This window comes from Leiobunum rupestre, chromosome 9, assembly GCF_980474605.1.
Source record: "Leiobunum rupestre chromosome 9, qqLeiRupe1.1.hap1, whole genome shotgun sequence".
Lineage (NCBI taxonomy): Eukaryota > Metazoa > Arthropoda > Arachnida > Opiliones > Sclerosomatidae > Leiobunum > Leiobunum rupestre.
In genome coordinates, this window is record NC_143392.1 from 44,526,452 (window position 1) to 44,598,540 (window position 72,089).

Here is a 72,089-nt window from a genome sequence, read left to right on the forward strand (position 1 = left end):
AGGCACGGTGTCGTAGTAGTGCTCGAAAATTGTGTGCGGGCTAATCTAGTCCGATGGCACCTGATTCATTGTTTCCTCTTAAAGACATTTCCTGTCGTCCGCACAACAATACCGCCTCTACTATTGCTATTAGCCTTTTTCTGTTTTCTTGTGCATTAATGTAATTTTTTTAAGTTATTGCTTTTATAACATCATGCGCTTTTCCTTCCACAGTTATTGTAAAATTTTTTGCCTGCTCTGTAGCAAATTTATGGAATTTAGTATTTTCGTGACAATCAAAGCTTTTTAAGGCTTTTTTCCAATTATGAAAAGGTTTTTTAACAAAGATCCAAGCTCTTGATCACCACGACCTCCTTCCGTTTTACCAAATAAAACGCATATTTTACACATAGCTCCTTGTGGTGCGAATGCTGTATAAACCAGCCATGGATATTTTTTCACCCAATGCCGTTGAAAGGACAAGTGTATTTTATACGTCACTGGAAATCTGAATGTTTCAGGGGGTATCCAAGGTTCTTTTAATGGTTTGTTTTTCTGCATCAGTTTGTGGAGTCTGAGCAATATACTTCCCATTATCATATTCTTGTAGTTTAGATGTAGATAAAGGTGCTGGCGGCGAAAATGGCTTTTGACGCTAATTTAACCGCCGTCACTGAAAGACGGAGATCTGTTAGTGAAACTAAACTTTGTCATCGTGGTTAGGTTAGGTAAGGTTCATCATCAGGTATCATTGTCAGATTACTAGGTATAGGTAAATATGCACATGGGTGCCACTTTCAAGATCAAAAAGCAACCACGTCACGGCGAAAGTCACAACGCTAGCAAGTAGGTTTAGAATAAAATCAAACTTACCCGATGAAGTTTACGATGGATTTGAATTTTCAGAAAACTGTTCCACTTCACCAATACCTTCATTCTTCTTTTTACACACGAAAAATGAACGTAAATAACCTTGTTTTCGTTTCGATGACATTTTACAAGTTCAGGGTTATACGCCGTAACTACCTACACTCTACAATATGCAATAATGTAAATTATGTAGTATTGACCAAACAAATATTCGGTATCGTCGTGTATCCTGCTTTATTCAAGGCAGTCTAACAATGTGAGTAGACGACTTGGCAGTTAGCCGTCAAATACCATTGTCATGTAAAATTAATAAAGTTAAAAAATACAAAAAAAAAGAACTTACAAGATATTGAACACGATCAGCTAAAACTTCGACGGAGTCACGGAGTAGGGAATATTTAGCCTAGAGAACAAATCAAATCTGCTCCCCGCGAAATAAAATAACGATAAAAGTCAGAAAACTATATAATTCGACCCGTGGCGCCATCCGCTTTTAATATGACCAAAAGTAGCATAAGGCCCATGCTACTTTTGATATGACTAATATGTGATTTTCCAAAAGATAGATGGCCACACGGGTAGAATGACCAAAGCAAACGTAAAGTTGTGATAGTTGATTTTCGCGAAGATCCTATATTCTAATTTGGGTAACCACGGTTGTGATCTAAATTCGTCAAGTACGTGATTAGGGACGATATTCTACATTTCACATTTAGATATACTTTCTTCAATATCCAGAAAAACTAATTTCTTTGGTCATAGTATTTCCAATGTTGCAGTTTGTACTGGTTCACGCTTCACTAGTATTATCAATATATCGTTCGAAAGTGTCGAAGCTATGTTGTGGTTTAAGGTGTTTTAACAAATCTTGCAAGTGCTGGCAAATTTAGAACGTGGGCGTTTGAGAACTATATTGAATTCCTATCTCGCCACATTTTTTATCAAGCTCGTTCACTCCAGCTCGTCGCTGAAACTATCGTTACTCGAAGCATTATCCATCGTAATGGCAATCACCTTTGAGAATATAAATGATTTCAATAAAAATATGATTATGGTAGTATGCAACTATGCACCATTAATATCAAATTGTAATATTTTAAAAGCAAAAAGTACTAGTTGGTACAGACCTTTGAATAAAACCTCTGTACCATAGATACAAAAGCGTCATAGTTTTTTCCCTATATGTCGTATTAGAAAGCGTATAAACCCTATTAATTGATTGTGAGTCTCAAAATTATCATCGATCCCATGCCCATCAGTCCTGCTTATTATTTGTTTCTTCCTAGTAGCCCACGCTCCCTCGCCCCCCCCCCCTGGGTGCGCCAGTGAATTTTGTATTTTGTTAGACACGATCATGGTAATTCAACCCCAACGTAATCCCGAGAAAGTGTGTATTGCAAAAGCAGTTAACTGTGTTCTATTGTTCTTCAGCTTATGTTTACTTTACAATGGAATCACGAGGGAGGGGGGAAACTTGGCTACTGTTCGTATGGAGTTCCACCCTCGGAAAGGGGTGGGGGTCCAGACCAACGTTTGAAGGGAAGGCATCGTATTGTTTTTTCATTGGAATAAAGTTTAAAAAAATAAGAAACTGGCGTGGTAAATATCAATTGGTTTGGGGGAGGGGCATGGCCTGAATGCCCCGCCCCCTGCAGCGGCCACTGCCCTCCGATGACACACATAAAAAATCTTATACAAAAGTGGGAAACCTATGAAGTTACGCCGCCAATGGGGTTAATGTTTAGTGGCAGTGTTTCCAGGGGAAGCACAGGGAACAAGTGCCCCTCCCAAATTTAGGGTTAAATTAAGATGTTATACGTTTTAATTTATTGTACTAAATTGCGTGCGCCCTCTGAACCAAAGTTCAGACTATGCCATTGGTTAATGACTAAAGATCGTATATTTTAATTTCGCTAATTGAAATTCATTATCCTGGCAGGCACGTTTTAAGGACCTTACTTCAATTCTTTATTTATTTATTTCTATATTTAGACTCTTTGAATACACTCATTTTTGGCGAATTTTGCTGGGCGCGTCCATGTTTAGATTACCACCCTTAAACCCCATTCTCTATATCCTGGGACCCGAGCCTAGACCCAAGGGCTGTGCGATTAGTGGTTTTGAGTTAGTCGAGTCAAGTATCGAGTTTCAACAATTATTAATCGAGTAGTCGAGTCGAGTATTTTGTTGGTCGAGTCGGGTTGTCAAGTACTTGATTAAGGAAAACATTTTCCTTATTCGAGTACGAGTAATTAATAAAATCTCGAGTAATTGAGCAAGAGTCGGGTACTTGAGTTATTAACATAACCATTAGAGTACTCGAGTAATCAATAGGGAGTTTCAGGGGTATTCTTAGTTCTAACTTATATTTAATTATTTAAAATCTAATTTTTCTGCTGAAAAGAAAATTTTAGTCAATAAAATACCTCAACTTAAAATGAACCACATTTATTAACATTTTGAAAAGGTAGGACACAATAACATTCTAGCTTGGCAGTATAGTCTTAAAAGTAAATGCATCATACAAAATTTTTAAAAATTAACTTTAGGAACTTCAAATGAAGATTACTAGTTGTCTAAACTGACTAGAAAGTTAGTTTACATATAAGTTAGAATGTTTTTAATAATATCATAATTAATAATTCCCTACTAAACAAATTCTGATATAATTTTAATCTCTTTACAAGTCTAGTCACTCTAGGGTTTAAAAGTTCAGTTATCACATTTTAATTATATCACATATTTAAAAAATTAGTAACTTCTGTATTGAAAATTGAAATATCAGTACCACAAATTTAAATTCCTTTAAAAAAAACATGGAAATTAAAATACTATTGCTCATGAAAATAATTTATCTACATTCCACAGAGTGGCAATGAAGAACTGTTAATTGCTCTAAATGTTCTGGTAGGAGACAATCTCTTCTGTTAGTGAGTACATTTCCACTTCAAGAGAATAATCTTTCGGGTGCCACAGACGTTGCTGGAATTGATAGAAAATTTGTGCCACTGCACTTATTCTTTTAAAATTATTACCGTTTTGGGCCACCATTCCAAAGCATCGCTATTTTCATTTTCTAGAAGGGGAGCTCTGAAGAAAGCATCAATCTGATCAGAGTCTTTCTCAGTTTCAGTTAGATTACATTTAATTATTTTCGCTTTAGTCAGGTAGTTCCTAAATAATAGTGATTTAGGTTTGATAACAATTTTTGGGTTACTCAAAACATCTTTGTTTGTTCCTTTTTCAAATTCAGAAGTAGTATCATTATCAGGGTGGATTAATGACGAGGCTTCAATATTGATACTTCCTCTTAATTGTCTCAACTCTTTTTGTAAAAGTGTTTTAGCCTTTACCACATAATGTTTTTCTAATAAAACAGTTTTAAATCTGGGGTCAATTAACATAGCCAATAAGTAAGTTTTGTTTTTTTTTATAGTAATTTTGTTCTAATGAAAACTGGGGGTTCTTATCTATTGTACGTTCTTACTCGTTTTCAATACCATTTAAAACTGGATAATCAAGAGAGAGAGAGTTGGGTATTTTTTCCCACTAAGTAATTTCTAAACCTTCTCAAATAGTCCAAGTATTAAAACCAGGGTACTCAATAATTTCCACTCAGTAGATGTTAGACAATCAATGTTTCCATATTCTGGTAAAGCAGCTAGCAGTAACAGCTTTTTATGGTCAAGTATCCGTTGAATCATATAAAAAACGCTATTCCACCTAGTTTCAACATCTATTTGTTTTTTCCTTAGGATATTACTAGATTTTGTACTTCTCTTCAAATGTCCGACAATAGCCCTACATTTCTTTAAATGTTTGTTGATGACTCTAAATTCTGGATATCTTTTAAACTGTCATTAAAAAGGAGCTGTAAAGAATGAGCGAAACATGAGACTGATATATACCCACTATAATAGTCAATTGCTCTTTTAATGGTTCTGTCGTTATCAGTAACCACGTAAATTGGCATTGTTGAAATGTTAAAAGAATCTACAAGGCTTTGGAGTTCATTGTGAATATTTATGGCTGTGTGTCTTTCTTTAAAGTTCAAACATGCCAAAGTATGATGTTTACTCTTAAAATCTTAAGTAACATAGTGGCATGTTAAACTCATAAAGCTATCTGTTGATCTGGATGTCCAAAAATCAGTAGTTACCTTGCATATCACCTTAATCGTTGGCGATATCTGCTATTAAATCTGTCAATAATTCATCAGGAAGTTTTTGAATTACATTTCTAAAAAATGTTGTTCTACTTGGTACTTCGTATCTAGGATGATAAAATTGGCGAATAAGTAGATAAGTCCATAATGAAAAGGGATAATAAAGCTAGAGAAAGGTATGACCCGCCGGTGAATGAGAATGAAATTCTCATTCACCGGAAGGACATACAGCACATCCCCACCTGGCTCCCCCATTCATCCTTATCGTTCACCAGCTGCTTTCCCCCGTTGCTACCCCCATTCACTGGATCCTTATTGTTCACCAGCTGCTTTCTCCCGTTACTATCCCCATTCACTGGATACCTTATCTCTCGTTCACCAGCTGCTTTCCCCCATTGCTCTCCCCATTCACTGGATTCTTTATCTCTCGTTCACCAGCTACTATCCCCCGTTGCTATCCCCATTGTCTCATTCACCGGAAGGACATAAAGCTCTTTTCCCCCATTCACCGGTTCCGTCCCTCTTCCATTCACTGGCCCCTTTCCCCCTTCCAACCCTCCCCATTCTCCAAAATCAGTTTTGCTCGTGCAGATATCTGGAGATTAGATGTTACCCGTTTGCTTTTCCCCATTCACCAGAATTTCCAATCACCAGATTCTCTCTCTGCTTATCCCTCCCCCTTCTCCCCTCCCTAAACTCCATAAATTTATGGCTATTTTTTCTAATATCTAATCACCAGAATATCTAATCACCAGATTCTCTCTGCTCTTCCCGCCATTCACTATAATTTATCGCTATTTAACCCCTCCCCTCTCGTTACCCATAATTTCTTAAGCGCTGCTATTTTCTATAATTCCTGAACTCTAAAATATCCACTATCGCTCCCAATAGCTAGAAATCGGTTTTTCCCCCATTCGCTATAAATCGCAGCAGTTTGCCAGAATTAGTTTTACCTCACCGAAATACTTCATTTACCCAAAATTGGACCGCCAGCTTATTTCTTTTTAGGGGAATCTCTATGGGCGTTTAACATTACATTAAAGCTAAAAGGTGCAGTTTGGGGTACTTTTGGTCCGAAATGGTGTACATAGGGCCGAAAATGGTGACTTTGGTCGTTTATAGGGTACATTTGGTCCATTTTGGTCCATTTTTGGGTACATCAGAATTGCAGTTGGAAAAACGATGAGCCGTAATTTTTTTTCACCTCTCCCCCCGGATCGCTAGAATTTTTCGCTATAATTCCGAAACTCTATAATTTCTTTATCTCTTCCGAACCCCTTAATTTCTAATCTATAGGCAATAAAAACAAGTTATTTAAATTTAATTTTTATTTTAGAACTTTGTTTACATGTTTACGACTAATCCGATATTATATATAATCCGTTTAAATCGAAATTTATCTATATAATTGTAATTAATTCGACATTTAAAGGGTTGCAACGAACTACCTTCTGCAACTTGTATAAATAATTTAATTAAAAGTTCTAACTCACGTATTTTGTAGTGTCTAACAGCAGAATCGTCTGACATACGAGGGACAGTCACAAACGTCGTCTTCTTCAGGTACTGGTGAGAAGCTTTTATCGATGACAGTAGTTGCTTTTGGCGTAGTTGGAATGTCCCATTCTTGCGAGAGATCAGGGGCGTAGGAACCAAGGGGGCAGGGGGCAATGCCCCTCCCTAGAATTTTGCTGGGAGGGGCAACTAATGTTATTGCCCCCTCCAACTTTTTGGTCTGTTGAAATCTTCAAAAGGCTCAAATGCTCATTTTAAACGCATATAAAGCTTGTAGAACCACAACTGTGTTTAATTTTCAGTCTTTTCCCACCAACTCACATATAAGTAAAAATTACACATACACTCGGAGAAGCTACACTCCATTAAAAATTCAAAACCATTCTTTAGGCCCCTTTTCTTTGCTCTTTGCCCCCTCCAACTTCTATAACGTTCCTACGCCCCTGCGAGAGATACTTTTTCCGAGGGTGAATTATCCCTTGACGGACAGCGTGGGAAGGAAATGGCGTGTTCAAGTTCTGGTACGTCTCCATGGCACTTGTAACATTGTACATCATCGCCACGTTGAATATAGTAGAATCCAGCCTTCGCTAGTTTATCTTTAGTGACGTGCGGGTTTTTCCAGTGACGAAACGTTTCAAGTCGATACGTTTCATTTTCCATAGCTGATCTAGATACAATATGTTCTATAGTTTCAAATGATACATTATCTAAGCCTACATGCTAAAGCCTAATTTTATCACTAAGCCTACTAAACCAAATTTTCTCAATATGGTTAAATGTCTACGCTAAAATTCTCAATATAAACGCTTTTTCAATATGCAAATTGTATGGAAAATTGTCTAAAATATATATATAGTTTACTACAAGTTAAAATTGTAACTTACTTTCTACGCTAATCTTACCCCTACACGACCTAATTTAGGCCTAATTTTCTGTCTAATATATAAAAGAACGCCTAAAAATTTCATTTTAAATATAATAAAATAGAAACTTACTTTTTTTTTTCTTTGACGATCGGAAACCCTAAGCCTATGCCGTAAAATAGAGTTGACGAACGGCTGAAAGCGGAACTAAAAAATGCGTGACCTTCAACGGCAATTCCCTATGACTGAAAGAAAGAATACTATGTGACGTGTAGATAAGGCTCTTGAGATATCGAAACTGAAACTAAGAATTGATCGCCATTGGTTGATGACTTCACTGACGTCATGTGTGGAAAAAACCCATTGAACTATATCAGGATACCCACTAACGAGATCTTTCCGAACTAATAATTATCACGTGTCGAATATATTTAACTAGTCTTAAACAGCAACTGAAGGTTGTTTCCTATTGGTCGAGATTAATCCATTACGTGATCAACTAACCCTTAAATTCTATTGGTTGTCTCTCTTCTGTACGCTTAAGATTAAAACGTGTCATGATCGAAACTGAAACTAATGATTCCAATTGTTTGACGTCATAATTTTACCCACTTGAATATTTTGAAAACAAAACATTGTTTGGCGTCATAATTTTACCCACTTGAATATTTAAAAAAAACCAAGCAATCTCAATTCAGTAAGCCTAGGACTAACTAAAGTTACTAAACTAAAAATATGGTAGTGGTCTGTATTAATTATAGGATTTATAATTATTTTTTCTCATATGTTTCACACTAGGCCTAATTTTACCTAATGTGCAATCCACTAAGCCTAGTTTATTTTACGCATCTCTTCTATATGATAATTATATTTTCAATAGGCCTAATAATAAAAAACTAAATTTCATTTTGAACCCTAATTCAGATTCCAGCTGGGTAAGCCTAAATTAAGCATACTTAGTATAATGTGTCTTAAGTTAAAAATACCGTCTAATACAATAAAAAAACATATATGAAAAAAAACTAACTTTGTATATTCAACGAACGCTCAGGAAGACGGAAAATGTACTGAAAAACATGGATCAAGAAAAGAAAAGAATTTCTACTAAATTCTTTCCGATTGTAGCGTCAAATAAAACCAAGATCTCGCTTTGACAAAGTTCATTTATCTTATCATTCGTACGCGCGCACGGAAAAATAAACGAACGAGTCGCGTGAGAATCGGTACGTCACGGGAAAATAGGGAAAGTGTTATCACTTGAGCCCTTTTATCATTATATTTATTTATCTACGGATTATTACAAAGTTTAGATGGCGCCATGGTTCTCAATACAGTAAGCCCTAACTAAAATATGGTAATAGTATGCAATAAAGAACGCAAAACGTATTTAAAGGCTTTATTATTATTATTATTATTATTTTCGATCGCGTTGGTTCTTTTTCCCTTTGATCTCTTAGTTTCTGCTTCTCTCTTTAGTATTTATAAATAATTTCCTATCCCTAAACCATTTCCTAACTGGTGGACTTTGTTAAGACTAAAATTTTACTTATAATACGCTAATTAATTAATTTCGTTAACAAGCATAAATTTTAGTTCGCCCTTCCTCCAAAATATCTAATTGGGGAATAAAAGACGTTTTCTTATCAAAGATAAGTCAAGTTTATAGCTTAGTGTCATTGGTTCCATAACAAAAACCACATTGTAACGTGGTAATGGCTACCCCTATCGAGAATTTTAGGCACTAAGAAATTCTACGTGCCAAATATCTTATACTGATCTTGACAAATACAGATATTTTAAATAGCCATGAAACGTAAACTTATCAAGATAAGAAATGGCATATAATGATATTATATATAACTAGATAAAGTTTATTTATAATAAAATTATATTCGTAAAACGCTAAACCTGTAAATTTTACATTAAATATTTTCCTTATAATAAATACATTTACGAAACATTCTATTTTTTTAACATAAAATAGACAATATTTTTGTTAAATACTAGTTATTTTTTTTGGTACACACTAGTCCCAATTCCATGTGAAACTCTTTCAGTGTCTTTAAGTTCCTTTTGAGTTACAAAATAGGGTTTTAGAAATACATTTTTCCTATTTCATTAAATATAAGTATTAAAATTAGAATTGCTGCATTAAATTAGGCATTTGAAATTGTATAACATAACAAGTTGGCAAGCCAAAATATACCTCTCCTCGGAAGAATGGTCCCTAGTGGTAATAATATCTCGACACGACCTAAATAGATGTCTCCGCAATTCAGAGTTATTTACGAAAAACGTATTCTCGGTTCAATCCCTGCCCGTTATAAAGTTTTAATTTTAATTTAAATTATTGAGACGAAACAACCGAGTTTAATTTATACAGAATATTATAAATTAAGTAGTTACAACAGCGAGTTAGACTTACTAAAACAATGCACAATTGAATTTAACCCTTTTTACAGTACATGTTTATCAGTTGAATATAATACGAAGCAAATTTTAATGAAAGAAATATCTACAGATGGTATTTGTATATTTCTCGCTTACAAAATACTTGCCGCATCTTTAACGCTCATTTTATTACAACACTCGTAGACTTCCAGTTGACGTTGTGACACCTAGGAGCAACAAACACAAGGAGAACGCAACCCGTCAAAAGTCGTGTACGTTTTTCATTAGCGCCTGCTGCCGTCGGAAGGGGAAAATTCGGAAATTGTCTTCCCCCCCCGCCCATAAAACGTTCAGCGTAAAGGCTCGTGACGCTCGTCCAATGAAATTCGTACACAACCCTTCGTTAGCGTGTTTAAAGGCTAGCTGCGTTCTCCTTGTGTTTGTGGCTCCTAGGTGACACATACCGCATGAAAAAGACCAATACCATCCAATTTCCAATATCATATAATGACTCGCGCACCCAGGAAATCATTGACTGCGTTAGAAATCGTAGATATCCAAATATTTACACCAAAAACAGAAATGAGCCAACAGGCCAAAAGTCTAAAAATATAATGTAAGGGTTATATATTTTACCACGATAAATTTACGAGATCTTTATCCCATTGCTGCTAATTAATTATGTTTGTTAGTTATGGTGATTCTCTAAATATATTTTAACAATGTATAAAATGTTGTATAACAGCATAAAAACATTCGCCAAAGCTGTTTTTGAAAAACACCGAAGCTCAACAAGCGTCGGTGGCTGAGGTGTTAGAGTAAATCTCTTCGCGCAGCAGACCTGGGTTCTATCCCGGCCGGCGACAATAAATCGCAAATTGATAATAGGACGTATACCGTGAACATTTGGTGGAAACCCTGCCTTATGGACGTCGAGACGTTTATCGTAACCCTCAGCATTCGGTCCGTTCGAAAAGTCAATACATAGACGTTGGAAAGTAGAATACATACGAAACACAAACATCACAAAAACACAACACGTCGCAAATGCACAATATACATCAACATCACTACACGACATTTCACAAATGCACTATATACATGAACATTACAATCGCAACACAAACATCACAAAACCATAACACTTCACAAATGCACAATATACTTTAACATTACAATAGCAACATAACGAAAATGACTACTAAGTCTCACCTGTGGCGGCCGTGAGCGTTGACGAACAAAATACCAAAAAACCCAAAACGCAACTAACATCCGTTAACGCTCACCGTCACGGCAGTTTCGCCACACTTTAGAATCAAAGAAACTGCGTACGCAGTGATTACGCTTTGCACCAAAATTTCGAACACGTACACATTACACACACACAGACAGACAGACACCGTGATTGTATAACCCCTCCTAGGGGACATAGTTAAAAAAAATTAAATTAGATGCATTGTGTTTATATTTTCAACTTAATTGCAGTGATGTTTTAAAAGCAAACCTCGGGCCTAAGAAACAGGCAAAGTGTAAATTGCTAAGACTAAATTTCTAACTCTAATAATGAGTAAATCCATTATACAATTATCTATTCATAAGTGTTAGAGACTTTATTACAATGAAATAAAACAATGTAGAAATGTATATGATATAAATTTAAGAAAACTCAAACAATCGACAGACATACCTTTTCTGTTTTAAATCAACAATTTTATTATTCTTTCTTATCATTTTTTTATACAATCATTTGTTTTTATATAGATAACCTGAGGATGGCTATAATATGAACATATACCTAATAAAAATCGGGAATTAAACAAAAACAACCTTAAGTTTACTATTTTTATATTCACACGTCCTCAATTATGCAAATTTTATATTAACATTTCTACTATACATATTTCATAATTAATATTCACATAAATAATTCTTTTTTATATAAAATCGTACAATTCTATCAGAACTTAAACCGGAAGATTCAGGCATATAATTTCCTATTCACAAACTACATTTGGTGTGCTAATATTTATACTCACACAATTATATTTCGTACTAACAATTTCACCATCTTTGAAACTTTCAATTACTGCCAAGTGTTCGTCGCATATTTTTGTACTTCTCAAGGTGTTAAAGAAAAAGTGGTTCAGACCAGAGCAAACCTTTTTTCAATTGAAAAAGCATTTCACTCCCCGAAACTGTCACTTGCTGACAATGTGTAAAATTGGGCTTACGGGATTTCAAGTAATTTAACATCCACGATTTTCCTTCATTTCCATCTTTTCCTATTACAAATATTATTTTTCGGTCTGAGAGAACTAAATGTTCCAATAAACATTTCTGCCATGGTCTATATCTTTGTTTATTCGTTTAGGGGTTTTCATTTGTTCCACCCAAGCACTTGTCAAATTTCCAAAGAGATGCGATGGTAGTCCAGATCGAGCAACGGCTTCTGTTTGGACTCGTTGTTTATCAATTTCCGCTTCTACTTTTCCTAAATTTACTTTGTGAGGGTTTAGACGGCAACGTCTAATATGTCGACTCAGTTGTGATTTAAACGTTTTATTGCACGTTGTACACGATGTACGTTTACATTTATGGGTTCTTAATCTATAGCTACATATTCGTTTCTCGCAACTTGGACACTGAATATATTTGTTTCGACCCATTTGGAATATATTCAAAGGAAACAAACACGTACGTTTTACTCGAACCGAGTCTATTCATAAACTGTACTCGATTTTTGGGGGATCTCCGTATATGAATTATAAAATGTGTGTTCTGTGGGTAGATATAATATCAGCCCTATTTTGATTTTCTTCCAAGTTAAGTGTTTCAGATAACGTTTACTTATTCCACACCTTCAATCCATTTTTTTTCACATAAATTTGATATAACCTTGTATCTTCCTACAATTCAGTTTTATGCTATGCACAATTCCCTTATTCATTACATCATTCCAAATTTAGCCTAATTCATTCACCGGCGTTGATCTTCTGAAATGGATATTCCAATAAAAACTTTTTCTTATATCATCGCTTCTGATTAATCATAATGTTGTCAATATAAAAAAACATCATATGCTATATTTAAATATAAAGGATAAACACTGCTTAGGTTAAGGATAGAGTGAAATGGAATATTTAAATAAATAAGCATAAATTTTAGAGGGCCTTCTCCTCCCAAATATCTAAAAGTACATTCTCGATAAATATACAAGTTCTTTGGAAAAAGAGACGTTATGAACATATATAAGACAATTTTTTGTTAAACGCTATTTCTTTTAGTTACACACCAATATCAATTTCTGAACGAACTCTTTCAGTTTATTTTAGTTTATTTTTAACAGCAAAATAGTGTATTAGATATTGTTTAAATTAATTTCAAGTGAAAGGGTAGTTAAACTTACCACGCATTTCCTTAACACGTAAGCTGGTGCAAAATCGTTTGATAGTTTCACTTACTTTATTTCTATTTTCAATAATGAGCTATTTTGATTTAATATAATTAATGTTAAATTCTTTATTTTTAATAGAAAAAATGTTCATTATGGTCGCGTTGGGGAAGATCATACAATGTGGTGTCGGAATTATAATATTAAATAACACACTAAGCCTTGGTAAAAACGTGTTTGGTAAGTTGCAACTATGCAAGGAGTATAATTTCAGCAGCACTATTTTTCTCAGCCGAATAACGCATTTTAAAAGTGCTACGCTTCTAACTTTAATTTAGATGGCCTTAAAGCCAAGTATTTAATAAATTGTGTAACCAAGTAGATTGACCTTTAAACAATTTTTCAGTCATAAAGTCAAGTAAATGTTCAAATATACGTGTATTTGGTCATTTTGACGGTCAAATAGCCCAGTATGGAACTGCCAGATGATAAAGTCAGACTTTGAGACGCGGGTGGCGCCCGTGCCCCGCGTCCGCGCCCACGCCCGCGCCCCCGTCGACGTCTGAAATGTGAAATGGGGCACCGACGGGGCGAGGGTGCGGGCGCGGACGGGTTGCGTTCTCCTTGTGTTTGTTGCTCCTAGGTGTCACAACGTGAACTGGAAGTCTACGAGTGTTGAAATAAAATGAGCGTTAAAGATGTTTAGCATTTTACGAATATAATTTTATTATAAATGAACTTTATCTAGTTATATATAATCTCATTATATGCCATTTCTTATCTTGATAAGTTTCCGTTTCATGGCTATTTAAAATATCTGTATTTGTCAAGATCAGTATAAGATATTTGGCACATAGAATTTCTTAGTGCCTAAAATTATCGACCGGGGCAGCCATTATCACGTTACAGCCCCAGAGGCCCCACAGGATCGCCGTCACTGGCCGGGGGGGGGGGATGTGCTGTATGTCCTTCCGGTGAATGAGAATGAAATTCTCATTCACCGGCGGCACTTATCTTTCTCTAAATCTAAACCCTAAACAAATTTGAAGAAATTAAAAAAATTACTAATAGCTCGTACCGATAGGTCTTCGAGCAAACAAAAACGCGAAACTTGAGGCTGATGACGCTACCATCATTTCTGGTACTTTCTCCCTCTCGGAGATTACCAGCGCCTTAAAAAGGTTATCTCGCGGAAAGGCCTGCGGTCTCGACGGGATCCCTGTTGAGTATAACATCGTGTTTTGGGACCTTCTCGGGCCCATTTTAATCGATGTATTTAACGGTCTTCTAACTTGTCCCAATTTTTGGAAAACATTCTCACGCTCCGTCGTCTCCCTCCTTCCGAAGACGGGAGACCTTATGAACCTCACTAACTGGCACCCTATTTCCCTAACAAATTCTGATTATAAGCTATACGCCAAAGGTTTGGCAAACCGTCTAAATTCTGTCATTTCAAATTTTTTCACCCTTCCCAGACTTATTCAGTTCCTGGGAGGTGTATTTATCACTCGCTCGCGGTTTTGCGTGACCTTATTAGTCTCGCAAAGTTGAAAAATGAGAAACTTTCCATTGTTAACGTTGATTTTCGCAAGGCTTTCGACTGCGTTAATCACGCTCGCTCGCTTCGGAATTCCGACTAATTTCATTAATTTTCTGAACGTGGTTTACACGGACCCTATCTTTCGCGTTCACGTTAATAACACGCTCACCCGTGAAATTCCATTCGCGAGAGGCATTCGACAAGGCTGCCCTCTTTCCGGGCTGCTTTTCGTTTTATCTCTTGAGCCGCTCTTATGCCACCCGCGCGCTGCTTTACGTAGGCCTTCTGGCCCTGGTTATTTTGACATCACTAATACCACTTTCGCTGATGACCTTAATGGTCTTCTTCGAAACGAATCAGAAATCGCCGTCATGAGTGGGTGTCTCGACGCTTTCTCCATCTCTTCCGGAGCTATAGTTAATAGCAATAAGTCCTTCGTTCTTTGGTGTGGTGCGTGGCGTGATAACCCACCCCATATCACCATTCCCTTTCCTACCAACGTTGACGGTGGCAAGTTTCTCGGTGTCTATCTGAGAAACTCGCCCGAGTATGAACTTCGAAATTGGCCTGAACTTATCACGCGCCTTAGCCGCGTTCTTGGTCGCTGGCTTCATTTTAAACACCTTTGTTCCATTTCGGGGCGAACGCTACTCTCTAATCAGCTCGCTTCCCCTATTCTTTGGCATCGGCTCAAAATTATCTCACCCCCTCCTTCTTTTATTCACGATTGGCAGTCTAAATTAGTGAATTTCCTTTGGGCGGGAAATTAAAAAAAAGACCTTAAAATTCAGGCTTTCAGAGTCCAGCAAACCTCCGATTTTCTAAATTCAACCGATCGCCATTTTTGATCATTTCCTCCCAGGTCTCCCGTCTCCGGAAGCTATCCTCTCGGACGCTGCTACTCAAAATTCTGATATTCCTTTTTATTCTTCGGCTCTTTCGTCTTGGTTTCGTATGCCATTTCTTATTCAACCCACCCTCTCTTCCCGTTCCAAATTCTTAAATGTTCCATTCGTAAATTCGCCTTTTCTCAAAACCGTCGACAGTGCGATTCTTCGTTATGACGACGTTTCATCCCTCGCGAACGTTGGCCTTTCTCGATCCCAGAGGACGTTGGCTTCCCCAACACTCTCTCTCTCCGAATTGCTCACCATCTCGCCTTTTCGTTCAGCAGCGTGGCAAAATAATTAAAACTTTGATTCGTAATTTCCCCGAAACTTTCGACGCTACCGGCATTAAGGATAGCGCGGAGTCTAGCAATGATGACATTTTATCAATCTCAACGGAATATCGTACCGGTCCCAAGATCAGCCGTGTTTTGCTTACCGATAACCCTTCTACCCGCGAAATCTATGTCGCGTCAGCTGCTCCTTTCCTGGTAGGCCTCCCGCTGTTCCAGCGTGTGACCCCACTCTAGTTTCACGTGTTTCCTGGCTCGGAAAAAAACTTTCGCCGATCAGCTCAAGGGCCGATCTCTCCTTTCAATGGAGAGCTCTGCATCTCGCGCTTCCCTCTCCGGCCCGACTCTTCCATATTGTGGAAAGTTTAGATTCTCTTTTTTGCCCTTTCTGTCCAGCGAAGGGCACGGTTAGCCATTGTTTCTTCGACTGCCCCTTCGCCAGGAGCGTTGGTGAGAGGGTTTTGGAGAGCGTTTTTCTTTCAACCAGAAATCAGCACTCGTTGACAAACGTTTGGACGTTAGCGAGCGGCGACAACCATAACTTCTGTAATTTCGCTTTCGTGCTATTCAAAGCCGCTTTGGCTGAAATGTACGGCGAGCTCTCCAAAATCTCTCTCTCAACTAACGCTTTTGGCGATTACGTAGATCGAGTACACCGGACGATCGGTAAAAGATTAATCGCTCGCTACCGGACTCAGCGTAAAACCGCCGTAACAGGTGAAACTTTGGATGCCTTTAACGCCCTATGGGGCATTAATCGTGAACCCCAGTGGTTTTAAGATGTAAATATTTTTCATTTCTCTATTTATTTTTTTTTCTTTATAAATATATATAAAACACTTGTAAATATCGCTTTTATCTCTAAAACTTGTATATAACATATTGCTTTTGTATCTAAAACTTGTAAACTTGTAACTTAAGCATTTACGTTATTAAAGCTAGTATATTTAATAACCAAAAAACTCCCCCTATTCGGCTTTCCGTTGCTATGCAACTCGTTTTCAAATTTTTAATATTTAGGCTTAGTTTCTCTATTCGGTGTTATAGTCGCAAGCCAGATTTCGCGCACGGTACTGACGAGTCCCAAATAGGACGAAACCGGTCTACCGTTGGATTTTCTGGCTATTTAATTTAATTTAATTTAATTACTCACTCGAAGATCTATTTGGTCCGAGTTTCACGTTTTTGTTTGCTCGAAGACCTATCGGTACGAGCTATTAGTAAGTTTTTAAATCTCTTCAAATTTGTTTAGGGTTTAGCTTTATTATCCCTTTTCATTATAGAGTAATCTACTTATTCGCCAATTTTATCATCATTTACAATGGAGTCCATAGGTGGTTCCTTTTAACTTAACTTCGTATCTAGGCTATGCACATTGAAGCAGATCTCTGAAACCCTGACCATTGACTACGCTATATGGTTGGAAATCTATTGCCATCATTTGCCCAATTTTTGTGGTTAACTCAAGAGCTTTGGGAAGATATTTTATCTTTAAATTACAGTTGCTATTAATGTTGGTTGGATTTTACTGCGTTGTGGGATTTCTACAGGTACACCACTTTCACTTGGAGAAATTAAATTTAAACCTTAATTTAACTTTGGTATTATTGACTCGCAAGTAAGAATTTTTTGGTCAACGTGGTCGTTCTTCTCTCCAGAAACCTTTATAATGGGGGTTGATAAATGATTACGCATAGCATTTGTATTTCCATGACATCGTTTTATGCTTTTACCGCAATAATTGCAAGTTGCAGAAAATGTTTCAAAAGTCTTGACGCGTTACAATTTCCAAATTAAACTGGTGATATTTCAAAAACTACTAATCCTAGAAAGGAAACTTTTGACATGTTAAAAAAGACAAAATGTGCCCTACCAGAGACATATTTTAATCTTTGAAAAATTGGCTAATTAGCTCTATTTTGACCTAAAAAGCATGAAACGTGATATCGTCAACTTTTTAAATTTAAGTGTTTCTATGTTGAAGAGTTAATAGTCAGATTCCACGGGGTCGTTTCATATAGGAAAACCGTTGAAATATTTCAATTCGGAGCAGTAGATAATTAGCTACATCGTTGTAAAACGTTTTGGGAAATACGGGTTAAGCTAATTTGCTTATTCGCACAAGCTGACATTACAGGTGAGAGCGATAAAAGTGCGACATAAAGGGTTATCTTTCGAAACCAATAAAGTGGGTAAAACATAACGGTAAAGAACCATCAAGTCTATTTTATATAAACAACACAAGTTATAAACGTAAACAAGGTTAAAAAACGCCATTTTCGTCTACTTGTTTTTGCACGCAAGGCTGTTGGAAAACTCGAAAACGAAGCTTAAAGGTCAATACAAAGCACAACGTGTGCAAAAACAAGTAAACGAAAATGGCGCGAAATAAACGTATGTATTTGATTCACGTATAGAAATAAGACAGTTACTCTGTTGTAGTTAGAAGTAAAATATGTCGGTTCTCAAAACTGAACAACAAAGGTTACGGGTGATTCAATTACGAGAGCGTGGCGAAATTTGGACACACATTGCTAATGCCGTTGGATGTTCTGTTAGAGGAGCGCAGCGAACTTACCAAAGATTTATGACTCATGGCACTGTTATGGTAAAAGGTTACTTCTCAATAATGTAAATAAGTTAAATGTTTTCTTTATATTTATTACATTCATTAGGATCTCCCAAGAACTGGTCGACCTCCGCTGACGAACGATCGAGAAAATCGCCTCCTGGTGAGAGATTCCACGGCTAACAAACATGCGTCACTTAGAACGTTAAAAAGACGCGTGGAAATAAACCATGGAATTAGATTGTCGTTGGCCTCTGTATGGAGGAAATTAAAGACGTTCGGACTAAGAAGACGTAGGTCTTGGTGTAAGCCAATTCTAACAAGAGAGCATCGTCGACTACGACTCGAGATGTGCCGCGAACTTCTGCGATGGCCGGCAGAGGATTTGGCTCGATTTGTTTTGTTTTCGGACGAAAAGGTTCACATTTGCAAAAGGCTGATTGAGTTAAGTTTCACGAAATTGTTGTTTTAGAGTTGCCAGAGTTCCTCATCGTCTCCCACAATTTGGGTCACCAGGAGGAGAGGGACTAGGGCTGACGCAGACATGATTCACCGAACCAAAATGAGTGGCCGTTTTTCCGTTAATGTTTGGGGATGTATGGGCGACGGACAGGCGGGCATTTTGCATCGAATTGAAGGTTGATTAAACGCCCAAATCTATATCAACATTTTAAACACCGCTACGATCCCTTCCGCGCCCGTAATTTGCGGAGTGGAAAATGGTGGACGGTCAGTAATTATCAATTTATTAAAGCTTTTTAAACGTTTTCCTCAACCAGCTCTATATTCCAGATTAACCTTCATGCAGGACAACTGTCCTGCACACAAGGCGAGAGTCGTTTTGCAACATTTAGAAGACCTGGGTATAGAAACCATAGACTGGGCAGCACACTCGCCAGACCTCAACCCGATAGAAAACTATTGGGCTCTTTTGGCGCGGCTTATGGATTCAGAAAACAGAATTCCAGCATCGCAAGAGGATCTTGAAAATATGCTTCGAAGAGCTTACGAAAATATCCCAGATAACTATATAAGAAATCTCACTAACTCATTTCGTCGGCGACTGTTGCTGTGCGTGGCGAGAAGAAGAGATGCTCTTCCGTATTGAGCTATTCCAGTTGAAACCCAAGGGGTAACGTGAAATTCAGTCGGGCAGAATGTCTATAAGACCTTAGTCTCCTATTATTTTGCTTCATAGTAACAAAAAAACGACTAAACAATTTACCGTATAAACAAATGTAAATGCCATTCTTATGTTATATTACTCAAGACAATAATAAAATGTTTACGAAAACTATTCACCTTTTTTTAAGCTTTCCTCATATTTTTGAACAAAAAAAAACCTTATTAAACATTATATTTCGGCTATTTCCTGACAAAGGGGACATTTACGTTTTTTAACCTTGTTTACGTTTATAACTTGTGTTGTTTCTATAAAATAGACTTGATGGTTCTTTACCGTTATGTTTTACCCACTTTATTGGTTTCGAAAGATAACCCTTTATGTCGCACTTTTATCGCTCTCACCTGTAATGTCAGCTTGTGCGAATAAGCAAATTAGCTTAACCCGTATTTCCCAAAACGTTTTACAAGGATGTAGCTAATTATCTACTGCTCCGAATTGAAATATTTCAACGGTTTTCCTATATGAAACGACCCCGTGGAATCTGAATATTAACTCTTCAACATAGAAACACTTAAATTTAAAAAGTTGACGATATAACGTTTCATGGTTTTTAGCCAATTTTCCGAAGATTAAAATATGTCTCTGGTAGGGCACATTTTGTCTTTTTTAACATGTCAAAAGTTTCCTCTCTAGGATTAGTAGTTTTTGAAATATCGCTAGTTTAATTTGGAAATTGTAACGCGTCAAGACTTTTGAAACAGAGTGTACCTTTTATGTCTTCATAATGATCCCAAATTTTGGAAAATCGAACACCCTTCCTTTTGACTTTAATCGAGGGCTTAGAATTGGCTGTTGATCCTGATGCCGAAGGAGTTACATTGAAAAAGGTTTCAATACCTCGTTCAAGTGACTTTGACTTAGGGTTTTTTCTTCATCAGTTCGTTTGTTTGTTTTCTACCACCTCTTCACTGACGCTCTTGCTAGACTAGCGTAGGTCATCATAATTTATGGGAGACGCCATTAGAATTGATTTTTAAGTTAACAATGCTTTGTCCTTTCATAAATTTTTAAAATTGTATTAATATTAAATAATCAATATATTTGAAACATAAGGTTTAAAATTTCGATTTCGTATACCTACATTTTCAATGTCGGCAAACTGATGTCACTATTCTAGGCTTAATTAACTATATAGAGTGAACTATTAGGACCTAACTTTAGACTAACTACACAAAAAGTAAAACTTAACTTGAAAATTTTAACGGATGTGAAATTGCGCAGGCGCACGATCACTTCCTCTGTAACTCTACCTCTATGCTTCCCAAGACGGCGGGAACAATATTTACAAAGGTGGAGTCAAGCATCCCTTGCCTCCCCCCAAGGATATTTCTAACTGCTATGTTGATTGTCAGCTCAATAGAGCCGACGAAACAGCCGGCCGGATGCTAGCCTGCGCCCACTGCCGTCGTAGGTTTCATCTAGCTTGTTGCGGCATTCACCACAAAACCAACCTCTATTTCCTGTGGGCTTGCAAAGACTGTCTAGATTTCCCGTCCGCCCTCAAAACGAAATTGGCCACCTTTGAGAAGAAACTCACGGCTGCCGTAAGCCGTATTCAAGCGCTTGAGACAGAAAATAAGAGCCTCAAGCAGAAGCTGCTCTCCGCCGCTTCTCCAGCCACGGATAATCTACAATCCAACTTTAAAAAGGTGCCGCACGATGCCAGACACCCTGATCGATCGGAACCCAATCCTGAACGTAACTCCCTGCCACTATCTCATGGCCCCCTAATCTCAGCTTCTCATGACCCAACTCCCTGGACCCAGGTTGTCCGAAAAAAACCACATAAGAGGCTTCCCGCTAAACCACAACAGCACCAGGTCACTGGCGTTGCCTCTTCGTCTTCTACCACTTGCCTCCAGGCTGCGCCCGCCTTGACGGCCATCTACATTCCTCGGCTTCACGAAAGCCTCGCCTCCAAGGATCTCGAGACCTACATCACCGGTCTCGGTACCAAGCCCTATGGACTGCGGCTCTTAGCTCTTCGCAAGCAAGGCTTCATAACGGGCTTTTTTGACGTCGTAGCACTGGACGTCCAAGCTGCACTTGACCCTCTTAACTGGCCCGAGGGTATAGTCATCTCCCGGAGTGAACGTTCACCGACTAAGCGGGAGCCAGCTCTCTGGGGGCAAAAATCCGACCCCTCTCACGCCTTGCTTGTCTCCAAAGTAGAAAGGAGTCTCCTTGTGTCTCACGCACACATCGACACCACAGTCGCTCAGGTTGAAACCCACCTGCATCAACTCGATCTTAACCCCCTCGCCGTTCAGTTGGTACCGGGCTCTGGGTGGCCCAGTCACGCATCCTTCAAAATAACTCTTCCAGCCCAGGAAGTGAAACTAGCCTACAGACCAGAAAATTGTGTCAAGGGCATAACGATAGGCCCATTTCGTCTTTCTATCACCCTACAGCACGCCGACAATCCTCCTGAGGCGCCAACGCCCAGTTGTTGACGCGACATGAGGAACCAACCAATCCTCTATACTAACTTGAATTCCAAGTGTAACAAATTCTACGGTCTAAGAGCATATATTGACGCCCACCAACCCTTCGTCGTTGCAGCTACTGAGACCAAGGCGGATGACTCCGTCTCATCCCTTGAAATGTTTGGTCCTTCCTTTACGGTTTACCGGAAGGACAGGAACAGACATGGTGGAGGTGTCTGCTTAGCCATCGACACAGCCTACAAATCCTATCCCCTTGATCTCAAGACTACAGTGGAAGATGTGGCCGCGAGAATTAACATTGGCCCGTCGTGTCTCTGCATTTGCTGCGTTTATCGCCCACCATCTGCTAAACCTACATACACAAAGCGCCTGAACGACCTAATAACTCGCTTGGCTACCATCTCCTCAGACCTCCTTGTTATCGGCGATTTTAACTTCCCATCAATCAACTGGAATACCCTCTGGAGCTCTTCCTCTGAAGCTACTAGCTTCATTCACACCACCCTGGCAGCTAATCTCTCACAGAGTGTTATGGAGCCCACCAGAGACAATGATTCTGGAGGTAACCTTCTAGACCTGGTACTGGTATCGGATCCCGATCTCATAGACCGGGTCGACCATCTCCCCGGTATCGCGGATCACGACTTCCTTTTGTTTAATGTCAGGAAAGTGAGCCCACCTCCCCGCAAGCCACCACGTAGCGTTCCCAACTTCAACAAGGCCGACTACCCTGCCATCTCGGCGACCTTATCACAAGTGACTGTAACTCAAGCCACCTCGGTTCATGACGCTTGGGCCACTATCAAGGCGGCCCTTCACTCTGCTGTACTCTCTCACGTCCCTTTGAAGAAACTATCCTCACGGCATAACCTGCCTTGGGTAGGTCATTCTCTCCGCCGACTCATTCGCATCACGAAGCGTCGCTATAATAGGGCTCGAAAATACCCTTCCGCTTGTAACCAGCAGAAATTCTCCCATCACCGCTCCATTGTCAAATTCGCTCTTCGTGCTGCACGTACCCATCACATGGACCGAGTGGCATCAGATCTCACTAACAACAGGTGACAGTTTTACCAGCTTGTTTCCCAAAAAGCCAAGCACTCTGGTATCCCTGATCTTAATGGCCCGGAGGGTGCTATCACCTGCGCAGAGTCTAAAGCCAAACTACTGGCCGAAACATTTCAACGCACTTTTCCTGTTCACACATTTGAAACTGTCTCCCTTCTGCCGCCGCGATGTCCTGTAATGCCTCCAATCATCTTCACGGAGCAAGGCGTACAGCGTTTGCTGCAGAGAGGCAAGTCTTTTAAGGCTGCGGGCCCTAACGGAATTCCAGCCGCTGTCTTGAAGAACTGTGCCGTGGCCCTGGCTGCTCCCCTAACGCGGCTTTTCCAACTCTCGTACGATTCTGGGAGTATTCCGGCTGATTGGAGTACAGCTAATGTGACTCCCGTTCCAAAGGGCGGTGACAAATCAAATCCGTCTGAATACCGCCCGATTGCACTACTTTCCCTGGTGCTCAAGGCTGATGAACATATCGTGGCTTCGGACATAACCTCCCACCTTCAAGCCCATGATGTTCTGCAGCCTTACCAACATGGTTTTCGCAGCGGCTTTAGTACGGAAACCCAACTACTTTGCTGCGTTGAAGATTGGTTCGACGGGCTGGAACGCACTGGACGTGTTGACATTATCTTCCTCGATTTCCGTAAAGCATTTGACTCTGTGTCTCACGAACTCTTAAAAGCCAAGCTCCACTCCTATGGCATTAGGGGCCAGACCTTGCTTTGGCTGGCTGCCTACCTTCAAAACCGGTGTTTCCGTGTTGTTATTCCAGGGGCTGCGTCCGACTGGCTTCCTGCGGCCTCTGGTGTTCCACAGGGCTCAGTCCTGGGCCCCCTTTTATTCGTCATTTTCATAAACGACATTGGGGACTATGTTATCTCCCGACTGTATATCTTCGCCGACGATGTTGCGCTCTCAAGAACCGTTTTCGCCTCCACCGATGTTATTAACCTACGATAGGATCTAAATCGTATTCTGTCTTGGAGTGACTCTAACAGGCTACCTCTAAATGCCTCCAAATGCTCAGTCTTCTCCCTTCACCGCTCAGGGCAACCAGCTCACTCTCCCCACTACACTTTGGGGGATGTCGAACTTAAGTCCTAAACCTCCCAAAAATACCTCGGGGTAACGCTATCCTGTACCCTTGATTCGAATCCCCATATCTTGACCGTCACTTCCAAAGCCGCCCATGCCCTAGGTTTTGTGCGCCGACATCTCTCACATTGCTCCTTCCAGACAAAACCCTCGCTATAAAAACATATGTCCTCCCCATTCTGGAGTATTGTTCCCCAGTCTGGTCCCCCAACACTGCCAGCGGTATGCATACCATTGAAACCATCCAACGTAAAGCCCTCCGTTTTGTTGCCAACATCGGTTTCTCTTGGAGTACAAGCATGACGCGAGTCTTGAAAAACTTTAAATGGGATTCCCTCTCGGACAGTCGCCGCGTCAAACGCCTCGCAATAGTAAACAGTGTTATTCACCGCTCCAACGGAGCCCTGGCCCCGCTTACGTCCGCCATCTCGTCTTGGCGTCGCGCTCCGCGTGGAATGAAATCTGCGGCTCTCATTCTTCCTGGCTTTCGACTCTCCGTCCGCAGGCACTACTTCCTCCCCTCTTCGATCCGTGACTGGAACTCTCTCCCGGACTTCCTAAAGTCCATTCCCAACCCCAAACAGTTCCGCAAGGAGCTAACTGAGTTCCTAGAACTTCATATTTAACTCGTTTACATGTAATAATGTAATATATAACTCCTTTATTTTGTTTTATTTCCCTTATATCTCCCTCACATTGTACTGTTTTCCTGTACATACAAACTGTATATATTTTTTCTCTGTATATGTATAATTTGTATTGTGCACTGTCTTAACGTGATGGGTCTTAGACCTCTTGTTGAGCAATAAAAGAACTAAATAACTAAAGAACTATGCATTATACAGCCTGACCCTGTTATTGGCCAACTAACGTCCGGCCAAAAAGAGGGGTTGAAAAGACCGCGAAAAAGAGTGTTTAGATTGACTCCGAAAGTAAGTTGGTGAAAATAGTCTTATAACCGTCAGAGTGAATTCTCACTTACCCTACGTCGTAACATCTCGTCTGTTCCGTTATTTCCGTCATCATCCCTCCCATACTGTTGGTTTTAAACAATGACGTCAGAGCAGGCGAATTTTGGACGTAGGTTTATCGCGGTACGAAAATCTTCGCCCTCTGACTTTAGCAATCGACCTACAAGTAGAGGTTTTACAAATCGCTTCAAGGTTGTTGATATGCATTTTTGAGTGTATTATCGCCGCTGTAAGTAATATCAAACACCAATTTTGCATGTAATGTCAGAAATGTTTTAATGCGCTATTGAATGGGATGAGTCATCTTCTCTGGGGTCTCGACGCTTCGCTCTGCAAGGTCTGCTGTTCACCTTGTTTCAAAGTTAAGTCGCCATTTCAGGCTCATCCTAAAAAGAGTTTACGTTGAGAAACAGTGGTCCCGACGGACGGACGGCCGGGGAGGGGGGAGGGGTACCTGAACCTGGTTTCGATATCAAGGGCTCAATAAAACTGATTGGCATGCGACCTTGATTTGGAGGAGAAAGTGAGATATATTTTAGGCTAAAGGAAGCTCTTATGAGAAAGGTAACCCATTTAAGAATTTGGCTGAGTTTCTCGAAAAGACTTTGTGATTAGTGAAAAGAAAAGACGGTAGGGGACGCCTAGAACACACATACGTAAAACAATCACGAAAAGGTATTCGAAATCCGCAAAGGTAAATTAAAATTATTTTAGAGGACGTTTCTGCTCGCGTTTAATGTTTTGAATTCCAGTTTTCCATGGTGATTACGCTTGTAAAAACTTATTAGAGGTTACTAAAAATTATATTTAAAATGTGTCGCTCTTCAATCTTAATAAAACAATTTTATTTTAAATGTATACAAATAAAATCAGGGTAAATATAAAATGAGAAAATACTAAAAACATATGTGATAAAATTACAGTTAAAAGGTTAAAATATAAAAAAAAATCAAACTAGTATGATAAATCTAAACTCTAAAAAATTATGAATTTATATCTTAAAATTTTATCACGTGACTACGTTTAAACTTTAGCATTGTATAAAAAATTATAATGAAACCCATGATTGTAATACATTTTCTAAAACGCAAATTAGAATGAATTTAGATTTTAACTAGTTCGGCTGCAAAGTAGCGCGTTCTGCAAAGCAGATATAATTGTTTTTTAAACGATTACTCCAAATGAGTACAATTGTAAATATATAAATAAATAAGTATTTTAATTTTAGTGAAGTGGAGATTTATTTAACACTTGCAATTAGTTTACAAGGAAACAGGTCACTGTCGTGGTGTTTCAGTCCGCCACGTATAGTTGAAAATAAGCTCTCCCAGGCCGTGCATTTTTCGCGGCAACAACGCTGTACGTTTACGTTAATATTTCGTTTCAGTTTAATTTCCGTCACCTTTTTACGCATGTCTGTTCTAAGCTTTACTTAACTTCAGTTTCTTATCGAAATGACGTATTAGGTTATCTGGACTAGAAAACTAGTCAAAAATGTCTTAATGTATTATTGAATTTGCAAATGATACATTCAGTAGTTAAACCATTCTATAAATACTAGGGATGCAACGGTTCCACGCTTTTGGACTATCTCGGTTCCGGATTCGGTTCCGGTTCCTAAATTTTTGCTTTATCGGTTCCGGTTCCGGTTCCGGTTCTTAAAATTTTACTTTATCGGTTCCGGTTTCGGTTCCGGTTCTCAAAATTTAGAACTGATCGGTTCCGGTTCCTAAACGGTTCCTATACGGTTCCAGTGTGTTTAGTATTAAAATTAAATACACAAGCAATTCAAATGAAGTTAAAGATAAATAAAATCCACCACATTTATTTATTTAGAATATAAAATTTGTTTTTGATCAATTATATTTTAAAAATAGTAGCTTTCTCAGTGACGTAGCTATGGGTTCGGGGTCCTCCCGCGAAACTGTTTTTGGGGTCCCTTATAATCATTAAGGCCGAGTCGCGATTATCGCCATCTAGAGTTAGGGCTAAAATGTATCGCCTTCTACAATTAGATTTAACGCGTACTTGCATGTTAAATATATAAAACGCTTAAAAATGTCTTTAAGCCCTAAGTGGAACGATTAAGATAAATCACGGCAATCAGCGTCTGGAGCATTAAAAACAAAGGATCTGGTCTGGAGTTCAGACTCCCAAGTCCGACCAGAATCACGATCTAGATGACTTAATGTAAAATAATTTAAAAAACACATTGCTACTATTCTCTCGTAGGGAACTCATGTAAGCGCGTTATTTGTTTACTCCATAAAGTAGGGTAAAAATGAAATCTTATATTTGAAAATTTCCACGGTTTCATCGTTTCAAGATGGAGGGGGCCGAAGAAACGTTTTAGAAGTAAGAGGGGGCAAAGATAAACTAAACGGGGGTCTAGGAGCTTAGCCCCTGATGTAGAGTGAGTAATCGGTCGCGAATATCATTAAGGCATTAACAGTAACAGCAGTTATCATACGAATTGTATTTTAGTCTTTAGAGTCGTTTATGAATTTAAGATACACAAATCCACAATAAAAAAATGAGAATGGTTTTGAAATTTTAAAGGAGTATAGCTTCACCGAATGCATGTGTTACTGTTTGACTACTATGTAAATTGGTGGGAAAAGACACAGTTGAGCTTCTATAAGCTTTATATGCTTTTAAATTGAGAATTTGAGCTTTGGAAGATTTCAAGTGATCAAAAAGTTGAAATGGCAATAACATTAGTTGCCCCTCCCAGCGAAATTCTAGGGAGGGGCATTGTCCCCCTGGTTCCTACGCCCCTGCCTAATTTCATTGGAAAATATAAAGACGGGATTTTTATGACTCGTTTTTATTTCAGTTGAATATATCGTTCTAAATGGAGTCCATATTATTTCATTTAATAAGCATTGTCATTTGTGAAATGTAAGCAAATGTATAAGTTGAAATTTTAGATATTCTAGACAAAAACTACCCAGGCCAGCGATTATATTATACAAACGAATTAACCTTACCTTAAAAACTTTAAAATCAGAAATACAACTTAGTTATTAATTTACAAGGTTTAACGATCTGCTATAAAACACGTGTCTCGATACTCTTCAAACTTCAGTATTTTTTTTTTACTTTCATTATAAACTTGAGTTGACAAGAGCAAAAACTAGACGAGGCCTCGCGCGGTTGGACTGTACACAGTCCCATAGGAGATTTGGGGCCTCTCGATGGAAGCCCCCCCCCCCGCATTGCGGAGTCTGCCGGGGCGTTATTTACGCCACTGGTTTTTCTGCTGTTTCTCCTCTTAGTTGGTTGCGAAGAGGATAAAAAATTATGCTTGCCCATTGCCCCACAAAATAATTGCTCGGAAGGCACACTAGTAGCAGTAGAGGACAAACATTTTTTGTGGCCTTTGCTACATTTGTGAAATTGTGCCGAGTTTTCCGACTGAACACTGAGAGAAAAAACTGTAGAATTTACAGAAATATTTTACAGCACCTGTTCTGTATTTTTTTAAATAAATTACTATATTCAAGAAATATTTAAAGTATAAATTACAGGATGTTTTTAGGTATTTAAAATGCAGGGGCTTCATGTAGTATTTATCGTTGAATAGTAATATATACATACATTTTCAGTATATATTACAATTTGTTTTACAGTATAAATTACAGGATGTTTTTTGGTATTTAAAATACAGGGGCTTCATGTAGTATTTATCGTTTAATTCTTATATATACATACATTTTCAGTACATATTACTATTTGTTTATAGTAAAAATTTGAGGTTTGTTTCAGATATTTGTAATAAAGGACAGCCATGTAGTTTCTATGGTAGAAATGTTATTTATGTACATATTTGTTCAATAGATATTACTATGTATTTACAGTAAAAATGAAGACGTTTTAAGGTATTTAAAATACAGGTAGTTCCTGTAGTTATTGTGCTCGACGTTGAATTCCTACCAAACAGTAATTATCCATAAAAATTCATTATTTGTTGTAAATCAACTAATATGAAGAAAATATTTTTCGTGACATCTCGTAAAAGCACCAATGGAGTCATATTTTTAATTACCCATCAAATTAAAACAAATTGATGTTTATAAATTTAAATGCAAATTGATCACGTTAGTGTTTGTGGTTTGAACTAAGTTTTAACACGTGTCTGGATTCCAAGCCAATGAGTTGTATTACTATGTTGTACACGTGTTAATGTCTTTTGCTTTGGACTCTAGTTCTGCTGGAGCTTATTGGTATATATTTAGCAAATTTGTTGAATATTATTGGTTAAAAATTAATTACGGAAATGTTTAGTATACATAAACTTATTTAAAAAAGGGTAGTATGAGCAAATCCAATATAAATACTTCCTGGCTATATTAACGCAGCTTTTAAATGTAAATTCCGTAAAATTTACAGGCGTGTTAGAAATTTTAATTATTATTTCAGTTGTATACAATACAATGATTCTGGTTGAAAATTTTACTATGAGCTATTTGTATAAATTACGGGAATCTCAAGTAAAAGATATTTACGAAACTTTCTGTAAAAAATACAGAACATTCCTGGCTACTGTGCGTCCAGGAGTTCCATGTAATTTCTACGCAATTAAAATAAAACTAAAACTATCGCGGATTTCCGGATGATGCCAGTTTTGAAAGCAAACATTTGGAGGACGAGCCCATTTTCAATTGAGAATACGTAAGTGTGTGTCAGTTGACAGTTGTGTAGAAACCCACATAGAGTTATCTGAGATAGGATAAAGATGAACTTATATGAAAAACTAATAGTAAATTAGGAAGTTTAATTACTTAATTTTAACATGTGCTAAATGTTGGTAAATAAAGTTATAGAACCGTTTAAAAACCGTTTAAAACAATGAAAAACTCGGTTCCGGTTCCGATTTCGGTTATAATTTTTTACAAATATCGGTTCCGGTTCCGGATACGGTTATCAAATTTTTATATTATCGGTTCCGGGTTCGATTCCGGTCCCTAGAATTTACTCGGTTCTTCTCGGTTCCGGTTCCGGTTATCCGTTGCATCCCTAATAAATACTACTATAATGAAAAATATATTTAAGCCTATAGGTCAATTCATTTTTAAAAAAGCCTTTTAGTTTTCGCTTCAGTGTTACGCACCTAAGAAACCTGTGCCTCTAGTCGGTACCTTCGGTAACCGGGTCGAAAACGGGAAACACGAGAATAACGTTAAATCATCAGTGTCATACCGGGCGGTTACTGTATTTACATCACATCTACCGAGAAGATAGCGATACGCACTCCAAAGCACCGCTAAAGACCTATTACCCTTGATATTATATTACCTTGAATGTTCCCATTACTTTTTGTGACTCGCTTTCGTAGTTAGCCATGAGGTTCATCTTAAAAACTGTGGCCATTTGTGTTTCCGATTCAGCGGTTTCAATATTTTTTGGATTCATAGATCTGAGCAGGGCTTTAAATGCCGGATGTTCATCACAGTAAAAGGTTGGTCGGTTTCGGCCACCCATCGTGTTAAACAATCATTTCAATTGTCAACGGCGACTTTACTTGCTACGCGAATTATTTTTATTATTATTATATAATTATTATTTAATTTATTTCTGCCCTTAATGCCTTTTGTTTTATATTTTACCTTCGAAATACCCAAATCTCCAACCAAATCCTGGTGTTTTGTTACCAAATGGTATTTGATATTTTAATTTTTAATTTGGTACTTCCCCCGACATTGATAAATTATGTAATATAACAAATACATATTTCACAGGCGTTAGAAGTACACAAACACGAATCCTAAAAAAGGGTTTTGGTACTTACATCTCCCAATATTTACAAAGAATCATGTCGCCCACGACATTGTTATTTCCCCACACTTCGCTTCGCTGATTTCGTTTCCTCTCGGTGTTACATTTTTCATTTTCATCAAACGAATTTTCCATTGTTACTTACTGCCGGTGTTTTCAAAACGATATCAATGATCGACAATGCTCGTGTACCTCTCCACACGATATCGCAGGAATCACTACGTAAATCACATTCAAACTGCGTAAAAGTAAACTACAGTGTTAGAAACTAGTACAAATTAATGTTCTAAGTATGAGTACTGCTCCAAGCGCTTCTCTTGAAATACTATTCTCCCGATTATCGTTTTGTTGAGGAAGTGGCTATTTTGGGTGCCTTTAGGCTCAATCTTAATGGTTGGTGGAAGCCTAGTAACTGGGATAGTAGTCACACCAACTCTATTGGCACTTCTCTAATCCGCTTCCCATGTAACTGCATAACAGTCCATAGGTGGTTTGAATTATAAGTAACTAATCCATTTCCAACAAATGGTCCGTAGCTTACACCTTGACTAACCTTTCGCCGTGACCTTTCCGAATACAATAATAAGTGTCTTGGCACCAAGGGTCAAATTGTTTGTTTCACTGATGGGAACAAAACTAGCTTTGGCGAGGGTTCAGGAATGTATTTCCAGACCAGTTATTTTGACTATACTTTATATTCGTACCTAGTTTCTTGAAAAATGTGTGTAACTCTAAAACACGACTTATTTTATCGATAGTTTAAAAATATATTTTTAAATTCTTAGACATAGGCTCGGTTTTTTTCCAAATTTTTCAGTTTTACACTAACACAATTTCTTAATTACTTTTATTGTATTTATAATGGTTCATTGTAATTTAATTCCTTTTAATATACCTAGTATTATAGAATTTTTTATATTGTTTCTTATATTGGCTGCGTAAAGAATTATACCTTGTTTTTGTGTCATGGTAATTAAATGTAAGTTTTATTGAAAGAAAAGAGTCATTTGGTAGGTTTTTTAATTTTCAACGCGCTAGAGCCCTAGCTTTACTCGGAATATCGAAAAGAAATCGGGTGATACTGATTATACAGTGCAGTCCACAAACCTACCAGGGGAATAATCGACGGATTACTTAAACCATTTAAAAAGGAAGGTTTTTTCCTTTATATTGATTTACGTATATATGTTGTTTATTAAATATTTAGTGAAAGATGAAAACCATTTAATTATGATTGATCGTTGTTTATTATACATATACATGTACCAGTATAGACAAATAAAATTATTTTTCTTTTTAAATTAAATCCATTGAGTTGGGAATATTAATCTAGAGATCCAATCAAATCTGCTCCCCGCGAAACAAGTTTTTGAAAATTACGAATGTGCCGTCTACTCTAAAATGACGAGAAAACGTTATCATATGACCTGTGGCGCCTTGCATTATTTTTGAAAACAAAATATATATTTTTGCTGGAAAACGCGTCTTATTTGAACGAACCATAGAGAGATAGACGGCGCCACGGGTAGAATGATAAAGTTTTCTCGTCATTTGGGAGCAGAAAACAGTATTCTTATTTTTAAAAAAAATGTTTCGTGAAATACTGAAATCCGACGGTTTGATTGGACCTCTAGATTAATATTCCCAACTTAATGATTAAATCCGATTTATTGGAAATTTCTATTGCTGAATTATTCGTATAATAATTGCTTAACAACAAATGTCTTGTTTCACATAACAAGACTCTTAAATCAGAAAATAGCGAAGAGAAAACTAGTTTACTTATATAAGTCATTTAACATAATTTTATTTGAGTAGGATCGACAAAACTGATTAGTGAAGTTCTACGTGGATAAGTTTTGAACTGGGTATACCGTATTGCATATAACGTAAATACTATTAACAAAAAGAGGTACCTCTTTATATATAATCATGTGGAAGTTATTAATATTATTCTGTTATAAGTGTATACTTGTTTATAATACTGGCTTAAAAAATTCAACTTGGCAAATATTCACAAGTAAAATACAAAATGTTTGCTTTCAATTCAATTATAACCAGCGCCTGAAATATTATATTTATAATGGTATTTAAGTTAAATTACTTTTATGGTGGGTGTGTGTAAGATTGACCACTTACCAATGTTTGGCAATAGCAGAGTGACTATTGACACACCCTCGTTTTGACGTTAAGATAATAAGTATAATAAACTTAAAGAACGGTGATATTTGCATTCTTATCATGCCGCGGAATTAGTTTTCTGTACAATTTACAGCTGTTTTTTCTCTCAGTGAACATTCTGCATCGACCCGAAAAGGAAAGTCTAAAATTGGTAAGAAAGGCGGCGGTGGGACAGTGACTTTTTTGGGAGATCATCAGAATTGACCGTTTGCCCTCGAGCATTTCAATAGCTTTTACGGCGGTCACTTAAGTCGGAAATCATTTTAGCATATGAAAAAGGGGAAAAATACAAACTTTCATGATTTTATAAACAAATCCACGATTTTATTTCGTATATCTGACTATAAGCACCATCTATATATTTTTTCCAACTTTTACTTGTTATGTTACTTATGGTTTTATGTATAATTAAAGCCTACTGCTAGAACACGAATTAAGTGTTTCATCCCTGCCATAAAAACCAATAAACCTTAACCGTTACTCCTATGTTGTTTTAAAATTACTATGAAATAATAGAGGCTCTGTGAATTTCTGAAAGCTTGATCGAAGATTAACTATTTAAGTGTATGTGGGAAAAGACTCATATGTTATCGACCAAAGTTTCTCGCATTTGTGTTATGAATGTCGCGAGATATCTCACGTTAGCATTAGAAAGCAACATAGGTTTACATAAACACTGCAAGAGTACAGGTCACATATTCATTCTTCTCTTGCTACGGAATATCACACAGGACGCTATTGAATTCGTTAATATATATATTGCTTCTTCATAATTTTCAGGTAAGATAACGAATAAAGTTAATCGGTTGAAATATAATTGCATTTCAGATAAATGAAGGAAATGGTCAGCGACCATATTTACATTTTACTTAATGTGTTATTAAATTTAATGTAAAAAACATCTTATATTTATGGCCTCTTAAAAACGGACTATAATAAAATATATAACCGCTAATTAATTCTAGAGTCTTTAATATTTAAAATAATGGGGTGATCAGAGGTTTGTGGTTTCTATAGAAATTGAATTATCTGACATGCCTTGATTCCAATCTGAACTTGCATGATATTAACGGAATTTTAAAAATGTAATCTGCTCGAGTAAATTTAAAATAATGGGGTGATCAGAGGTTTGTGGTTTCTATAGAAATTGAATTATCTGACATGCCTTGATTCCAATCTGAACTTGCATGATATTAACGGAATTTTAAAAATGTAATCTGCTCGAGTAAATTTAATATAACCAGATAAATTTTCGCAATATGTCACTTAATAGTTGGAAAACGAGGTAGTCTATAGAAGCACCGTATATAAAAAGTCTCAAATGGACAGGATAACATATGCTAACAAGTTTTTTAATGGGTTGATTTAAATTTTATTCGAAACGAGCAACCCTTGTCTAATTAATGGTTAAAAGCTTTACGTTTGAAAATGGTTTATTACAACATAAAACTATTTATGGTTTACTTGATAAACCGTGAATGTTTTGGTTTGATAATTTATTTATTTATGTTATGATATTGAACTATAAACGTTATGTTCGGAAAATATGACTTGAAATTTTTATGTTCTGATATCAGAACTGAAATTTGTAAGATGCTCATTTTAAACCCGTTTCGTAATTTCTTGAATAAAATTTAAGTATTTCCATATAAGAATTAAAATTTAATGTTTGGGTAGGGCTAAGATTCTAATTGTTAAATTTAAAGTTATAGTTTCTGATCTTATAACATATATCTTTAATGTATTTAATTAGAACGCCACACTCTTAAACGTTCTGTAAAAACATACACCAATTGACGCATTGTAACCGGGCCACCTGAGTTAAAGGCTTCAAAAGTCGCTTGATGAATAAGGCCTAAGGTGGTGCCTTGGGTATTAGCCTAGCTGATTATTATTATTATTATTATTATTATTATTATTATTAATATTATTTCTAGCAAAATAAGGTGAAAAATTTAAATGTTCTAATAATACCGATGAAGACAAAAATGTTTGATTTGATATTTTTCGTTTCGCCTTTCTGTGAAGCAACGTGGCCGTTTTGTTTAAAGATAACTCATACATCACAATTTCTTACTTTAGCAATGCAACGAGTGTAAGAATCTAAATTATCCCGCGCTTAAAAATCACTCGTGCCAAGTTTATAAAAATATTTACACCAATTACATGCCCATGAAACTGAGAACAGAATGGGTTAATCCAATATCGGTAATCAGTTAAGTAACCCCTTTAGTACAGTCAAAGGTGCATGCTTGTATACCAAGTGATCGCAACTCGTTGGCTCATACAAGTAACGCTTCATTTTGAGACGTAAGAGCTATATGTTATATTTACCACTTTTTACACACCGTCCAACCTACTACTATGTTCCTCATAATCTTTCCAAGAGTGAATGGGTGAGAAGTGTAAAAGATACAAAAATCTTAAGGGCAGCTAAAGGCTTGTGATCTATCAATTTTAGCTAAAACGTTATTTAACTATTTTTAGTTTACATTAAAATTATTATCGTATTTTCAGTAATACAGTAATTGTTTAATGATAAAATAGGATTTTTTTTATCATAAAATGCCCATATTGCCAAATTTTATGTTGTTGAATTAGAAATATTTTTGAAAAACCTTTTTCGAGCTCTATTCTTTAAAATGGATAGCAGTTTCATGTTATACTAACTAAAAACCATAATTTTAGGACACCAGTTACTCATGCATTTATTAAAGTTAGTTGGGAAGATATTTATCGTATGAAGATCCCCATAAGATATACTTTTTTAAATGCAGTTCAAATTGGTGAATCTTTTTCTGTAATGTCGCTGACTTACTAATTATCTTTTGGTACTAGGGATTGGTTTCTTGATAATAAAATAATAGGATAACTTCAAACATGGTTAAGTTACGCCGCTAACATATTAATAGTTTTCCTTATTTTTTTCAGTAGCACCGTATTAGTTCCTTGGTAATATAATAAAGGTTTACCTTAAAAGTGTTTTCAGCAGCATAGTAACAGTTTTAATAAAAATAATTTAACTTGAAACTGTTATGGCATTTTATGCAGTATTGCAAAGTTTTCTTGATATTATAAGAACATTTTACCTTTAAATCATTAGGTATTTTCAGCAGGACAGAAATGGTATCCTGATGATAAAAAGATATTTTAGCTTCGAACCGTTATGGTATTTTAAGCAACAAAATAATAGTTTACCACTTATATACAAAGAGATTAATTTCGAAAGCATGGTGTTAGCAGAATTGTAGAATATTTTTTCATTTTGAACCATTCCCAGGTAGCAAAGGCACGTGTTGTAGTGGTGTTTGGTGTTTTTTTTTCACGTGGTCTACACGTGTGTGATAGGATTATCATCGCACGACGTTCATATAGTGTTAATGAGCACGTGGTCTGCGCGTGTTGATAAAGGAGACCATACGCAGGGTGATATTCGTGTACACTTACACACGAGCGACTAACCCTTCTGCCAGGCTTTCATAGACAAAAAACAGCTTCGGCAGTGTAAACTAACAAAGCGGACAGTGGGTATCTGCACTTCAACCAGTTGTCTTGATTAATTAACTAGCATTAACTTCAAAATACCAATGTTGATCAAGTTGGCCATTATCGAGCAAATCCCAGCCAGGGTTATTTTTATTTTTTTTAAAAATGGTAGCCATTTTCCAAGATGGTGGAAAATCTTGTGGAAAAAGTGTCCGTATACCGTAATGTTCATTTTAACACCACAAAAGGGAAATTGAGAAAACAATAGTTATAGCTCCTATATTAGATAGAGCAATCATTGAAGCAAATCCAAGCCAAATTTAAATCAAATGAAAATATTAAAAAAAAACTGAAGCATATTTACGAAAACCTCTGGTTTTTTTAAATATAAATTCAAAAAAATGTCTGTAAAATTTTAATGAAAAGCAAGTATTTTGAGATCTAGGAAATGCTATTTTTTCACAAATTCTTCCTTTATTCTGTTTGAGCAGGAAAAAAAAATTGGAACAGAGACTTTTCGACAGGCCCACAACTTTGCATGTTATAACATAAACAAAAATGTTTTATTAGTTTATTTATCTTACTTTAAATCTTGGCTTTAAATTATTTGTAATTAATTGCTTCCCAGGTTTTCTTTTAGATTTCTATTTCCTGCTTTTGGTGTTTGAACGATGCGCCTGACGATTAATGTGGAACTGTCTACCGATCGATATAACCGAAAGTACAGAGTACCAAAGATAATATATAAGCGAATATCTCGAATTAAATTCGTGATACGTCTATGCTGTTCATTTTTATGCGTGTACCAGCTGTGCGAATTTTTACACTCATATTGTATGTTCAATACATCAGTAGATGCGGAAGTTTTAAATTACCAAATGCCGAAATTACCCGGAACTACAGTCTGCTACAGCACTCCGTATGTTATAAATGCCTTTTATAAAATTATTGATAATGCATTTATTTGAACTGAGGGACAATAACTATGTTGAGGCAATTTTTATCGCTGCTCCTTGTCCCTAACACGATCGAAGAAAACTATCCTTCCCCCAAAAAAAATTAAAAGTGGCCCGGTTAATCATTAATTAAGTTTATGAGAAAAAGAAGAAAGATCCATATTAATGAGGGAGCAAAAAATGTTTAACCCTAACAAAATTAAAATAATGAAAAAACTTATAAAATACTCGCAAAAAGGTCTTCGAGAATAAAAAAAAAGCGTGAAACTTAGTCCAAATAGATCTTCAAGTCAAAAACAATTAAACTGGAATTAAAACAGCCAGAATTTCCAAGGGGTAGACTGGTTTCAACCTAGTTGAAGCTCATCAGTACGGTGCAGGGAATCTGGCTAGCGACAACTAAACCGAAAAGATAAGCTAATCCTAAACGTAAAAAAATTATTATCAAAGACCATTTAGTCCGATAATTTTGTTATTTTTTATCATTAGTTTATATTTATTAGGATTAATGGACTTTTCTACCTTTTCGCGTAAATTAATTGCATTATAGCCCATAGGTGGTTTTTATCAATTTTAACTTACGTCTTCTGACAAACTTGAAGCACACGCAGACTTTTATCTTGGCCTTCACGTGGCAAAAGGAAAATCGACCATGATAAAGCGGGATCTTGTCAACATAGTTGTGTCCCTTAAAAATAAATAGATTAATGCGTTTTTGATTTTATAAAAAATTTCGGAGACCTGAAATTTCTTCCAGATATTACTTAAAGTATAAGATGTAGATTTATATGTGTTATTGTGTTTGAGTAAATACAATTTTACGTAGCAACATTAGTTTATAGTTATGATTCATATAAGTTTGTAAGTTTCAATGGTTCATGTTAAATGTTGAAAATTATCACGCATTTTTGATGGGCTTCGGACTTATTCGACCACCTATGCCAGTCCCAAATATATCCTGATTTCGTATTTAATTGTGGCATCAGAGAAGACTTAGTTATAACCGCATATCTACAACGGAAATTACACTTAAACACGCCAGACAAAATGATCTGTATATAAGACCTATTAAAGTCCTATTTAAAAGAGTCAATAATCAGTAGCCCAATGAAATGCGGTTGGAACACAAAACTTATTTCTACGAAAATATGTTCAAAAATAACGAATTATGATTGGTTATTTTTTGACTCGTTTGTTATAAGGAAACATGTCTAAATATGGTCACTATTTTGTTTAATTTTGGTTTTTAGCTAAGAACTTATCATTTCATGATTTACACCATTGTTGGGTAGAATTCAATATCTTATCATCTTACACATCACCTATTTACCCTAAAAATGACATGTGCATATAGAATGATACTTTGAAAATGTTACCAAGATGAAATTTCAAGCTAATAGTTTCGTGAAAATAGGTTTTGATATATTACAAACTGAAACATCGCTGAAAATTTGTTAATTTTTTAATTTGGTAGAGACGACTGGGAGACATACCAATTTTGACCAAAATAAATGTTTTACTTTTACTTTTGAGTAAACTGAAAAACAACATACAGGTCACCCTTTTTTTCTTCCATATAACTTAAAAAACACGCTTTCGATCACCAATCGTCGGTTTACACGGATTACGACTTGTTTTTACCGTAACCAACGCCAATAAATACTCGCTTCTGTGGAACCTAGCGGCAGAGATGTGAAATCCGTTGATCCACCTTAAGTATGGCCCCTTATACTCCCTTTTTGTAACCATAAACCCAATATTAATTTAACTAATATGTAATCATATATTTATATTTAACCCACTTGCTTTAAAAGGCCGCTATATATCGGCTGAAAAGGAAATAGTAATATAAAGAATCATTGGTGTTGTATATTTGGTTAAAACGTCGATGTATTTTTTTATCAAAAACCACGGTCTAGGTGTTGTAAACAATTGTTGTTTCCATTACGGTTGATTTTTTTCAGTTTGCTATGATATAAACACACGGCGTCAGTCATCAGATGCTGACAGTAAAAAATACACAATTTACGGTAGCCTTGGAAATAGCGTATGAGTGTAAAGCAAAAATCTAAAATATATTCCAATTTATTTCCTTTGAAAATTAATTATGCTCTCAAATAGGTGTCCCATCTTCGCCGCAGTGAACTGACACGCAGCTACCTTTATACCATCTTTTTCCTTAGCGTTGCTGAGGTTTTTCCTATAATATATGTTCTTTCTTCAGAACTGCAGACAGTACTTTAAAAATTATTTTTTCTTAGAAGTATTAATTTATTTAAAATGTTAATAATACCATAAGTAACATAACAACACTAAGTAGGACAATCAACAAAAATCATCACTGAACTGATTTTCAGAGTTCTTGCGTTATCCAGGTTTAGTTCAGCACAGAGACCCCTAGTGCGTTAAACATGCCCAAATCAAAAATACTTTTACCAAGGACGATAATATTCTACTAAGATCAGTTTCACGTTCAACTCGAAGCTGCGCGAGAGTGTCAGTGTCAAAAATAGGTTCCGATAGAAAATTTGCCTTAACACCCCAGGAAGTGTCATACTTATTGTTATTATTTCACTTATGATAATACCCAATACCTCATCATATTTCATATTTTAATAGTAATATATAATGAATCATATTAATAAACAGCTCTTAATTAAAAACTGACTTCTAACGTTTGAAGAATGTGACACTATCTAATAGAAAAACAAACCAAATAGTTTTGATTCCGATGAAGCAGCAATATAAATATAACTATAATTTATAACCCAGTTTGGTTTTGAAAAAAACAAAACTTTAACTTATTTCGAAAACATAACACTGTCACAAAACATCTTCGTTAAAAATTCTGACTGTACAATATGACAAGCTAAACCCGCATTTTAAAGTAAATGGCAAAATAAAATGAACATTAATCAACATTTTTATCCGACTACAGTTACAAAAAGAAACCTTCAGGAATCCTAACAAGAGTATAATTTATCAACACTCACCCCATTGGTTTTCCACCAAGCACCTATTTCATAAAATAAATAAGCAAATATCAATTACACTAACATACCAATTGTTCAATACATAAATATGACAATAATCCAGATCCAGACCGTTGGTTCTTTAACGCGACATTGTAGTGAGCACTATTGCAGCCTAGCCCAAAGTGAAGAACAGCATTAATTTATGCCATAAATTTTCACATCATCAGCAGTAAATTGTGCAATTCGAGTCTAAATTTTAAACCATTCATCACCTCTGTTATAAAATTTTGCTAGACTTTAAAAGAGGTATTGACTAGAAGAATATAAAATCTTTCAACGCTCTTTCATTTCAATTTGACATTTTGCATCCTTATTTTCAAACGGTTCCCATTTTTCAAGCAATTTGCAAAGAACTAAATAAGGGGCCAAGGTTTCTGGACAGTTTGGGTTCTCAGGTGCTCGTGGAGGAGGAAAATTTACAATGTTAACATTAGAAACTTCAGTGGAAAATTACGTTAAATTGCTGGAGAGCATTTTATGCATTTATCTTGATAGTGAATGTGATGTGAGAATGATTAATAACAATATTTTCACTCACCAATTTTCCCAAGAGATCAATTAAAAATTCCACTGGTACTTCTTGAGTGTCACCATGAAATCGCATATGAAGGGTTTTCCTCACAGCACTGACTTTTAAATGTGTAATTTTAAGATTAGCCCTGTCCTTCAACAGTTTTTGCAGCAATTGTTGGTCCTGGTCAGGAACGTTAAATAGAGCTTACAGAATGGGAATTGCAAGCGTTGTCATCATTCAAGAAACCTTTCGCCATAAAATTCGAAGCTTTAAACTGAATAGATGAAATTGCAGACTTAGCATAAGAATCATTTACAACACATGAGCAAGCTTCGATACACATTAGTTTCATCAACTATTTTGTCAAACACCGATAAAGTCACTAGAAAATTGGTCATCATTCTTTTTCTAGGAAAGCACTTATTTTTAGGCAAATCAGGCCTAAATACTGCTCTAAGACGGTTATGCTTTAGTATTGCTTGATGATCACCATAAATTTGGAAGGATCAAAATCAAGCAAATGAAGAACATCTGAAGACGGTACTCTTGAAAGTGCCACGTAGGCCATGCCACTTTGAAAAACACTTGCTCCAATGTTTAGCATAGCACATTCTACACTCATACCTTGGCTCTTATGAACAGTTACTCCATAAGCCAAAACCACAGGAAATTTAGCTTTCGAAAAAAATATTTGTCACTATTTCAAACTTGACGCTTACTCTTTCAATTTTCACTTCAGTATCGTGGTTAACAAATAAAACCATGAACTCTTAAATAATTCGATATGCGTTTTTCCTATATCCATTCACAGCCCTTTGTCCATATTGAGATTTCTTCGAAGCATCATTCGTGTATCAATTCAAAGTAATGATCTAGATTCCAAACCATCTGTAGAAAAGACACAACCTTTCAGTTTCTTAAACTGATCTTTAACAGTTTTTTACATTTCCTGGTGTCCATGAGCTTTATCATCACTCAACACATCAAAAAAAGGATTACCACATTTTTGAAGCAAAATAATGTTTGTTTTATAAGCTCTTTTAAGTTTCACGTAGATTTTTGTGTCAAACAATATATACATAATTTCACTTTAACCTAAAATTACTTTAGAGTTATCGCTTTATCAAGTGGATTATATTTCCGGTGGACATTGAAAAATCCCTGCCTTTGTTAGTAGTCTCAGATAACAGTGATCTCTGTTATATCATATTATTTATCTACGTACATCAACTAACGAACATAAATAATTTTTAAAATCCCTTTAAAACACTAAATTTAAGTGAAAATTAATAAATATAATCAAATGATCTAGTTTATACTCGAATTAAGGTTTGTTTAAAATTTGAAAAGATTCATGCAAGCCGTTTTCAAAGTATAACGAAAATAAATTATTTGATGTCACATCGTTATTCCATAGAGGCCAGATTTCTACTATTAAAAATATGAACCCAAATTTCCATTTAAAAATTATTTAAAGGTAATTCACTAATAATTATTGAAAATTATGTACGATCATAAGTCACATAATAACAATTAGTATGAAGGTGGAAGTCAAGCATGTTTACGAAACTAGGGGCTTTGTGCTGATAAATTATCTTGATTGCGCAAAAACTATGAAAATCAATTTTAACGTCAATCTTGTTAATTTCCATGCTTATTGCTCTGATGTTTCTTATGGTACGATTTGTATCCACAAAACTACTATATCTGGAACATAATACGTTTCCCGAGTCTATGACATACGACGGGAGCTCGCCGCGCTTATTAACAACAAGGTGGATTAAAGGGAGAATTCGAGCACCGTACAATTTTATTATCTACGTACATCAAATTACCGATATTAAACTCATGGTTACGATTGCTGACGATCCAAATATTGAAATAAAATAATAAGCTTAATAAAAAAATATGTTTACTTATTAACAAATAACAATTCAATTAAATCTTCTACTACTAATTACAATTTGACTATTTCGCCGTTCGTGTTTGTCCTTCTCTTGTGGGATTTTTTTATTTCCTAAATGTTCCTAGTTTCGCGTTTTTTGATTATAAATGGTCCGGATAGCTTTCTGAGTTCTTTTCGATTATGCTCGGCCGCTTTAAATTAAGTTTTTAGCTTACTCTTGCTTCTCGCGTGGCCACCAAGGCTTAGCCCTTATCTTCTTTTTTCTACTGGGGAGGCTCTCTCCCGCGTCGACATCATCGCTCAGGAATGTTGCAAAACCAACCCCACTCGATAACGTAGCCGCGACCGGTTCTCCCTCTCAGCCAGCCGCCGCCCCGCAAACTGGCGATGGGAAATTTCCCCCCTCTGTAGCGGATGCTCCTCTGGATTCCCCGCCGGCGCTTGTGCTGCATTGTCACGTTGATTGCTCGCTCGGCAGGAAAGATGCAACCGCAGGAAAGATGCTTCTCTGCACGTACTGTCACGGCTGGTTTCACATGGTTTGCTCTAATCTGAGGGTCAGTCAAACGTCAACTGTCTCTGGGAGTGCAAGGGCTGTGCAAATCTGCCCTTTCTCCTATACAATAAGCTCCTTACGGTGGAAAAGGACCAATCTGCTATGCTTAAACGGGTCCAATCCCTCGAAGCCGAGAAAACAGAGCTCCGTCGAAAAATCTCCTGCTTACTGCTGTCACCGGCTCCACTCACTCACCCCTTTTGTGCGCCGCGGCTGATTTGCATCTCGGGCCAGAGCATGCACCCTGGAGCATTTTATCCAACCCTCAGCAACACTCTGTCACTGCTGTGCAGCAGCTACTTCCGCCTCAGGAACCCTCTTCCGCTCATCCATCAGCCCAGCCGGGTATACGTGCCAAGACCCGTGATAGGGTTGCAGACGAGCCGCCCAGCGAGCGGCACCAGAAGCGTCGTCAAAAGCCTGCGTCAGCCAGCCAGTAAACGCTACAGTACTATCATTGGAATAGCAACTGAAGGGCTGCCTAGTGGCCTTCTTGCCGCGGACCCCGCTAAAAAGATATACATCTCTCATCTGCACATAGCAGTTAGAAGTCCTGACCTGGGCGCTTATGCCAAGGGGTTTGGACATCACTCCGTCCGGCAGCCAGCTGAGCAACCTGGGCAAAAATGACTTCCAGACTGCGTTCTTTGATGTCGATCCAAAGGATGAGGACACTATTCTTGATCCAGTGAATTGGCCTGTCGGGGTCGTTGTCTCGCCCAGCGAAAAGGCCAAGTCCAGACGCCCTGTGGCTCACTAGGGCACGAGAGACGATCCAGCATGGTCTCATCTAGCCACTTAACTCACCAAAACCCTCCTCGTATCGAATGCTCACGTGACATCCAGGGCTGCCCACGTCAAGGACCATCTGTTTAAGCTTGGGCTTAACCATTTCTGAAACTCAGTGTTGGAGGCCGGCAAGTAGCAAACCTTCAGCTTTTTCAAGGTCGAACTCCTGGCCCAGGAGGTCCGCCGGACGTTTATACCTGATAATTGGGCCAAAGGCATCACGGTTGCCTTCTATCGCCTTTCCGCTAGCATGCAGCCTGACTTGCCCAAGTTCCACCCACAAGAGTGACTTGCGACATCTGGGATCACAATATTTTTGACTAATCTGTGTTCTCTCACAAATAAGCATCACGTCCTCCGGACCTTCACTGACACTCTCCAACCTTCTATACTTGCGCTCATTGAGACACACCTGGACACCTCATTCTCTTCCCTTGAGCTTTTTGGCCCTACGTACAACGTCTTCAGAAAGGACAAATAAAAATGGCGGCCGGGTTTGCCTTGCCAATGACAGTGGGTTCCGCTCCTTCCCACTTGACATCCACACGGAAGTTGGGGCTGTGGCTGCCAATATTACTATTAGCTCTTCCTGCCTCCGGGTCTTCTGTAACAATCTCATCACCCGTCTCTCTGGTGCCGAATTAGACCTCATTATAGTCGGCGATTTCAACTATCCTTAAATTGAGTGGACATCCCTCACTAGTCCCGCCACGGAAGACACGAACTTCCTTCACGCCATGCTGTCTACCAATCTGAAGCGGTGTATCCTGGAGCCCACACGCGACAACATAAACGGTGGAAATATCCTCGATCTTATCCTTGTCTCGAACCCTGGCCTTCTGGGGGAAGTCACTCACCTTCCGTGTATTAGCAACCATGACTTTTTCCTCTGCCCTATCCGAGGGGTTAATCCACCAGCTCTGGTACCGCCTCGCTCGGTCTCGGACCTTAAGCGTGCCGACTTCACGACTATCTCCACTCAACTCTTCACCGTTCAGCTCCCTCCTGTGGTCCAGGAACCTTGGATCACCCTGCGGTCAGCCATTGAGGCTGCCACGATGGCTCATGTGGCCGTAAAAAAAATCTCCTCGCGCCACAACTTGCCCTAGGTGGGGTCTTCGCTTCGTCGATTGATTTGCCTATCTAAACGCCAATACAACCGAACCAAACTTCATCCTAGTGCCGCTAACAGGATGCACTTCTCGCGGCACCGTGCAATCGTAAAGTTTGCGCTCCGGGCTGCGCGCACTCGCCATTTGGATCTGGTTGCCTCGGACCTAGATCCTAACCGGAAGCGTTTTTCCCAGCTCGCCTCTCGGAAAAACAAGACTTCTTCTGTCCCAGACCTCAAGATGGGCACGACTCTTTACACATCTGCTGCCGATAAGGCTAACCTGCTTGCTGCTTTCTTCCAAAAAATGTTTCATGAATATACCTTCGACTCGGTTGCTCTCTTGCCCCGGAGGTCCTCAACTATGGACCCTGTCCAATTCTCTGTACCTGGTATTCGGGAACTGCTCAAGACGGTCAAGCCCTTCAATGCCCATGGCCCCGACGGCATCCACTCTGCCCTCTTTCGGAAGTGTGCAGACGCTCTTGCTGCTCCCTTGACTGCCCTCTTCCAACTATCGTACGATGCCGGCGCCATCCCCTCTGACTGGAGTAATGCAACCCGGTGGAGGTGATACCTCTTACCCATCTGAGTACCGCCCGATCGCACTCCTCTCACAAGTCCTCAAGCTAGATGCTTCCCAGATCACCACGCACCTCTCTACTAATGATACCAGCCCGTCTTCCGCAGCGGGTTCAGCACTGAAACTCAACTCCTCTGCTGTATTGAGGACTGGTCTGCAGAGCTGGAGTTAGTGGGCCGTGTGGAGATAATCTTCTTTGACTTCCGAAAGGCCTTCGAAAAGGTTCCACACGAACTTCTAAAGTCCAAGCTTCACTCCTACGGGGTCCGTGGAAAAACCCTTAACTGGCTGTCGGCTTACCTTCAAGACAGGAAATTCCACGTTGTCCCCCCTGTTGCTACTTCTACTTGCCTGGCAGCCTCATCTGGGGTCCCCCAGGGTTCAGTTCTTGGGCCACTTCTTATATACATCAATGACATTGGCGACAAAGTAGTCTCCACCCTCTACATCTTTGCCTACGATGTGGCTCTTTCTCAGGCGATCCAGTCACATCACGACTGTGAGCTGCTGCAAGGGGATCTCAATTTCATCAATGCCTGGAGTGTGCAGTGGAATTTTCCCTTGAACACTGCCAAATGCACCTCAATTTCGCTTTGGCGCTCTGTTCAACCACCAGTTGTGCCAGACTATCGCTTTGATGGTGTCGCTCTCAAGGTCGTCACTTCCCAGAAATATCTCGGAGTCACCATCACGGACACGCTGGAGTGGTCTACTCACATTGCCGCGCATGGATTGGGTTTTGTCAAACGACATCTGGCCCACTGCTCTTTCAGCACTAAGTCTCTGGGTATCAAAACCTACGTTCTCTCATTCTTGGAGTACTGCTCGGCCATTTGGGCACCCACCACGGCTAGCGGTATCCATTCAATTGAGGCTGTCCAAAGACGGGCTATTCGGTTCGCGGCTAGCATCGGTTTTTCGTGGAGCACCTGTATGACAAATGTTCTCACTAACTTCAAGGGGAACACGCTTGCCTCTCGTCGCCGTTTTAAACGCCTGGTCATAGTTAACTCGGTCATTCATCGCCAAGGGGGCGCCCTAACGCCTCTTTACGCTGTTGCTTCTCAGTGGTTAAGAAATCGCCGCGGTCATCGCACGGCGTCTGTGGTTCTCCCAGGTCTTCGCATTGCGTGCCGCAGGCACTCGTTCCTACCCTCTTCCATCCGGGACTGGAACTCTCTGCCCGATAATCTCAAGGGCATTTCCAAGCAAATTCAGTTCCGAAAAGGAGCTTGCGAACTTTATTGAACTCTACGAATAAGTGTCCAAAAATTGATCTTAACTAATTTCAGGTTATTACTTCTCTATTTTCGATGAATGTATATAATTCCATTAATTGTTTGTCCATATTTCATTTCTCGATGTCTTGAGGTGTTGGGTCTCAGACCTTTTGTTAAGAAAATAAAGAACTAAAGAACACGCAGGATGAACAAATGAACGATTTAAACCTCTCGCCCATTACTGTCAACAATATTGTTACTATTTTTAATTAACAAAAAAAGCGATTAACCTTGGAACTAGTACATATTTCTTATATTGACCAAGGCCTAGGTTAAATGTGAGCCAGGACATCGCAAGCAACTATTTTATTTTGGTCGATGGCCTACAGAAATAATTGTAAACAAGCCGTGGAAATTAATACTAATATATATACTATCCAGGCAGGTAGGAAATCTGATTCTACACAACAATGGCCCGAATCAAAAAATACCATCTTTAGCGGTCTCCTCGTTAATGGTTTAAAATCCAAATATCGGCAATTTTTAAACATGTTCTCCCATGACAAAATTAGGCAACCTTTTTTCCAAAATATAGTTCGTTATGATTAACATATTTCCGCAGAAATTATTTTGTAACAAATTAATTCCGGGTTTGCGGCCATTTTAAGCTTTCTTTACTTGGCTTAAACTGAAAACTACAGATTTCATTTGGTTTGATTAATTTTAATTATTTTACCAGAATTATAAATACATTTTTAAATTAAGACGGGTTTCACTTAAAAAATTAATAAATTTGACGTTAATTGTAAACTCCTGTTCCAACATTTTCGTTGGATAAAATTTACTAATTTTCTTTGCTTTTAATGAGTCGTGTTATGACTAAACATAACTCTAATAAGACAATATTTGTAAAACTGCAATAATCATAAATTTAGACTTCAATTTCGTTTAAATATACAGAACACAGAAAAAATAAATTAACTTAGTCTTTAATATTCTTATTTAATCCTAAGAAAATTATGTGGAATAGATAGTTAAAACTGCCTTTTACACTCAAATAAGACTAAAGTGTTCAATAGATCTAAAATGTTCAGTTACAATACACATTAGAACAAGGAAAAAAGCTTAAAAAAGACTGGAAAAAGAGGTAATTAGGGATTAAAAGTCTTTAAAATGAAATTAAATACCGTTGGAAATAGGTACTTTTAAAGAAACGTATTTATACTGATAACGCTTAGGAAGGCAAGGAATTTTGTTTATGAAAGTTAAAAGAAAAAGGGTCATTCTCCCTACACCATTTTAAATGTAAGGTAATTAGTAATTTTACTTTATCAGCGGTTCTACTGCTGAATGTTTTACGTAACAAATGTGTGGAGTTTAAAACTCGAATTAATTGCTCTGTTTTGTTATTTATATTTAAGGCTTATGGATACTTTAATGTGCAAAAAGCATTCAGAGTACTGCTCAATTGAAGTAAGTAGTTTATTGCAAAAAAAATAAAAATAATACAATCTTCAATTCGTTCTTTAAGGAAACACAAATATTTTAAACACGTATTACCGAAACAAAACACTCAGCAGAGCTGAAAATGTCTAAAGGCATAGGAGTAAGCATCCAATATGTTAATCCTTTGGGAGCGGGCAAATGTATTAGAGGGGAGTTTTGCTTGGCTTAAATTCCAATTAGTAATCCCTAGTTTCTACCAACGTTGAAATAATAAAGTATGATTATTAGAAGATATAGCACAGATTTAAATATGTAGTAGTTTTTAATAATATTCTTCTTTTTTCTATGATTTAAATTAAATTTCTTTTTGTGTCCAAACACATGTAAAAAGTGGTTTGTTTGTTGTAAAGGGGTAAAAAATTAAAAAATTACTGTAATTACATAATTATTTTTAATCTAGGGAAGGCCGAAAAGCTCAGATGCGGTCGCTTTTTTAAGTAAACCGGAAAACCGCGAAAACATTTTGCAAAAATGTATTTTAAGAAGTAGCAATTATAGATTCGACCACGACAATTATATATCTAAGGATGAATGCCTCAGGTCAGTCACATTTTACTTTTATTTCAATCGTTATCGTTAATTGAATAATAAACTTAAAGACCAAAGCTCCCGAGCCATTGTCCAGGGTGTTAAGAATACGAATGGATACGCGTGTTCTATGATTCCCAATGAGTACCAAATGTCAAATGAACATCCTAATGTGCTTCGTTTCAGAGTTATGGGCATCCAAAAAACAACCACATAAACGGGTACACAGAAAAAAATTAATCTTTTCCTGTAGGAAATTGAAGTAATTCAAATCTAAAAATTTGATAATTGAAATCTAAAGGATTAATATTTTAAAAAAGCGTGTATCCCTTGTAAGACTTTTTTCTCTCTAAAAATACAATAAAGAAATTTGTTATAAATTTTATCACTAATAAAAAAAAACTGATCATTTAAGGAAAACATTTTGGTTCAGCTAAGAATAAATTTCGTAATAATAATAATGATAATAATAATAATTTAAATAGTTTTATTCATCAGGTACACTTATTGAGCCCTGAACACGCGAACAGAAATGGGCACTGTTATAATTTTTTTTTCTCCCGTTGAGACCTTGTTAGCACCAACCTCGACACTTCTCAAACGGGCCTTAAAGGCAGACACGGAAGAATTTATTTTCACAGCGGAGGGAAGACCATTCCAGACGTTAATCACCCGTTGGGTAAAGAAGGTACGCTGAACCGCACTAAGGCTACGCCGTTTAACAATGTTGGGTGCTTTGCGCCCGGTCCATTTAATATCAAAAATTTGCCCAGCAGGTACACTCTGTTTAATAAGTCTTCGACAGGTGAAATTTTTGCCCTGTTTTTAATTCTGCTAGAAAACTTTAAAAGATAGCTCGATGAAACTAATTGGAACTATTATTTATTTTCCAATATCTTTCGTTCTTTATCGGTTTCGTCCGCCAAAAATTAATAGTTTGGCGGGAACCGTCAAAACTCATTTTTGACAACTTTTTAAATATTGGTTCTACGGCACTGACTCGCGCGTTTTTAATTCACAGTGGTTGCTTCATATTAAGAAAGTGGAAAAATTATCCCTCTACAACCAACGGTTGAGAAGATATCGCGTTTACAATCTTTTGTCGAAACTAGGAAACACCTAAATAGCATCAAGCGATTATAAATAACGCAACTTCGACCAAATACTACAGCAATAGTCTAGGTGAGGCCTAACGTACGTACGGTATACAATTTTGAACGACTTTTATATGAGGTGAGAGAATGAACGTCGTAGTATGTATAGTGCACGTATGCTGCGGGCCGAAGCCACCTTGCTATGCCCCAAGCAACTGGCCCGAGAGCATGCCCCCTAGGTCATGAACCACCGCATGAGCCTCAATTGCATTGCCGCCCAACTGATACTGAAAGTTGGAATACCATCGATTTAGTGGAGTTGAAGCTCATGCCATTGAAGGAAATCCAGGAATCGAAGGCAGTAATATCTCTCTGGAGGGCTTGGGCATCAGGAAGGGAAGCGATCCTTTGCCCAACCTTATTGTCATCCACAAAAAGTTTCAAGAGACACTCCTGGGCTGCCCGGGGGGAGGTCATTCATGAAAATGACGAATAGAGTGGGGCCAGGAATAGAGCCCTGCGGGACGCCACTTCTAACCTCAGACCAGGCGGAGTACACTCCCCCAAGTACTACCCGTTGGAGCCGACCGCTCAGAAAGTCAGCAATCCAGTTGCCTATCAAATGTGGTACTTCGAGAATTTCCAATTTGCGGATAAGCAGTGAATGAGGGACAGTGTCAAAGGCTTTTCTGAGGTCGAGATAAACGAGGTCTACCGAGTCCCCACTATCAAGCCATTGATTAACATCTTCCAAAGTGGCCAGGAGGTTCGTGAAGCTAGACCGTTTTAATAGAAAGCTATGTTGGTCATTGGAGAATAATGAGCGCTTAGAAAGGAAGGAAACCACCGTATCACGAACGTTAGTTTCGAGCTCCTTACAGGGGAGGCAGGTTAAGCTTATCCCGCGGAAGGCATCATACGCATTGGAGTTGGGTGATTTGCGAATCACCGCAACATTGGCTTGCTTCCAGGTGGCCGGCAGACGACCGGTGTTCAAGGAGCATTTAAAGATAGCGAGAAGGGGTGCAGCAAGGATTGACGAGCCTCCACGTAAAAGCTGGGGATATGACCATCCGGTCCCGGGGATTTTTCAATCTTCAAACGCCGGAGATAATTGGTATACGTTAAGCCAAAGTCCAGGGGGACAAATTTTCTCGTGCAGGCGAAGTTGGGACATCGAGGTGAGAGAAGAAGTCGCCCAGAAAAACCGCCTCCTTGTGTGGTTCGTCGGTGAATACTAAACGGAAAAAGTCATTCAGTGTTTTAAATATTGCAGCGGGATACCGTAGAGTTTCACCGGCCTCATTAACAACAACCAAGAGCGGCTTTTTTTGGTACATCATCCACAAGGGAGGCTTCGTATTTGTACTTTGCAGAGCGGATGTGCGAGATCAGTTTGTTACGGTGTTAAGCAAAGTCATGTCTAGACTCCGGAGACGGAGACGACTGAAACTTCCGAAAAGATGCCCATTTGGCCAAGATAAATTGTTCAGTCTCCCCAAACCACCTAGGTTCCCTACGTAAACCAGACCTTTTAGTGGCAGGGCTGCAAACCAAGGGAATGCTGGCACCTCTAGCCTCATTTACGAGAATCAGGAACCGGCTGACCATTTCTTCCAAGAAATCAGCCAGCTGTACACCACTCCAGTCTCTAGTCAAGAGAGCTGCACGGAAAAGGTCATAGTCCCCGAGGTTATACGAATATCGTACTGTTACAGCAAGCGGGTCCGGAATAGCATTCTTCAGTTGGAGATAAAAATATAGAACTTCATGGTCGCCCTTCCCCAGAGGCGGTAGGTGGGAGAGATCAATTACGGCATTCCAGTCATACGTGAGGACCAGGTCCAGGAGGGAGGGTCGATTGTCTCCCCTTTGGCGAGTGGGAGATAGCACATGTTGGCTCAATGTAAATACAGAGACAGTATCTAAGAGTCGTTTCTCAATAAAGCGCACCCCTTTACTAGTAGAAAAGGAGACCTAATTTATGTCAGGTGCATTAAAGTCATCTATTGCAATGAGACGAGCGGCCAGTTTGCTAGCTCTCTCGATGGTGCCCAGAAGCCGCTTCAGAATATCAAGTGTGGCGGACAGGCTGCGATAACAGCAGAGTACTAGATAAAATTGTCCATCCATTTTCAGCTGGCAAACCAAAATATTTGGAGAGGTAAGAGATCGATTGAGGGTTGCAGCTAGAGCAGATCGAAAATACCGGTTTGAAAACCAGTTTATAGGTTTGGGTTGGAAACGAGGAGGTTTTTGGTAGGTCTGAACCGTTTGGAAGCGAGGTGGTTGAAGTTGGCCAGGGTTGTGGAGCAGCTGCTGTGGCGATGGATATCGCGAATAGAGATAGACAGGTTGGGCCAGGGTTCATCTTTGCGATAGTCTTGTGAGGAAGGATTTGGCGCTGGGATGGGGCAGCGGAAGTCGTAGCTGCAGCAGCATTAGGGATAACTTTTTAGTTCCTGATACAGAGATTACTCTCACCAGCAGAGACGCGGTTCTGCAGATCACCCACTGCTTTTTGGTACCGAGACTGTTGTGCCCGAGTACGGTCAGGGCATGTCACCAAAGGGAAACTTTGATCTTGCCTCCTGATGGAGATATGCTTTAAAAATTCCTGCTTTTGATAGTCATTATGAAATATAATTTTAATTGGCCGGGGATAAAGGCCAACAGGCTTAGACAAAGTCCTTGGTAGCTCAAAGAAGTGAATGTGCGTTGGGAGGTTACAACAGCGAAGTAGGTCCCGGACACACTCCTGACCGGTAGTATCGTCAGAGTTAGCAGTATCCTCCGGCACATTTAGCAGTAGAAAATTATTCCATCGGAGGGTTTCTTGATGCAAGACATCTAACGCGTAAACCTTTGAATGAACTTTCTCCAGGCGAGACATATCCCTTTTCTTTAACATCGGTTCCATCCTTTCGAAAAGGTTATCAGCAATGGTAGAAGCATCAACCTTATTATTGAATAATTCCAAATATTTCCGTTCCTGCTGCTTGAGCAGTGGGTCAATTAACGACAGGACAGTTGCCTCAACGGAGGGAACATGATTGTCGAATATCTCTTGAAGAATATATTGTCCCTAGCAAAACTCAGCTTTAACAGCAGCAAGTCCAGTAGTCAACAGAGCGGTCAATTTATCCAGCTAGGTTGTATTCGATATTACAATTTTATCAAACTTCTGTTCAATGCCATCAATTCTGGAGATAACCACACTATCATAGAGTCGCAGGGAATCATTTTCACCCCGGAGAGCTGCCAAGTCAGCAACCAGGGTAGCTTGAGCTTTGGTTATGTCACAGAGTTTACAGGTAAAAGAAGTTGGATCGTCTACTTCCGTAAAAAGGATCCGGCCGCTTAGAGGATTGTTTTCAAAAAGTTCTCAGCGAGAGCAGGTAACACACTGGGTACAGTCAACATTTGAAGTTAAAACGTCCCACCTTTTGCGAGTAGTGGGAGCCATTGTAACAGCAAGGCTTAGGGCAGGAATACAAAACGTGCTCGTTTGCACCACTAAAGAAAAGCGTAACCGAATAGTTAGTTACATCTAAACGACGAGACGGAAAAAAGTGTAACCCGCGTGCCCGTATGCATCAAAACTTAAGTTACAACGCGGAAATTTGCCTAGGCTTAAACGTTCGGCGATAAACAACGACTTTAAATACAACAGAATTAAAAAACAAATCAATCGAGAAAAATAGACTATGCACTAAAAGAAAACTGAAGGCTTCCAACAACCGAAATTAGGAAAAAGACCGTCCCATAGAGAATATAAACTAAATGTTTACCGAAAAAGGAAGGATCGAGATAACATGTGCCGACAAATGAAATTCTTGGCGTATTCCAGCAGTGGCGTAGCTGATGGTCCGCAGGGCCCGCAGTGCGGTGGGGGGGGGGGGGGCTCGAGCTTCGGAGGGGGGCCCCGCTAACGACAAAAAAATGAAAAAGGGGGGCCTCACAGATTTTTGTGGGGGGCCTCTGAGTTCTCAGCTACGCCACTGTATTCCAGTTTTAATGCTGTGAACCCGTTTGTGTGGTTAATTTTTGGAAGCCTATATCTCTGAAACGAGGCACTCTAGGATTATTGTTCATTATACATATTTGCTCATCGGAGCCGGGAGCCCCTGGAATTTTTTACCTTCTTATCCAAAACAACCTTTATAATCCTTGAAAAAAAAAGAATTTAAAAGAGCTCTAAAAGTTGTCATAATCAACAGCATCAAAATAACTAAGTAGCATTTGAACCGTTACCTCTGTGAATTGAAAGTGTTGTTTGTTCGTATATTAAAAATACACCAAAAATTGGATTGTTTAAATCTATTTCCTCAAAGACTCTCCAGCGAAGACTTTTCTTTCGATTTAAGACCAATTTGAATGAAACCAATTACCAATTTAACTATTTTTCGATTCTTTTTTTGTCTCTTTGCAGTTCTTGGGTGTTTAACGGATACGAGCCTTGTGTTGTTATAAATACTGTTTGGGGAAAACCGCTTAACATTTCCCATGAATATGCAGGTACGGATTAATCAGTAGTATTAAACCATGATTATGACTATGACAATTATGCTTTCTTATTAAAATATTGTTTACTATTAAGTAAAGAAAGTAATTGAAAATTTAAAGAATGTTTCAAATTTAAATTAGCTGAAATTTGCGTTCAGCAGCACAAAACATTTGATATTGAAATGTTTCATACTTAAAACGGTTAAACCAATGTAAAGTATTTACACGAACCTTTTAGCAGTGCTGGGCTTGTTCCGCTCAATTAAGGGCGGGCAAGAGCAATTGGAGTTTTAAATGTAACATTATAAAGGGCAGTTCAAAATCACATCTTTATATTTAGGTTTTATTGATCTAAGAATCCATATCTTTGCTTGGTTCAATGAGCATAAATCGGAGTGTTTATCAATTGGAAGGTGAGCGGGTTAAGGGTCATGGTACTGAAACGATCAGAGATATTAGATGCTTCACCCAGAAAACGATTGAGCAGGAGAAGAGCGAAATTGACAGTTTTATTTTTAAACTCTCGACAAACAGAGACGGGCCAAAGCTAATTAGCATAAAACCTGTGTTTCTGGGCTATGAAATATACACTATTACTCGTTATTTTTAAAAAGCAAATTATTTTGATACATGTAGTTCAACAAATTATTTTGTTGCTGAAGAGGTAATATAATAAAAGTTGCTTAAGTCTTCAGTTAGTTAAATTAGATTTTTATGCTAGATGAGCCATTTGATTAGATGAGCATTTTTGATTTTTCTATTGAACTGACTGCAAGAGAGCTTTATATTTAATCAATGTCATAATGAGCGAGTCAGAGGACATGTAGTTTCTTTAGAACATTGAGTGTGAAACCGAGAAAATCCCATGCTTTTTAAATGTAGATTTTTCATTTTAAGTTGTCAAAAACATTTTCGGTTGCCATAGCAAAACGGAAGCCCAGCGTAACTTTTCCCATGGTGAAAATGCATGTTACCCCAAGGTCATCAAAATCGGTGATTTACACCTCGGGTACACTCCTCGTTAGCTTAAGACAAAGACCATATCTGCAACGGCTTGAGGATATCTTATGTCCATGACTATAAAAAAAATTAAATATAGGTGTTTTATAATTATATTAATATTGTTGCGTTAAGTATTACCATATTTACTATATATAATGAACGTTTTTATTTTCAGAGTTTATGTTTGCGGTAGATTCCGGAATTGAAGAACCAATCATTAAATTTGGCATCGATGTGTACTTGCACAGCGCTTACGCCATTCCTACCAGAAATTTCAGATCATTTTTCCTTTTGTTTAAAAGCATCTACAAACTTAGCTTTCAAAAGGTAAAACTTAAATTGTTTGAAAATTAATTTTAATATTGAATCTGTTTGCTTCTTCATAGATTGTATCTATTTTTATAAAAATCTAGAGACATGTCGTTTTTATTTCAGCAGCGTCTTAAAATAAACCCCTACGAATTTCGCCAACCAACAGCTACCTACACCCACTATTACAGTTGCAGTTTTTATGGACAAAAACACTTCTTTTATAGCTGTTCACTACCTATCATTTTTAACATTTCCATTCCACTGAAAACCTATGTTGATAGTTAAAAATTGTATTGGAAAAACAAAAAGAGTACTTTAAAAAGTTCTACTTCTCATATCATTGTACTACAAAACTAAATTAACTTTAAGAGAAGCAACAATTGTCACTTGCATCAGAGGAATCTCTTTTCGAAAACGATAATATATTTTCGCTTTGAAAAATTTGAGTTTTCGCGTTTCTTTGAATTGAGGTTATCTGCTCCTTTAATTTGGCAATAAGGATGTGCGAAATATTTAGTGGTACCAAAATATTCGGTCGAACACCAAATCAAAAATTCGAATCATAAAATCGAATAGCGTTTGTAAAAGTACACTAATATTCGTTTAGCCTGGGGAAATAGTTCAATATTGGATATGGATGGTAGAAATTAATTCGTTGAACCTGAATTTCGAAAAGTAGACCGGTTTCGAAATTTTGGCGCTCATCAGTACTGTTAAAGAACTCTGGCTTTTCTCAGAAATCTGCCGATATCAGTAAATTTAATATAAATTTATGGTGACCTACATGTGAGCAGCCACATATTGGGCACCATTGATGTATATTTTGGCAGAAATTATTTGGTATTTGTAAATAGTTAGCAAAATGATGAAATTATTTCAGTTGATTTTTAAATGTCTGGCCCGTAAAGAGATTTTGGTTTTTTAAATCGCCGTTTGCTGAGGGTTTGTCTTATGAGTTACGCTAAATTTTATACCATAGCGCGCTCGGGTTTTTTAAAGAGCCTATTCGGAAAGCTACTAAGAGGCCTTAAGGAACGTGATTATAGGTAGAAACGTATTAAGTATAATTTATTTTCATTTTACGCTATTATTTAAATACGAACCAAATTTTATAAGTTATATTAAAACTTTCGTAAAAGGATGAAAATATGAAAACCGGTCGGCTTTTTAGTTTGAGCTTTCAATTCCATTAGTTATTTTATTGAAAAATATTATCAAAAAACCATATAAATGTTATATAAATTGACTACAATCAGTGATGGTATTTTTTTTAAATATTAGTGTTTTTATATCCATATTTTTTACCTATTTAGATAATTATTTGGTTTTTCAAATGCTATTAGATATGATACCTAACTCGCGTTTTGGCACAAAAGCTTTCGAACAAATAAGAAGACACTTTGAATATTTATTTTAGTATTTAACGTTTCTCGAAATTCAATAATAATAAAAATGCGATTCACTCCCTCAAAATGTAATTTCGTTATATCGCGACAGCCGTGACGTGTCCCTGTTTTATAAACTCAAGAAATTCGTTTTTATAAAATTTTAACATTATAATAAAAATGTTTTAAACCATGAAGTATCCGTCGTGTTTCACTTGATAATTGTAGTATAGAATTAATACCATCGTTAAGAAATTAATTATTTCTGTTATTTGCATACCTCTACTTGAAATCGACTGTTGTAGCTGCAATAATAGGCTACTTAACGTTAAAATTAAGGGTTGCGGATGATAACTCCTCATTTTCCCGTGCACAACTTGTCCCTTTGAAAGACCGCATTTTGAACAAAGGCTGTACCAAAAATTTACCCGTGACGTTAAGTTAATGAATTTCAAATATAAGACTAAAGTTAATATTTAACGATGTCGAAATGCGAAAGAATGGCGTTTCTTAAAAAATAAAATATAGGGGAAAGTTATTAATTTAAATTGAAGGGGTTTCGAAATTGAATTAGAACTAACGTTAAGATGGAGGTTTACCCTTGAACAGGATTAAATGATAAACATTTCAATATACCGGCATTACACTTAAATTATAACAGAAAATATTGTAAATTAGACAATAAGCAGGAAACAAATGTTAAAATTATGAGTTTTATAATCTTGAAAACAATGACAATTTTTCGAAATCGGTTTTGAAAGGATTCCATACCAGGTATAAAGTGGTATCATTACAAAAAATACACAGGATATTAAATTAAAATAGAATTATAAGAAGACTTAAATATATTTGTTCTTACGGTCATTTCATATCATAGGACCATCATGTTACAGTTCTTCTATAAGCGTGATGTTATTGGTATTTTTGCATAGTTTGACTACTTTATTGGATATGATGAACAATCCTTATTCGCCCTTCTCCACCCAGTCTCTGACTCACAGATACGCTTGAACACCTAAACCGCGGACCATAACTGTTTCGAATCTCCCTAGTCAAGTCTGAGAAAAAGCGCTGTTTGTATCCGAGAAATTAAAGACCCACTTTCAGTATAGGAAGCAAAGTGCTGGGATGTGACCGATGGATTAACGCTCCATCCGTGTTTTTCTTGCAGACGGTGGTCTATGGCCTCGAGTCTCCTTTTAAAACAATGTGTTTCAATTACACCAAAGAATATCAGAAGGCAAAAAAATTTGAACAAAATAGTCAAGATGTGAGATTTTAAATTAAACTTATCCAAATCCTTTAAATGCGTCAATATTTGAATGATGAGCTTATTTGGTTTCAAATTCAGACTTGTTACTACGATTGTCTGTGGAAGATATTAAACAATACCTGTGGCTGCATTCCAATTCCCGTTGCTTTTATAAATGAAGCGCATAAAGCGTGTAACAGTTCAGAACAATGTAAGTATTAAACAGAGTACGTTATTTGGTTAATAAATTAATATTATTGCTCTTATAATAGATCACGATATGATTTTGCCAAGAAAGAATTTTCTTCCAATTTAGTATTTGATGAATTATTTAAAATTATTTATTGAAATACAGTTATTTATACATGAAAAATGTATAAACATTTATTGCTGGTAAACATAAAAATTTAAATATAACCGATTTAACATTAGTGATTTAATATTTTCAGTAGTACATAATTTGGTGACTACAGTTAGGTCAAGCGCGGATTTAATAAGAATGTTGTACAACGGTACTTTTCTAAGAAAAAGACACAGTACTCTAATTTTCTTAATTTTAAGAGTTATTTAGAGATATTTGTATATTTTATCTTAATTTAACCGTGAAAATATTATTTACTTCTGGCTAAAATAATAATAGCAATTACTTTATTATTTCCCAACTGAATAAATACAGAAAACGAATTTCTTTCGACCAAATTGTTATTTCAATAGAAGAAATGTCGCCTTAAGTTATCATTAATCCTAAATAAGCAACCATAAATTTTACTATTTTATTCGTTGTTAAATGTTATTTTGAAAATATAGTTTATTTAAATTCCCATTATTTAATTCATTTTGTGTGCGTTTCCACCATTTGTTTAACCGTGAATAATAAACTTTGGATAATTTTCCATTATAATTCACTAACTATTTCACCTAATTCATGAAATATTTTACTTACAGATACAATTAACTGGATTAATATTTAAATATTGCATAATACCGAGTTACATTTTTGAATCTATGCTCATTTTTTATATTATGTAAAATAATATAGACTTATAATATCCAAACAAATTTTATTTCTGGCATTTTGTTTTTTTAACCTGTATTAACGGTTAAGCAAATGCGGATCTATTGACACATAAGTATATTTATCTAAATGATATTAATTTTAATGGTTTTTAGATCAATGCAAAATGTTCGAAAATTTTAAATCATGGAATAAAGAATGTGCAGAGAATTGCCCTAGAGCATGCAGGTAGGTTGTCCATTAAAAGATTTATTAGATTTATCGTTATTATAAATGGTTTTCAGTTAATTGATTTTTTGTTAGATGATCCCAAATTTAAATAAACATGCATGTGCTAGAAAAAGCTGTTTTTACTAACGTTGTGGCAATTTTAGTAAAACATTTTAAACAAATTGACGCCGAAACTATTGCCGGTGAAATATTCGGAGACTTGAGCTTGCATAAAAAAAACGTTTTTCATCTCTCAATTGAGAGGAAAAAGAGACAATAAGAGTTTGAGGCAAAATAGAGGAGCAGCTATATGGTGTCCCAAATAAAAAGAACGACAAATTCCGTAGGGAAATATTTGATTCTTCACGAGGGTCATTTGGTCTTTAGTAGAGTCGTTTCGATTTAAATATCTGTAACTATGATTTGAATAATCTGACTTGACCACCTCTGATTAAACATTATCCCTTCCGATAATCAAATTGTATTACAAATTATATCCAAATTGGGTCAGATCCATATTCCTCTTAAATCGAAAAATATAATACCAAATATATTATTTTGATTCATTTTCAATGTATGAAATTCAGTTTTATTCCGATTTGATCAAAAATATTAGGCTTAAACATGATTTAAATTTAAATTTGGGCATTGAAACAATTTTTTAAAGGAAAGAGAGAGAAGAACTTTCTGACGCTCTCAATAGTTGATTTTATAAAATGTATTTACGCTTGCCCAACTTGTTGCAATGTTGCCCTGGAATAGTTCAGACAATGCCTAAGAATGAGTTCATAAACTCTTTAGTTGGAGAGAAAACGGATCCACAGCTGAAGCGGGTAGGCAACATTTCAACAATATGGCCAAAGGTATTTTATAAAAAGAACTATTGGCCCTGAGAAAACAATAATCGTGAAAAGAAAATCACCCCTTTACATTTCCCGCGATTTATCTCGTTTTTGAGGATTTGTGTTTCGCCATGTGCTTATTTTTATCTTTCTTCCCTCCTCAATCAAATTTAACTACATTGCGCTTCACTATTTTTAGAGATTAAACCATGGTAGGTATCGAAAACCATTTTCAACTCTCGGGTCCACAGTCAGAATATAAGGACCATTGTTTTTGAAAAAAAATTCGCTTCTTGTACTTACATGGAAACAAATATTATAGCTAATTACACTAGAATAGAAAATTTGTTGCAGATAAAAAATAAATCTAAATATTGTATACTCTAAGAAACTACGAGTAATAAAATTAAAAATCGGCTACAGGAACGTTAACCGGTTAAAAAGCGTATGAGGTAGTGGTAAGCTTTTCATGCCACGTGAGCCAATCGTGTCCCTTAAAATTACTGTTAAAATATATATTAGTTTATTTCTTAAATGTTTAAAAATAAATGTAGTCAATTTTTGTCATCTTTCCATAAATTGATAAACATATTTTTCGAATGTAAATATATATATATTTGAAAACCGTTTGCTTAAAGGAAAAGTCCAACTTTGGTAAAACTTGGGTCTATTTGAAAGATCATGTCTAAATATACTCAAAAATATCAGTCGTAAAATTGAATCTTTTTTAATGACGATAAATTAATTATTAAACGACTGAAATCTACCCGCCAAGCGAGCTGCCATTTTCTTTCGTCTTTCCTCAGACAGACCGCAGGCGGAGCAAGCGCGCGCAGGGAACAGAGCGCTGTTATAGCGCGAACAGCGCGTTATTAAAGTCCTAAAACGTCACCGCGAAACAAAATGGCAGACCGCTTGGCGGGTAAATTTGGCTCGTTTAAAAATTAATATCTCGTCATTAAAAAAAGATACAATTTTTCGACTGATAATTTTGAGTATATTTAAACATGATCTTTCAAATAGATCCAAGTTTTAACCAACCTGGACTTTTCCTTTAAATTTGAGCCTTGAAACCGTAATTGTAAATTGATAAATTATTTCAAGGCTCAAATTTAAGAAAAGGGTTCGATCCCAGCTTGTGACACTGTGAGCATTTTGGGTTTAATTATATTGTCGGTCATTTTCTAAAGTCGTTCAGTGAGGTAACAGAGTGGTTAACACATTCGCCTCGCAGCAAAAGGAGCGGGTTCGATCCCAGCTTATGGCACCGGGAGCTAACTTGGCCCTAGTTCTTCTGCGTTGGGTTTACAAGCTTTCTTCGTTCTGGTTAATAAGTTCTTTACGAGCTCTTTGGTTTCCCTTTACCATAAAACCTTGTAGAGGTGATTGGTTTGAGTTAGTGTAGGGAGCTGTTGGTCCTCGTGTTATGAAGGGTCTACCACCATACTCTTTCGCATTATAGCCCGGCCACCTGTTTAAGGCATTAAAAGTTACTAGACGACTTTATTGGGCTTAAGCTGGTGCGGATTATCATTATTATTAAACAACCTTGAAAATTCGTGGAATGTTTTAATACTTAGAAGGTAAGATTCAAACAAAAATTGTTTTTCCTTTTTCTGAAAAAATTAGACTAAGTTTAAACAAATTAAACCAAAATATGGGATTTATGCAACGAGGGCGCATCTCTGGAACTCGTTTTTGAAGAGAAAGTCGAAACGCGAAGGGAGAGCAAGCGGGTGATCTGACCAGTGACGTCACTGGTCAGATTTGGAAGAGAGCGATTTTAGGGGTGGCTGCGTTTGTCTCTTTCTAAGTCTGTCTTTCAAAAGTTGCCTGTTAAAGCTTCTAGCACTTATACGCACCTTTGTATATGACTATGTAGTGCTTTTAGTGCCTATACGAAACTCAACCTTTTTAATGCAATAATTTCTTAAATAAAACTTTTATTTCAATGCCACAATTTGGGTATGGAACAAAATATAAATATTAAAATCTTTAAAACAGCAGTCATGCGACTGTAAGAATCAAACCAACGTGCATTACCATATGCCTATGTTAATTATATATAATTTGCCACTAGATTTTTACCTTAACTTAATGTACCAAATCCTATAAAATAAGATATAAATTTTCCTTCGATTTTAATACTGTATTTTGATAGCCGCTGCTTTATTGTTTTTTAGAGATAAAAAGAACTTAAACCGAAGCCTGGAATTCAATACACGAATATAAATTAAAACGTAGATATTATATTAAAAAAATTAAATTCATTGTTAAATTCTTTTCTTACCTTAAAATTTATTATCAATTTACCATAAGTATATAATATTTTTCCATATGTTTGTCACTTTGGGGAATATTTTACTAAGAGCTAGTAAGGGAGTGACGTCATCACAAGAAGAAAATATCCCCATATCGAGCCGCTGTCAAAGACTTCGTGTGACACGTTAGCAAGCGGACGCCAAATTTTGCATGTGAAGAAAAGGAAGTGTCACACTTATGTAACAATATTATACACTTATAGTATTACTAGGGAAATAATTTTTATATTCAGAGATATTGATAAAGAAATTTAATTTTTAATCATTTGGGATTTAAGTTTTTAAAAATCAACTTTTTATTTCTATTGTAAATTTTGATTTAAGGTTCAGTCGAGCTTTTTCTCAGAAGGTCTTAGATTTTATCATTTTTTACAGGGAGGAATATATAGAATACAACGTATACCGAACGAATGAATTTTCGGATTTTGGAAACGCGTAAGTGTTAATTAATTACTTTAAATTTAATGTCGAAGTAAACAAGATTTTAAACTAGGTTTAAAAAAACATTTTCTTTAAAGGGCCGCTCTATTTTTTCACACTCATTTGAGCAACAAAATGGATGGTTCTCTCTTTTGGAAAGATTGTTTATGTTAGAATTAATGTTGTTCCTTTTCGCATTTTATATCATTATCATGAATCGTCATATTTTGCTAGCATTAGGAAAAAAAGATGATTTTAAAATCTTTATATGGGTACAGAAATTTAAAATAGGAGCCCCTTTATGAGAAACTAAATTGAAATTGGCAACTCACTAACAAATAAAAAATTAAGTTACATTGACAAGTACTTCCCCTGTAGCACAAAGATTTGATTTAGGTTCGGGCTTTGGTCGAAAAGTCTCTTTTGGGTCCTGGTCCAAATGGCGACTCTAAAAGTCCTACACGTTTTTGAGATAAATCAGCGTGAGTATGTATTTTAACCCTTTTAAAGTCGGGACGGTGAACTTACATTTTGAACTACTTGCTGGCTTTAAAAAGACCAAGATTACAATGCTTAATATTAATTTATAAGAGTAAGCATTATCTGATAGTAAATAAGCATAAATCGAAAAGGTAGCAACTAAAAATTATTACTTTACTTCCTAAAATACAAATTATGTATCTCCATCGCGAAAAGTATCTCGAAAATATAATTATATATTGTTCTATTTCGGGTATTAATCGATTTTACTCAAAATGGAGTTGGGCCGACGTCGGCCAAAGCCCTCAAATCGCTAGACTGGCCGACCTTCAGTATTACAGTCAAAATGTACAATCTATATATATATAATGCTATATAATAATCTTTTTATAGCATTTACATTATTATACAATTGAAATTTGTATATCATTTACATTTTTTTTACATTTTTATATCATTAAAATTTTTACTTTATTTAAATATTTACGAAATTTTTATTTTTACGTAATATTTTACATTATATAACTATTGTAATATTACATTGTATTGTATTGTATTATTTTTATAATGTTTTTGTATTATTTTATGGTATTATTTTTCTCATATATTATTTTTATATTAAAGTACGTTATATTACATTACATTTATATTATATATTTTTATATAGTAAAAATTTATATCATATTTTTTATTTTTATATAATTTTATATAATTTATTCACTTAAAATTTAAAATATCTAAATTAGGTCGGGCCTTGTTGTTTTGGTTTTCATTAACTGTGCGGCGGAAACATATTCAATCAAATCTACTAATCCACTGCTTTATTTTTTAGGAGTGATAATAAAATTATAGAAGTCTACGAAGAATTAAGAGGTCACACCATTTTGGTTTTCCGACATAGACCGCAAACCACAGTAATAATAATTCAATAAATATATTGTCTAAATTAAATTAAGTGGCGTTTTACCACCGTCCCTTATTATTATGAATAACCAATGGTGCTTTACTACTGTAACTTACCCGGTGGCCTTAAAGGACTTCTAATTATGACTGTTAGTGAGGTTTTGTAAACGTTACTTTTGACTTGCCAATGGTTCTTTACAACCGATATTTGAAATTAAAATCTTTATAAAAGTTACACAGTAAAAACTTTATGAATTAAAACAAATAGATAAAAAATATTACTTTGTTATTTAAGAAGTTTATATTTTCTTTTAAATATGCACTTTTCTAGTGACGCATATAATAATTATTGCAACTATTACCACCATGTGATAAAATGGCATTTTACTACCGTCCTGTACCAGATGGCACTGTGGCCTTCGTAATGGAATTCTAAAGGCGTTTTTCTTTTAATGCACTTAGAGCCAGAAATTATATATTTTCAATTAGATATGGGAGTTAAAAAGTGATTTGAGAGCGTATTTGAATTGTATTTCAGATATAACGTAACATTCTATGCGAAATCATCCAACGTTGTTGCTCGATTTGAACAAAATTTATTTGTTTGGTTTATCAACATCGAATATGAAAGCCTTAGATGTTCACAAGGGTAATTTCATAAACAAAAAGATTTTCTCCAGATTTTGAGTATTTAATTAATATTTTATTAAATATCTTGATTGGTTATGACTTTTAAATGTAAAGTTTGGAATAACTAGCGAGTTTGATGTATTAAAATTTGTAATATATTTCACTCGCTGGGCTCATGAGAGCTCATCATAGTTTTAAAATTTTTAAAGTTTTCCCGATGCACATCTTAAGTCTTCATATTAGAGGTGAACGTTAGGTTCAATTTTGCCACTAACAAGCAACAACGATTAAAATCTTTAATGCAATTACCTTTATATGAGTTTGTCATATCCTCTCGTGAATTAAAGATTGCATTTATGGTACCAATCGTATTGCTTAGCTCATTAACTTTTGTTAAGATAGGTAATTTATTTATTATTCAATCCTCTTGTAAGCTGACAGAAAGAAAAGCAAAATAAAGGACTGAAATAAAGCATTGAATGTAATAGTTATATTTTTAAAATAAGCAAAAGTGTTTAGTTCAATTCCTTAATGTACGTTTTTTATTTGATATTTTTAATTTAAAACGGAAATAATCTTAAGATTGACTTTTTTCAGTTTCTTGAACTTTTTGGTTCTGTTGGAGGATACATTGGAATTTGGCTTGGCATTTCGGTACCCCAACTTCCGGATATAATTACTGACATATTCGTGTTGGTATATATTAGAATTTTTATCGAGTATCGATTGTCAAATTGTAAGCTACGGATATAAATTTAAGAAATAAATTGAACTGTATTTACTATTAAGGCTATCTTGAATATTATAAATCACCAGTTTTAGAAAGTACTAGTTTCGCGTGAACGTGGATATAATATGCTATTGCTACGGTCGATAGAAGTAAACGTAGTATTACTGATAATTTAAGCCAGTTATATTTACAGTAAGTTTTTCTAATCAATAAGCATTCGATAACTTACCACTTCGAATGTTATTGAGGAGCCTTGGAAAGATTAGGTAGAAGAGTTATAACATTTTACATATAACTATGCATAATTAAAATAATTTAAGTTCAAGATATTTTTTATTAAAATCCTATTTTAAAACTATTTAATCTATTAGTACGGTATTGAAAATGTTAATTTTTTCATATATAAATTCGGCTCTCAATTAAAAAGAATGAAATATAGAACATATTTTAGAATTGGAAACGTGTAAAGCGAGCGCTTAGTGAAAATGCTTTGTGAACAATCCTATCTGTCTTTGGTCGCCTTCAACCACCATTTTACTAAAAATAAATTTGCATATTGGGAAAAATGAATAAATTTTCTATTAATATAAGATAACCTAAACATGTCGAAGGACAACCTTTTACATAATAAAATACATTCAACTAGTAAAAGACCACTATTGTACAATAAAAGTTTATTAAAAACTGCTACGGCCGTTTCGACGCCAATACTAGCGACGTCGTCAGGCAAATATACAATGTAAATTTGGAAAATCGTTGAAAAGCTAATATATTTATTATATTTATCGCGACGATTTGTATTTTTCTCATATCAACATATTGTGTTCAAGACCAGTTTGTTTTACGTTATCTTTATCTCGAATTTAAAAAGTGACGTCACGAGACACTTATATGGTACTTGAACCTAAGTAAAGCATATATGTTCAGGTTCAGCTTGTTTCTCTTTATTTCGCGTTTAAAATATCGTATATAATAAGTTGAGCATGTATTGAAATGATGTAAGTTGTAAAGAGTGATATTTTGTTCATAACCTGGGTGGGAGATAGTGAGTGCGCGCGATTCCCTCGCGCGTTCGCGGATTACCCGGGACGCGGTTAATTTAAATTTAAATGAAAAAATGTATTTGGGTTACGTCATGGAATATTCGAAGTAGTTGTTAAAGTGACGTAGAATGGAAATATTTTTAAACTTCATTTTAATATCATTAGCGTGTAAGTGGTACTTAAATATGCTTGGCACTTGAACCTATATCACGAGTATTTCTTAAAACGAATATCTCAAGTTTTAGTATGAGAAATATATCGTTCTCAAATGATACTTGAATATGCTACAAAAAGGGTTGTAGAACGTTGTGAGGGTCATTCCACGAGTAACTGCGGTAGCTTTATTCAAGATGCCTAAATCTCAGTATACGTGTCCTACGTGCGCGAAAAGTTTTTCTATCAAATCATCTTGATAACCTGGGTGGGAGATAAACCTGCTACATTATTTAGGAATGGACTGAAAGTGTTTCCCATATCCCAAGTTAAAGGTACCGCTGTTACACCGGATTGTGAAATCTTTTTCGGAACAATAGATGGGAAAAATGGATTAAGCTAACGGAAGAAAAATTACATCAATTATGAATGAAACGGGAAGAGATTTCATCGTTCTTTCAGGCTGAGGCCTCCCAATGCTCTACGTCGTTCGAGGGATAAACGACCAGACAAATAGATCTGTGTATTTTTCAAAACGTAAAAATTATCCGCATACGAAAAATGTGTAACAGGCTGAATCGCTTTACGAAACGCTATTCCCCACTAGAGAGGGCTTTGCGATCACGTATTCATCGTGGGAGAAATTTACCGAAATTTATGATGAACTTTTAGTAAATTTTAATGGGGTTAAACGAGTTCACAATCTTATTAGTGATAATATCGAGAATCATTTACGTAAATTTATTCGAAACAAGTGTTACGGGTGTGAAATATCGCACGAGTCTAAATTACAACATGACTTTGTAATGATGGAGTGGTATCAAAGAGTTGATTTACACTTTTTAGGACGCTTAAAAATAAAATTTACAGATTTCTTACCAAAAGTAAAGGAAAGAAATATAAAAGAACTACCAAAAATTGTCCTATAACGACAGCATTCATCGCACGATGGGATTTAGACCTAGTGAAGTAACCCTAGCCAATGATCATCTTGTTTGGCAAAAACTATTTGGAAAGAAAGCGAAAAGAGAGGAACCGAAATTCAAGATTGGCGATCACGTGCGCCTATCAAAAACCAGCAAAGTATTTCGTAAGGGATTTAGAGGACATTGGGGCAAAGAGTTTTTTACTATATCGAAGGTGATAAATAAACCCCGCCCACTCTACCATATCAAGGACAAGAATAACGAGAAAATATTGGGGTCATTTTACCCCGAAGGAGTTCAAAGGGTTTTGCCATGAATACTTTTCAATTGGACGCCTTTTTAAAATGCGACCCGAGAACCAAACCTTTCTTCTGGGCACATTTTCCAAAGATACTTTACCTCGAGATTGTCCGAAAAAAAGCCCTTTTGTTTGGTGGCCAATGTACAAGACTCATCCATGCCGGGAAGCCACTGGATAGGAATCTTCGTCAGTTCTAAAAATAGGAAAGGACAACGCACGGGACATTTTTTTGTTCTTTCGATCAACATTTTGATGTATACGGTTTTAAATTGGATCATTTAGCTCAGAAATTGATTTATAATAAAAATATAATTCAAGATATGAACGAAGTAATTTCGCTATTGGCGTTGTGTGTACATTTATTTAATCACGAAAACAGATTTTGTAATCAATAGTGTTTAATAAACATTCTTTTACAAAAACATTAATTTTCCCATTCATTAATATCCCAGTCATTAATTTAACGATCTTTAGAATACGCCCGGCGTCTTTCTTTGCGATCTTGGCGGGTTGGCAATTCTTTTCTTGTCAAGAGCGGTCCTACGAAAGGCAAGGAAACAGGTTCGGTCGTATTACGAAGGCTTGATGCCGAGGACTTGTAGCTGCTGTCTTTGAAAGTTGGCGTGCTATATTCGTCGAGACTCGTTTCGCTTCGAGATTTACGTATCTCAGCTTGAACGGGAAAAGTAAGAACGTTGCTCGCGCCGTTCTTCCATTTCCCATTTTGGTAGTCTGGAGTACTCGCAAAGTCAGGCTTGAATGGAATATTTCATGACGTCACGAGATGCGGTGGGGCTGCAATTACAGTTTTATGGGCGTAATCGGGCGATTTAGTTTCGTCCAACCCCGAAATGCCGGAGACACTCTGCCATGGTGTAGAAATTCCAGGATTTATCGGTGATTCTGGGAGGGGCCTATTAATAGCCATTTCCAGTTTGCGGAGAGGTTGCTGTACGTTGACGGCTCTTTGCACCTGTTGTACGGGTGGCGTGGCCAACAGTTGATGGAACTGATTTGGCGTTTGGGGAGGCAAAAAAACACTTGGCGAAGCGAGCGGCGGGTTACCCTATAAAACGTTAGGTACAGCGGGAGGCTGGTAGATCGCACCGTGTGGCAATTGTATCGGCGCTAACGTACTCGAAGAATGAGGCAAAGGGGGCGGTTTTATTTGAACGGCTGGAGCGCCGTAGTAGTCTTAAATTCTGAGGTACCGCGCCAACATTGCCAGATATTCTCGTAGTTTTTCTTTTTCACTACCGTCTCGAACGGATTTGTTAAGAACACTATTCGTGTGTTCTTGTATTAAATTTAGCATTTTTTCGGTATCGGATAAATAGATATCAGCGGGTAGCAAGACAAATTTCTTCATCGCGCCGGATTAATTATACGACCCAAGATTGGCGGGATAAGCGAATCGAGAATCGTCCCCCAAAAACCGCCCGTTTGCGAGACTAGAATTCTTCATCGATAATTATCACTGAGTTCTCTTTGATCTAGTTTTCTAATAGATTTTCTTATATCGTTGCAATTGCCGTCATTTATTCTCGCCAACGGGTAAAGCTCCGCGGCAAATATTATGACAGATATTCGCGATCGAGCCAACCTGATCTCGCGTGGCGTTCTTTAGTAGAAATCTTCTTTGATTTGGGGAAGCCTTTTTCAATAGAAATAGATACGGGCGGCTTTCTGTAATTGACCTAGGCAAAGGCATTTTACAGAATGACGTTAAATTCGAATAATCACTTTGTTATATATTCTGATTATTACAATAATGTACATTTTCCTCTACCAAAAAATATAGAATAGCTCGTAATGATAAATACATAATACATAAAAAAGTGAATTTTCGGTAAATACTAGCATCGGTCCTTCCTCAATTGGGCATTGCGTTCTAACTTTTAGAAATTAGGGAGTTTTTTTGTAGGTCAACAACCACGTTAGAATAGGGCTTATCCGACGTTACGTAATTATAAACGTTGCTCAGAAAATTAGGGTTATGCGGAAAAATCTGTCGACTTAGATGTTTTATTTGTGATGGATCACGGGGCCTTCGGAACAGGACTATAAATGAGGCGTTAAGCGAAATGTCGCGCGAAAATCTGCCCTGACCAAAGACGTTCTGGCATAAGAATACAATACTCAGATTCAGATGATGCGAACACACGCGAAAAAGTTCGGATACCAGTGCGTTGTTTAAGCACTCGCTCGAAAGGTCGTCTAGCACCAAGAGGTTGTTTTGTCTTTTGTCAAACAAATCTGCGGGTTTTTCGCTAAAGAGCCCTTTATGGAATTCAATTTCGGGGACGAGGGTTTTTAATTCGTCAAATTGATTGTTCCAAAGATTGTAGCAATATAAAATTTTTGGGGTGGATTTCAGGAGATTAAACGTCCAGTGACTTTTTCCCGACTTACTGGGGCCAGCCAAAAGAAAGGTACAGGGAGTTTGAAATTTTAGGCGTTTGAGGGACATGAATATCCATAGGGAATAGAAGTACCGTCTTTGAAAAATATACGTTTCGTCGACGTAAATCCCACGACTTTTTCGGCTTGTCTGAGATACAAGTGCCCGGTGTTTTGTCTTTTCCGTTAAAGGGAATCTCGACTCGGTATTTTAATTCGCGGTTCTCGAGCGCCAACTGCTTTATCGTGTCAAAGTTTAAGATGGTCTGATTTTTTTTAGTAAGAGTGACGCCTTTTATCTTGGTTAAAATTTTGCCCGATTCGAACAAGATAGAGTAACCCTTGGGGGCTATCGTGGTAAAAGCTTTAATGGGGTCATTAGGATATGCATCCGTAAGTCCGCCCAAGCTGCTTGATAAAGTTAAATCTAATTTCTTATCGTGTATCAGAATACAACTGTCCGTATCGCCGTAGGCCAAATTAGGCCCTATTTTAGCCATAAGATTATATAATTCAATACGCCCATACGAGGCGACAAAAATGCCCACAGTTGGCGAACCTTTACGATAAGCCGGGACGTGGTCTTCGTGATCTTTGGTCGTCACGAGAGCCATTCCATTTTCTAGGAGTTTTAAATCGGTCAGCTCTTTCGTTTTATCAGTTAAAATTTTAACCAAGTCGGCGTAGGATTTTATAAAAGCACTATTATTTTGACGTAATTGAATTAGGTGGCGCCCCCAAAGCTGATTAAGGGAAAGCTTGCCAAGCGCTTTGAGAGCCGGGTT

At 36.9% G+C, this 72,089-nt stretch overlaps 1 protein-coding gene across 1 annotated transcript; it reads left to right on the top strand.

Annotated features, from left to right (window-relative positions):
- The first annotated feature begins 22,111 nt into the window (after positions 1-22,111).
- LOC149928517 (uncharacterized) lies at positions 22,112-23,164 on the top strand. The gene has a single exon (XM_090157894.1). The coding sequence runs from the start codon at positions 22,112-22,114 to the stop codon at positions 23,162-23,164; it is 1,053 nt and encodes a 350-aa protein (XP_090014020.1).
- The last annotated feature ends 48,925 nt before the right edge of the window (positions 23,165-72,089 follow it).

What these genes read in the sequence shown, in the direction of transcription:
- LOC149928517 (XM_090157894.1), top strand. Translation starts at nt 22,112, where the DNA reads ATGAGGAACCAACCAATCCTCTATACTAACTTGAATTCCAAGTGTAAC.